The 69442-nt window shown below is 58.6% G+C and overlaps 1 protein-coding gene across 2 annotated transcripts; it reads left to right on the top strand.

Moving 5' to 3' along the window:
• The first annotated feature begins 30217 nt into the window (after nucleotides 1-30217).
• On the top strand, nucleotides 30218-46719 carry TSC22D3 (TSC22 domain family member 3). Of its 2 annotated transcripts, none has more exons than XM_027897866.1 (3): nucleotides 30218-30571; nucleotides 44819-44870; nucleotides 45420-46719. In XM_027897866.1, exons 1-3 carry the CDS (start codon nucleotides 30249-30251, stop codon nucleotides 45663-45665), a joined length of 621 nt encoding a protein of 206 aa, XP_027753667.1. In that variant the 5' UTR covers nucleotides 30218-30248; the 3' UTR covers nucleotides 45666-46719. The 2 variants fall into 2 exon arrangements, with proteins under 2 accessions (XP_027753667.1, XP_027753668.1); XM_027897867.1 differs by lacking the exon at nucleotides 30218-30571 and adding an exon at nucleotides 44336-44523.
• The last annotated feature ends 22723 nt before the right edge of the window (nucleotides 46720-69442 follow it).

Raw genomic sequence — 69442 nt, 5'->3', positions numbered from 1 at the left:
GTTGCTCCAAGACCTGTCCAACCTGGCCTTGGACACTTCCAGGGACAGGGCAGCCATAGTATCTCTGGGCAACCTGTGCCAGGGCCTCACTACCCTCCCAGGGAAGAATTTCTTGCATACATCTAACCTAAATCTCCCTTCTTTCAGTTTTGGCACAGCATTTCCTTCCTTGGGGATGACAGAGGCACTGCCAGTCTGTGGGCTGGCACCTCCTGCACCTGGGGATACTGCTGTGTGTGTACCATGGGACTGGCCATGACGAGGGGTCCTGAGCCACAGGGAGCCTTCCAGAGGCATCACCAGCTGCTTCCCAGCCTGGATTCCCCCAGTTATTCCAGTTTCCTACAAGTAAAAGCAAGAAGCCGACTAGACCTCAGGGACTGTGTCCCGAGACAGCAGCAGCTCGACTGGGTATGGCTGTCTGGGCTCAGCCAAGCATGCTCTGAGTCACTCCAGAGATCACCCTACGGTCATCTCAGATCTCTGGGAGTAAAATCCTTGTGGGATCTGGCAGCGGAGCCAACATCCACAGACAGCATGAACAAACACGCGCTTTGGCAATCCTCGGTGCTGAACTTTGCCATCACACCTCGGCCCCCGCACTCACGGGGCTGGGTGTCTGTCCTGCAGCTCTGCCCAGATTCACACGCGCACCTGAGGGTCCCTGTTGCTCCCTGTGCCAGGAGCAGGGTGTGCAGGTTGAATTGCCCTCTCTGTGTGTGGTGAGGGCTGCCATCACCTCTGCCTTGGGACAGCTGGGAGGAGCAAGATTTCCCCTGGGATTTCATAGCGGGGAGAGGGAGGAATAGGTCAGCTCGTAGTCAGACCTGGGCAATGGAGAGCGTGGCTGAAGTGTGGGCTCAGCATGTCACCCTTTGCTCCAGCCCAGCCAGACCAGTGTGTCTGCAGGCAGGTGAGATGTGACAAAATCTGTGGCAGAGATGAACGAATTGCAACCCAGACCCCATCATCCAGTGGTGCTGGGCAAGAGAACAGGTCATCAGGGAGCCCTGGGAAAGCTGGGGGGACTCTGGGGGTCCTCCAGGTCGTGTCAGCCCCCCTTGCAGGGAGCTGTAAACACCTCACAGGGCGAGTGAGGCATGGTTAACACCAGCATGAAGCTGCTCATTACAGCCAGGGTTTAACTAGCTGAGAAAATTCCCCTCCTGCTAATTAAGGGAGCAGAGCACAAGCCCCTCCACAGCTGACACGCACATTAATCACTGGAAAACATGGAGATTAGGAGCAATCCAGTGTCTTTGTGGGCACCACATGTATCAAAATAGTTGCACATGCTGTCAGTGCTCCTGGGCAGGATTCGTCTCTCCCCAAGGCACTGTGTTGGGGTTCACAGGACATCTGGCAGCCCCAGATACACCAGGAGGGAACTTGGCCCCTGGAACAGGGTTTTGGAGCCTCTGCCAGGTGTCCCCAGTGCCAGTGCTGTATCCCAGTGTCCCCATAACCTGTGTAGGCAGCGGGAACTGAGCACAACCTGCAAATCCGCTCTTGTGTTTGTCCAAGAGCAACTGCACAGAAACAGATTTTCGAGACGTGCATGTCCCCGCCGTGCCTGACTCTTCCATGCCCAGATGGGGAGCAGAGCTGTGAGTACCACCCTCCCCTCAGCCCAGTGTCAGCAGAACAGATCCCAGGGCAGAGGCGATGCCACGGCAGGGACTGCAGCGGGTCTGCAGGTGATGCTGCTCGTGGCTCTCCACCGCTGAGTGCTAACCAGAAGGGTTTTCACCAGCAGGCAGATGTTCAGTGACATCCCTACATCCCTGTGACGTGTGCCAGAGGCAGCGACACCTTCGACACCGACCCCAGCAGCGGATGAGCTAAATGGCCCATGGATAACTGGCTGCTTCCACCTCTCCCGGCGTGGGGTGTGGAATCAGGGCTGAGAAACTGTGGGCTGAGGGAGGAAAAGGCCATTGCTGCAGTTAAGCCAGTTCAAGACACTGGCTGTGCAAATGCTTCCCAGAAGAAGCACCAGACAGAAGAGATTTGCTGTGTCTTCAGATTGCACCATATACACACCGTGATAAATCTTGGAATTCCACTTAGATGTTTAGATGTTATCAGAATGGTTAAAAAGGGTGTTGTGATTTTACAGACAAGGAGAAAGAAATTCCGTCTTTGTCTGATACAATCAGTGGATGTTGTAAACAAAAGGAGGTTGTAAACAAAATCTCCAGAAATTTTCAGATTAAAAAAAAATGGTGAAACCTTCCCTCGTCACAGCAGTGCCAGGGTCCCACTTGCCCTGCATGCAACTGCTTGCAGAGACACCTCATCCTGATGACCATTTCACCTCGAAGCTCCTTCATCATTACAACTGGGAAAGGACTGCTTTAATGAAGTTTTGATCCCATCTGTCCCATCCATCACCAGCACCAAAAAGGCTCCTCCTGCCCCTTGTCCCCTATTCCAGCAGGTTTGCTGCTTCCCTGGCTGATGTCTTCATCACATGAGCACCATAAGCACCATCTGCCCTGGTCCCCACCAGCATCCCAGCACTCACCCCATCATCACCCCAGAACCCACCCCACAGCACATCTCCCAAAGGGATCAGAGAACACCCATTTTCAGAGAAAGCTCCCAAAAGCAGCACCATTAGGGAGACAGGGAGCAGCGGCAGCGTCTCCTGTGGAATTCCCACAGGATGCTCCAGCATTCCTGAGGAGCCTCTTACTGGTGTCAGAAACAACTCCCTCAGCACTAACTCCCGATTTTCTTTCACAGCTCATGTACCTCTTGGTGAAGAGGGCAGAGGAGAGAAAAACATGAAGAGAAGTTTATGGTTTTTAATTTTTTTCCCCCAAAATTTTTCCTATTCTGGGCATATGGCCAGAAAGCAATAAAAATCTGTTCTGTTTAGAAACAGCTTACAAACATATAAATAACAGCAGTTTGGGGTGGTGAGAGTTGCAAATACAGGGAGTTGGAAGTTCTTAGTTTATTAACATCCGAAGGGGATAACGAGAGCTTTATGACATCTAATTGAATTAAACACTCCAATTTGGGGATGTAAAATTTGCCATCATGAGCCATAATTATACACCTTCCTGGCGCTGTTGTTGTTTCTCTACAAGCTAAAAAAAAAAAAAAAAATATGAGGAAGCGGAGTTTTAATTGATGTAATAAATTGATTCGTGCCTGTTGCTCAATGATTTGTGGGTCTGGGAAAGGGAGCTGTGACCAGTGGGCTGTGGGGGGTGAACACAACCCTCACCTGGGGCCCAATCCTGCTTGGGGCAAGGGGTGCAGGAGGAAAAGGGGGTTCCCCAGTACTCCCATCCCCTGCCTCCTTGGGGTAGCAGGGAAGCTACCTTCAAGGCTCAGCCCAGACTGACTGTGTCACCTCTCCAGTGCTAACTGAAAAAAGTTCTAATTTTTAGCTGGACCAGGGAAAAAGTCCTCATTAGCAGGTTGCGAGTGTGTCAAGTCCTTGGAAGCCCTCGCTGGGGCAGCCCCAGGAGAGGGGGAAATATATGAATATTTGCAAGGAGGAGGAAGGTGGGAGGCAGTGCCACCAGGGATGAGAGACTCAGCCATTTGTTCCCAAAGGAGATCTCCCACCACGGTGAAAAACATAGAGCTGGGCTGGCATGTGGCGCTGGGAAGCGGAGCGAGATCCCGCCGAGCAGGGATGCTGCCGCAGGGGAAGGATGCAGGAGGAGGAACCTGAGAGAGGAGGGTTCCCCTCCATGGAGGAGTGCCAGAAGCCTGGCATAAGATCCTGGATCTCTCCTGGAGGAGAAGAAAGCAAACACCCTCTTGTCTGTTCCAGTGGCATGTGCAGGAGCAGCTGCTCCCCCAGCGACGTCTTCCAAAAGCTTCTGGGAGCAGAAGTGTTGCAGCACCAACATGAAACACAGAGCAGCTCGGGTGGAGTGCAGGTCCCTTGGATGGGCATGGCCTGGCACGGGGGCTGCCATGGGCTGGGACAGTGAAAAGCAGGGGAAAGGATGAGTCAAGAAGCAGAGAGGGCTCTGGGTCTGCCAAGCAATCTGCAAGGAAGATCAAACCTCTGCCAGTGCCAGTAATACCAGAACAGAGCAGACCCACTGCAATTAAAAACATTTTCTCCTGTGTCCAGGTTTTTCATTTCAATCCAGGTTCTTTGGAAATAAACACACATCAAAGGCGAAAACCAGGAGCACTGGTCTTGGCTGTGCTGCTCACCCACGCTGGGTTTGTTTTCCTGTACACTGGTCCCTGGCACAGCGAGATGGAGCTGCAGTGTCAGACTGACCATCCCACACATCCCTGCTGTGAGCCAGGGGCAGGGAACCTTGGGAACGGCTCCCACTGCACAGGGAGCCTGCTGGGAATGCTGTGCCTGTCTCCAGATTACATGTCCTTGGTTTAGCAGAACACTCAGTATTAATGAACTGGGATGAGAATCCAAAAACCAGTCACCTTCACTGGTGCTGCTGTGAGCCTGGAGTGATTCCTCTCCTTTAGGATACGGGAGAGCTGACTCCTTGTTTGCCATGGCACAGCAGCTGCCTTGCAGCATAATGCCAGTCCTCAAACAAAAAGATTTGAGTTTAATTCTAGTGTCTGATTTCTGATTATGTTTCTGCAGGGTCCTTTTATATCATCAGCCTGGCAACACCTCCCTTTTCAAGGCAGATCTATTCTTCACACCTAACCCACTCACTGAATTCTCTGAAGAAATACAAACATTGGAACATGTCAGAAATTCCACAGCTCTGCATGTGGGAAGGGAGTTCCCTGGGTCTCCAGTCTGGCCACCCTCTCGGAGCAGGGGGTTCCCAGGATCCCCAGCCTGGTCACTCCCTTGGAGCAGGACAGTTGGCAGCTCTTGGTCAGGGCTGGTGGAGACACCTCATGTCTGGGTGACAAACCTGGCCACCCCACACCCAGCTGGGCAGACACTTCGTTCAGGAAACAAATGGCTGGTTTCTGCTTGGCTGCTTAAGGTGGGTATTTGTGCCACCCTGGGGACTCACTGGGCCAGCTCAGGGCAGGTTGGGCTCTAGGAGGGAGGGAGCAGTGTTTGCCACTCTCCCTCAAACCTTCCCCGGCCCTAACCAAAAGCTGATGGAAAATTAAACCTCACGTGGAGTATCTCAGTCCATAAAATATAACCAAATTTAAATTAGCCCAGCACACCACCAGAGTCACTCAGATGGTGTCTGGGTGGCTGGTGAATGGCACCAGCCACAGGCAGGCAGGGGAAGAATGCTGCTGTTAACAGATGGCAGGCACTTAAATTTCCCCCCATTTCCAGGCTGGAAGTCTAAAAACTCAAACAGCAACACTCCAGGCTACAAATAATACCCCAGGGTAGAAAACCTCAGGATATAAATCATAGAATCACAGACTGGTTTGTGCTGTAAGGGACTTTAAAGCTCATCTTCTTCCACCCCCTGCCATGGGCAGGGACACTTTCCACTAGATCAGTTTGCTTCAAGCCCCATCCAAGCTGGCCTTGAACACTTGCAGGGATGGGGCAGCCAACTTCAAATACCCCAGGACACAAACCCCAGGGTGCCAAAGGTTGCTGGCTGTGCCCATCAGCCATCAGCCAAGGGCTGCTCTGCCTGCAGCCTGGATTCAGAGCTTCCCATGCCTTCCCAAGTTCCCACTGCATTCCCACGCTGTCTGAAGGACACACTGGATGTCAGCCGGGCTGGAAAGCACTGGGGTGACTGTGCTGGCCCCCAGCCCATGCCCCTGTCCCTCCCAGCACAGCTTGCAACAGCCCTCCCATGGCCCCAGGGATAGTTTGAGGAGTTTGTTCTTCTTCTGTCCCCAGTCCTTTGTGACCCATTGCAGGGGCAAAGCATTTTGAACTGGAGCAGGGACAAATCCAGCTGAGAAATAACCCAAAAAGAAAAAAAAAAAAAAAAGGACAAGAAAGAGGGGTTATTTTTCAGCTCTCTGATTTCTCAGTTGGGTTCGTTTTGTACTGGCTTAGTGGAAGGACAGGGAGGAGATGGTACTGTGAGCACAGCTCTCTCCAGGCTGACCCTGTCCCAGACCATTTACAGCCCAGAGCTGGGAGCTGCCCAAAGGCTGGAGCTGGGCCAGCCTCCATCACAGTTCCTGAGCAAAGGGTCACCTCTATCCCTCTCTGTAGGGAGAGGCAGCTGTGGAGGGACTCAGTAACCTGGGCAGTTCATGGCTGCCTGTCCTGGGCATCTGTAACCTCTTCTTACCACATTACCTGACAATTAGTCTTGGCATGGGAGCTGCAAACAAATGTGCTGTGTGCTTGTGAGTAGAGACAATTCTGGTATCGACAAGTACTTCATGGCCTCACAAGAGGTGACTGCTCCATGCTCCCAAACAAAGGTGATGGGATGTGTGAGTGTTAGGGCAGTGATTTATCCACCGAGGTCCCCAGCTGTGATGCTCAGTGGGAGCAGAGGTTTGCTGAGGACTTGTGGTGTGTTTTAACCCACAAGAGGCCAATGTGGGGCTTCCTCTTTGCTCTGTCCCCTCTGCTTCTGCCTTCATCTGGTGTTGAAGTGTCTCATTGCTCACTGAAACTAGAGGGATGATGCCAGGGGCATGTTGGCAGCTGAGCCTGGCAGCAGGGACTGTGCTGCACAGCATCCCCACCAGCATCCCCAGCCTTCCCTCCCCAGCAAGTTTCCCAGGCCTTGATTTTCTCAGAGCAGGTGTCTCTGATGACAGTGACTGTCTTTGAGAGAGCAGCAGGAGAGAGAGAACATTTGTGCTGCTGGCACCCTGCTGCTGCTGCTGCTGCACCAGGAGCACAGCACAGCCCCAGAGCAGCTGTCTGCACCCTGAGCCCCGTGGCTGCCACATCACTGCCTGGGCACCAATGGCACCAGTGGCACCAGTGTCTCCTGCACCAGCTTCTCCCCAGGCTGTCACCCCCAATAGCACAGTGGACTGAGCCACCCAGCTCAACCTCAGAATAAAAGGTCTTAAAGACCTTTGTGAGAGAATGTGGTGCTCCTGAGGGCCAGAGATGCTCTTTTCATGTGTCAGCCCCTTCCCAGACCTGGCAGAACCTTTCTCCCTGCGCTAAGGTCGCATGGGCTGCTTGCTCCTTCCTCCCAGGCAGGATTTCTGGGAGCAGGGAGCAGTTCTGCCCTGCATGCAGCTCCCGTGTTCCAGAGGGTGGATTTCCAGGGAGTCCTGCGGTCCCTGAACAGGGGTTTGTGCTTCTCCAGGTGAGGGGGCCTCTGCCCATGGGGCTTCAGTGAGGAGAGATAACTGGGAGGCGAGTCTGGCAGTGTGGGTGCAGGCAGTGGGAAATGCCAGTGGATGCAGCCTGGAAGCGATGACGCACATGGTCAGCACAGAGACAAGCTGCAGCCAAGCCCCAGCACATCAATCCTCCCCAGCGTGTCTGCGCTTTCACAGGCTGAGGTGAGTCCTTTTGACAAGCCCACCCTACTGCCATCGGCTTTTTAAGCCTCTCCCAACCCCTCAGCCTCCTGCCATGCACAGGCACACGCATCCCAGCTCCGGAGCAAAGGCAGGAGCACCTGGATCCTCTTGCAGAGAGTGGAGCTGCACTCACACCACTGGCCAGCCCTGCTCCCTGACGGCTCCCCACCATGCTGTCCACTTGCTCTGTTTCTATTGGTATTCCCAAATCCAGCAGCCTGAAATTCCCTCTGAATGGGCCTCTTTCCCTCCTGATGGAGGGAGCTGACGGAGCACTTGGGCAGCGCCAAGGCAAGGAGAGGGTCCTGTAGTGTCCCCTTACAGTGTCCCCCTAGAGCAATCCCCTTGGGCTCACAGGCAAGCTCTACCAGTCAGGAAGGGTCTCGTGGATTGGGTCTTTGGCACACTGGTGGCAGTGGGTGGGTGGCACTGGGCTGGAAGCAGAGCTCTGAGAACATGGATGGGAGCTGCTGGAGTTGGTTGGAGCCCTGTTCTCCCACACTCTGGCAGGGGGGGACAGGTCCCTTGGTGAGCTCCCTGAGTGCCTCAGGGCCAGCAGCTCCATGCTGCAGGAGGGCTCTCTGCAGAACCAGTGCAGGTAGGTCTGCACCATCACCTTCAGGGGCTTGGTGAGGAGCATGTGTCCCACTCCTCCCCCGTCTTCCAGAGCTGGAAGGACCTGTGTTTGTCCTTTTAGTGTTGCTTGAGCACCAGAGATGATGCTGCTGCACATCCACAAGATGCTGGAGGGCTCCATGGACACCCTGGTTCCCAAGGCAGGGACATGGAGAGCAGCATGGCCCCAGACATGACCCCACTGCTGCCATGCTGTTAATCCACACTGTCCCAGGCATATCCTAGGTCATTTCTCTGGCCCAAGGGCTCTGTTGCCCTGGGCACACAGGGAATCTGGTCGCCTATGGGTGCACTGCCCTTGGCCTCCCACCTCTCTCTGACAGGAACGTGCAGCAAACCAGGGCGCCGAAGGATCTGGGCTAGAAAATCAGCCACACTGATTTATTTATTAACCCAGATCTGCAAAAGCAGGAAAAGAAGCTGCAAAAGCGGTAGAAGCTGCAAAATCCCGCCCTTGTTCCATGCTTCCCTGTGGGGTAGCTCAAATGTTTAATCAAACTTCAAGCCCTTGGTTCAAGCCACAGGTTTCCCCTCAAGCAATGTCAGTGACAGCAATCGATCTCCTGCCTGTCCCCTCCCTGTGCTCCCACTGGGTGTGCAGCTGTGTCCCAAAGTAGACTGTGGAGGATTTGGGTTAAATCTGACTGGGCAAAGCAGAAAAGCAAGTTCTGTGTCTCTTGGCACTGGGTCCTTACAAGGCCAACACAGGCATTTCACTGGGACTAAGGGAAGGGTGGCCCTGCATCCTTCAGCAGTGGAGCTTTGCAGTATTCCAGGCTTCACAATGCTCATGTAGCTGCACAGAGCTGATGGATGGTGTTGCTGGCAGCTGTAGCCCTGCCCTTGCCCCTTCCCTGGGCTTACTGGGTCTTCCTGAGCCCTTTGGGGCTCACCCTGTGAGCTGCTGCTGCCAGAGCCAGGCACTCACTCCGTGGGCAAACACCTTCTCCTCTTTGTGCCCATCCCTTGGTGACAGCATTTTGCCTTTAAACCTCGAAGGAGGAGATATAATCCCATCATTCACGGAGCAACTCCTGTTATTTGAAGAACTGTAAGGATGTAATTTATTTCCTTCTCAAAGACTGTTGTTCTACAGAAATGACATGCGTAACAGGGCATCAGGAGGAACAAGGACGCCAGAGGCCAAATCTGGGGGAAATGGCTGGTTCAGAAATATTAAATGATTTTTCAAAAGAGAGGATTACTGCTGCAATCCACACAGGGGAACAAAATGTTTAAAAGAATCCAAAAAATGCATTAGACACCGGCACTGCCTCCTGCATCTTGGCAAAAGCAGCAGGGAAACCGAGACCTAATCCCAGAGTCCCTTTGGCAGCGATCCCTCCGGCGTTTCCCCTGCAGCGCTGGGGTGGACAGGGGCTGGAGGACGGCAGGAGTGACCATAGTGGGGTTTGTGAGACCCTCTGTCACGGCAGCAGCCTGCCAGCGAGCCCTGAGCTCCACCGCAACCCTCGCATCGCTCCGTCCCTTGGGAGTGGATGCGGCCGCAGCGGATCCCGTGGAGTGAACAGGGTTCCCAGCGGCACGGCAGGCTGCGAGGGGCTAATGCCACACACGTGTTCCCTCCTTTGTACGCTCAAATACAGACAGCCGGAGGGAACATCAAACGCCCACTTAAAGCGAGCGCTTTTGATGTTTTAAGCTAATCCCTTCCAACGGGGGCTGGAGAGGGGAAAGCAGCGCAGTAGACCAGCCCCCTCCCTCCCCTCAGGAAAGGCTTGGATGTGAAACTCAGGCTTCCACAGAGGCACAGAAGGTTTCCTTCAGCCCTGGGAACGCATCAGCACATCACCTCTCTGTGTCCACAGCACCAGAGCAGGATTAAAAAGGTGGGATGGGGCAGGGAGGCTGGAGCCCCCTCAGATGTGTTGGGACGGGGCTGGGGCAAGGAAGCTGAAGCCCCCATGGCTGCCCTAGTACGTCCCAGGATGCTGCCATCACAAACACGCCAGCTCAGGGGCAGCCCTGAGTGATCAGCTCCCAGCTCCCTGTGAGCTCCTCTCACTCTTCATGAGGGCTCCATCACCAGGAGGGGACAGACGCTGTGCCTGCGGATGACAAATCCCTGTCTCAGGAGGATTAGGGATGGTCAATGCTATCTCCTGCTGCAGGAGGCTGCACATTTCCCCAGAAACAGCCAGATGCGCACCTCTAACTTTAGAACAAGTGGCAGCCAGGTTAATTTTGTAGCTCTGAAGAATTTCCTGTGGCTGAGCTCTGCAGAGAGCAAATTCCAGAGGGACCTGGGATCGTGGCTTGTCCTGAAAGCTGCCACGGACCTCCAGCCATGGGCAACTGGGCTGCATCTGACAGGCAGGGCGACCCTCTCCCATGGGCAAGGACTGGGAGAATAACCAGAATTGTGTGACTGAGGAGCCCCAAACTGGACCCACTGCCCAGGCTTGGTCTCTTCAGTGCTCACCACAGGGAATAATCCATGTGAGTCCCTTTAAATCAGAAATGACACATAAACAGGGCTCTTCCACAGTATTTCCAGCCTTTGGCTAGATGAGAAATAATAAGAACAAAGACTTTTTGGGGAGAAAGAAGCTGAAAGGCGCAGAGATGGCTCCTGTAGGGACATGGTGATTCCATCTGGACTCACAGCTTGGAGGGAAGGGCCAGTCTGGGGCAGAAGTGGGGGCCATGAACTAGCCATCAGCTGCCATGTCCCCATCTGTCCCCTGACTGTCACCTCTGACTCGCCAAGGTGCAGCTATGGTGCCAATGCAAACACTGCTCATGCTTCAAACACCATCCTCAGCGCTCACCTTGCCTGGATCATCCGCAGTCAGAAAATCTGGGCTCAAGCTTCCAGAATCAGCTGCTTCTGACTGATGATTGATGTTCCCTGAAGGCACTTTAGCTCTCATTGGTTGTTGAGCGCTGTTTCTCTGAGCCCTTTTGGGGAGGCTGGAGGGAGCAGCTCAGCTTCAAGCCCCGCCAGGGGAGCTGGGACCTTTCCTGAATCAGCATGACTGCACCTTTGGACTGTTCAGAGCAGACATAAGTTTCCAAGCCCATTATCCCTGCACCATAATACCTGAAGCTAAACACTCCTGTAATCTTCAGATCCCAGAATTTTTCCATCACAAACTGTCCAGGACTTCAAAGTCTGTGTAGACGCTCGTGCTCTCACTCAGAGGAGCTGTCAGTGGGAACTGCTGAAGAGAAGGGATGAAAGATGATGGATGAAGGGATGAAGATGAAGGATTCTGGGGAATCTTTTGGTCAGAGAGCCAGGAAAGCTGAGCTGGCACCAGGGAAGGCTTGGGGATGGAAGATTTAAACTGGAGGTGCTGGGAGGGAGCAGGAAGGGCCCTTGGTGTGTGTGGGGGATGCAGCCAGAGCTCAGTGTGCCTCTGGAAAGCCTGGAGGGAGACATGCCATGGCAACAAATGAGCAAGGAAACCAGGATGCCTTTGGGGGAAAATCCCAGCCTGCTATAATGATAGGGCTGATGTGGGAAGGTTGGCTGGGATTGGAGAAACTGCAAATTTCCAGAAGAAGGTAACAGCAGGGACTGCAACTTTCTTGCTCAGATCTGACTGTGTCATGTCAGGGCAGACAGGTGGAGAGAGGTGCAGAGACAACATTCTTGACACAAATGATGACCTTTGAACAAAACTGTCTAAATTCCCCAAGCAAAGGTGCTGCTCTAGACCTGGTTTGGGATGCGCCAGTGGGGAAACAGCTCTGTACCAGGGACCAGAGTACAACTGATTTTAACACTGCAGAGAGAGAGAGTGCAGACAGAAATCCACTGCGAACAATTCTAGGAAAGAAAACTATGTAAAAATGGCATGAGCTTTTTAAAAAATAAAAGCAAGCATCGGAGAGAGGAAAAGCACCAATAGGAAGAGGTGTTGGAATTTGTAGGGCCAGTGTGGTGGCTCAGGGGTAACAGGGGCTGAGGGATGCTGAGGCCACAGCAGGGAAGATCAGTGACTTCTGTGTGCTGGTCTTTGCTGTCATAGGTGCTGGATGGAGAACACCCACCCATGCCCTGCCACAGAAGGAGGGCTGGCAGGGAGAAAGGGTTGGCTGTTCCCTTCACATCCCCATCTACAGGGACCTGGGGGTGACTGTCTCTTCACCACCACATTCACACCAAAGCCTGGGCTGGGGGATCTCCTGCCAGAGCAGAGCCTGTGGTGAGATATTTGTTTCTTCCTTGGGAGGAATCCAGAGCACATATTTCACGTTTTTTTTGATGTGAAATGTTGTTTAAAACCAAAATAATCCTTCCAGAAAATTTGGGCAGGATGTTTTGTTCCTCTTGAACTGCTGTCATGAAAGCGTAGGAAAAGCAGCACCACCTGTGGCACAGACCTGGCCAGCACAGGGCCCCCTCAGTGGGGTGCTGCAGCCCACCCAAGTGCCTGGGGACTGTGGGAGGATCTTGGGGAGGGTGGGGGACAGTGTGGGGGCTCTGCCACGGCCCTTGTGTCACAGGAGCCACCAACAGTCACTGACAGTATTCTTTACGAGAAAATTAAGGAGAGCAGCAGCCTTGTCCCTACACCATAATGGCTTTTCCTAATGCCAAAATAAAAAAAAAAAAAGCTATTTCATGCTGTAATTACAAGTCATAAAAAGCGCTGTGCTGACAGATATACAGCACCCCAGTACCTGCCACTGACAGCCCGTCCCCAGCAACACTAATCACTGTAACAATTCCACAGTAACTCGGGATCAGGGTCTCCCTGCCAGCCCTCACTCTGCATCTGTCCCTGCTGCAGCCCCATCCAACCTGGCCTTGAACGCTCGCAGGTTCAAGTGGGGCAGCCACAGCTTCTCTGGGCAACCTGTGCCAGTGCTTCACCACTCTCACCGGGGAGAATTTCTTCTTGGGAGAAGATTATTCCTATCTGGTGGAGGTAATGCCTTGAGCTGGGGTGTCGGGGTGCTGGGCTCATAGGGCCTCTGCTGGCTGTTGGTGACCTGGGGCATCTCTGGAGCTGCCAGCCCCGGGCTGTCACCTGCAGTCCCCCAGCTTTTTCTGTCTGGGGTCCCTGCGCACGGGAGAGCAGGGACAAGCGCGTCCCCAGGGAGCTGTTCTGCCTCCCACCGCCAGCCCTCCTCTGCGCTCCCGCCCGCGCCCGCCTCGCCGCTGCCTCCCTCCCTCCCTCCCTCCCTCCCTCCCTCCCGCATCTGCATATCATGCATATTCATGGCAGATGTAGATAATTAAATATTCATGCACGCAGTCATTGAACTTGCAATTAATCTGGAACTTGCAGTTCTCCTTCCATCCCCCCCACCCTGCGAGGAGCCACGGGTGGCTCAGGCTGCCGGAGGATGCCGGGCTTCCCGGCTGCAGCCCACCAGAGAGAAACCAGCACATCTCACCCCTTCACTGACCCACTTTTCATAGATCCACGATTTTCGCGGGAAGGAGCGTGAGAAGAACCATAAGCCACCCTCCTTGCTCCAGGGAGCCCATGGTGCCCGATGGGAGCACAGAAATAGAGCAGCAAAATGCCCAGTGCTGCAGATTGCAGGAGCTTTGCCTTCAAGCTGGGCTGATATCGGGGCAAAGCTGCCCCCACCTGCCACCAGCCCCCATGGGGGTACAGGCATGTGCAAGGTGAAGGTGAGGGCAAGGGCGAGGGCTCCCACCAGCAGAGAGGACATTACTGGGGTTTATTGGATGCTGTAGCTCCTCCACAAGCCTCACCACCCCAGCAGTTGGCTCTTCCTCCAGGATGCTGAGGGCATGGAGGGGATGGGGCACTCACACGGAGCCCCCTCCTCTCTCCTGGAGCTCCCATCCTGCTGCCAGCTTGAAGCTGCTCCCCACAGCATCGCTCCACAGCTCCCACCTCTCCTACAGGCTCCCTCTCATCGCCACGTGCCAATGGTGTGTCAGGAGCCTCTGCTTGAAACCACATCCAGCCTGACAGCCTACCCTGGAAAAGCAGCTTCAAACAGCCAGAGACTGACAGAATCAGAGCAGGGATGGGACAGGGTGGCGGGGAAGGGGGGAAAGCACAGATGCAGGGCTGTGGAGGTCCCAAAATTCAGGGCAGGACTGCACTGCCAGTGCTCTGAGACCAGGGAGCCCAGCCTGGCTGCTTCTGCAACCACATCTCCCTTGCACCATGCACAGCACTCATCCCTGGCCATGCACAGCATCATCCTCAGTCATGCACAGCACTTCTCCCTCACCACATATGGCCCCACAGACCTCACAGCCCTCACTGGCACACTGGGGTGTCACTCCCAGAGTCCCAAAACTCCCTTTTCACCCCAGCCCCGTCAGGGCGACAGATGTGACCCTTAGATGACTGTGACCCTTTGAGCTGTCTCTTGGGCTGTTTTATTAGTAGTGGCCAAGAAAAATTGTGGGTTGTGTTGCCTGACTCTGCTCTGGCCAGAAATTAACACCATCAAAAGTGTTTGTTAAAACTCTCTTTAGTAAATACCCCAGTGTGTTTGGGGGATTCTGGGCAGGAACTGAGCCCTTCAGGGCCATCACAGCTGATCCAGAGCATCCACTGGGTAAGTGGTAGGTAGGTGCCTTAAAAACACTGGCAAAAACAATTCCGAGTGTTTGTTTGCCAAAAAAAAAACCCTTCCCAGCAGCATTCCCACCCTTCCCCAGCCCTTTTGTCAGGGATATCCCCGTCTACTATTCTTCACTACCCAGCTGGGTTTTGAGACTTATCTCCTTGAGAACCCCTTGTTGAAAGCAGGAGAAAACATCCGGCAGGGATGCAATTTGTGGACTGAAGTTTGGGTGGAGTTCGGCTGAAAGGGGTAAGGTGTTGGAAGTGGTTTTTTGGTGAGCCCAGGCACAACCCAGCACTCCCCAGCTCCCTGTACTGGTGGTGACAGGTCCACTGTCCTGGGGCACTGCCTGTTTCCTCTCTGGTTCCCCTCAGCTCCCTTGCTGGTTCTCACTCTCATCAGTGCCCATCTGCTCTGCGGCAGAGGGGATGAGAGCTGGTGGTTTCTCAAGGCAATAAAGTTGTTTTCTTCCTGTCACTCACTTAAAATCACCCAGGGAGCTGGTGGGTTTTATATCAGCACACATGCAGGAGACCTTGCTGGTTCCGTGGGAAGAACAACTCCAAACACATCCCAGCTCCCGGCGCCGCAGCACAGGGCACTGCTCTCCTGCTGCACTCCATGTTTTAGCTCTGATTATCCCATCAGTGTTTGCTGCTGCTGGACAAGGGCACTCACAGCAAACCCAGCATGTTTGGAATGGCAGGGCTGGTTTGCAAAGCCCCCGGGGCAGCCACGGCTCCAGAGCTGGACACGCTCATCCCTCTGCCCAGTGGCACGTGCTTGTCCCTGGCGCTGGGCAAGGTTTGTCACAACACAAATCACTCGTACCTGCAAACACCTGGAAGAGCCTGAGGGTACTGGGCTGCAGAGGGAAGTTTGAGCAGCCAATTTAATGGCATTTTGACGATAACAACACCCCATCCTTCCCTCCTAGTGCTTTTGTCCTGAAGCCAGCAGAAGGTAACTGGGGCTGTGCTGGTATCCAGGGCTGTGGGGAAGAGATCATAACCTGGTTTGCTGTGGGAGAAGCAGGTAGTGGGGGACACAGCATCTTCCCCAGCCCCCTTTGAGGGTCCTTCATGGAGCCCCGAGCCTCCTACAGAGCTGAGAGGGGTTTGGTCACTCCACAGCCTTCAAGCAGCAATGGACACCAGCACAGCAGTGCAGGAGGGTGAACAACCAACATCCTGGTGAATTCCACTGTCCTGGGGCAGTGACATCCCTACTTGGCACCTTTTGAAAACCAGGATGGGGGGCCCTGGGGCCACACCTGCAGTGGAAAAGCTGATCTGGGGATGTGTTCTGCAACAGCTGTGCTGAAGCCCTGGCTGTAAGCAGCTTCCTCTGGCATCCCAGGGGCACACACCACCTTTCTGCTGGCATTGCTGCATCCATTCTGCACGACTGCAATCATGCCGCTGTAGGTTGCTCTGCTGAGCTTCTGTGAAGACATGAATGCAAATAAATCTGCTCTAAGAGAGAGGAGGCTGAGGAGCAGGAGGCTCAGGGCTGGGGTTTCTTCCTCCTCACTGTGGAAGCATGAACATCTGTCTCCAGCTGCAGCACCCACTGCTCTGAGCTGCTCCACATTATCCCTTGCCTCGTGCAGGTCTGATAACAGAGCTTGGAGGATTTTCCTGAGTGAACACGTTGCACTATTTGCCACTGTTTGCCAGTGCCTTGGACTCCTGTTCATGCAGGCTCTGTCAATGTTGACCCACAGGTCTGTTGATGTAACTCCCTGGGAACCCTCTGTAAATACCAGCGAGGCACCACAAGCAAATGGCACAGGGATCAGGGATGAGGCTGCTCCAAGGAGCTGGAAAGACAACCCTAATCCAGGCACAGCCTTAGGGCTGGGGGATGGCAGGAGCTGGGGTCCCACCACAGGGCAGGAAGAGCCCACCCTGGGCAGCGGCACCTGGACAGAGCTGCAGCCATGTTGACGTTACCATCGTGATGTTGACATCCTGACATGGTCCTCCAGCCCTTACAGCACTGGAAACAAATTTTCAAGTGGCATTTTCAGGGATTTACTGTCCCACACAAGTGCCCAGGCTCTTGGCAAACAGTGTGGGTCCACCACACTTCCTCACCCAAACTGGTGCCAGAAGGAACCAGTGCACTGTAGAGTGAGGCATCACATCAATTGATGCTTTGGCTACAAGTCTTGAGCACAAACAGGTCTGTTTGTGGGCCACTGGGTTTCCTCCTTGTCCATCCTCACCAGCTAGTGTGGGGGGAGCACACAACCCTCACTGACAGAGTCTGCCACCAGTGCCCAAAGTGTCCCAGTCCCACTCTGCCAGACCAGAGCAAGATGCTCTCAGAGCCAAAGGAAGGTTGTTTGCAGAGTAGTAATGCTGCTCTGGTGGATATTTAGACACTTACTGTGGCTTAGAAATGAATATTTATTATTAATTCTATTCCTTCTCTGGTAAATCACAGGATAAATCACTGCCACTTGGTGATAAAGGGTCCAGGAGCCAATCTTTAGCCTTGCCTGAGATTTATGCCCCTTTAAAAACAAAGATCCTGACAAAGAGACAGATTTCCTGGCACGGAGCAACTCTGTTTAATTAGCGAGATGATTCATGTTTTCAATCACAGTTTATACCAGGCCCTTTACAGTCAGCAGTAAAGCAGGAGACTGCAGGTCTGCCAGGCCCTTGAAAACAACCCATCTGGGTTCCCTGCGGTGCCTGCACCGGCACGGGTGGCTCTACAGGGATGGGGTTGCCATACCGAGGGTCTCAGCTGGACCCCAGCACCTGCAGGCCCTCACCAGAGCTGCCTGTAACCCCTTCCCACTGGATCTGAAGCAGCGGAGACCTCCCTCACAAGTCAGGATTAGGGGGCAGCTCCAGCAGAGAATCCTGTCCTTGTCCCACTCCAGCCAATTCAGCCCTGGGCTGGTCCCTGGTGGGAGGTTTGCTCTCCAGGCCCCATGAGGAGGCTCCCAGCCTCCCTGCAGGCAGCAGCTAGGGGCTGCCACGTGTCTCACAGGCATGGCTTGCAGGTGGAGGCTGGCTCCCACATTGTTTTTCCCATTGGGATCAGCATCAGGGACACCCCGGGATGGGAGGGCTGGGCAGACTGGTCTGAGCATCCTCAGGATGGGCAGATGCTGATGGAGAAGCTCCACTGAGCTCCCATGGCCATGGGGGTCTTTGCAGTGGTGTTGAGGGTCTCAGGGAAGCCAGTACTAGAAAGAAAACCTTTGGCCCTAAGTCTGCTCTGCAGTGGGAAAAGGTTCTTGCAAGGCTGGAGGCAAACGCATTGTGAGGCAATGCCATGCTGAGCTCATCCCTGGAAACAGGGACACTGCCATGGAGCAGAGTCTGCCCCTGGGATGTGGTGCTTGGATGTGGGTCCAGCACCACAGAACCAGCCAGGATGGAGGCCCAACTCAACATCTCCCTGTTTTATTCCTGCCTGGCTTGGCTGGAGGAGTGACAGCCAGCCTGGTAAGGAGGTTAAGTGAGGTACCAGGCCAGCACAGGGCCACCAGCTCCACACAGGGCGATCAGCCCCACACAGGGCCACCAGCTCCGCACAGGGCCATCAGCCACACATCCAGCCAGGACTGTCTAGACAGTCCCAGGAGCCGGTGTCTGCCTTGCTCTCTGCACCTCTGCCAGCACAGCCCAGGCATTAACTCAGAAATGAAACAGACGTGGCCAAGGCCCATAAAATTAATTAGCTCTCACTTTAAATTAAGGATCTCAAATGGGTGTTTCATGGAGATTTAATTAAAAGCCTGGAAGTTACACTGTAAGGAACGGTTGGAGCCCAGCCGCAGGATGGGGTGGGGGACAGGGCTGGGAGCTGGCGCCGTGTCCTGGCTGTGCTGAGGGGTCCCACAGGCAGCACGAGCTGGTGTCTCCCTCCTGGCACCATCATCTCCTTCCACCTAAGCCTGTCCCTGAGGGATGTCTGTCCCCAGAGTGGGGCACGGCTGGGGCACACAGGTCTGCAGGAGGGACACCTGGGTGGCACTCTGCCGACAGTGAGGGACTGCTCTGAGGCAGAGGGGATTGGGAGTCTGTCCCTGTGCTTGTGTGTGGCCCTGGACACCCTCCTCAGCACCAGAGGATGTGAGAGAGCCAGGAGGAGCCCCAGACTGAGGGCATGCCCAAAGCATGCACCAGTATCAGCAGGGGCAAGAGAGGCCAGGCTGGGTCTCCTCAACCTGTTATGTGTCAGGTCCATGGGCATCACCTGAGGTCCCTCGAGTGGGACAAACCTGATGCTGGGTGTGCCTTGGTTATGCACCAGCAATTAATGGCCAAAACAGTCTGTGCTGAACAAACATTGGCCAGGGCAGCCCTCGCTCAGCAAGATGTCTGCAGTCACCTCACGTCCCTGTCCTTGTGCTCTGCCAGCAGGTCCCCTCCAGCTCAGCTTTAGCGGGGCTCCACGTGGCCACAGGAGCATCCCAGATGGCAGCAACCAATGCTCATGGTGCTGGCACACTGCTGAAGCTTGATGCTAACGGAGAGGAAGCGCTGGGGAAGTAAATCTGATTATTCCCACCCCTGAAGAGCCCTGAGGATGCTTGGCAGCGTATTTGAGCAACACCCCTTTCCGATCCTAGAGCTGAATTCTCCCCTTCTCCATCGCTCCTGTCTCTGGACCCTCAGGGAATTCAGGATGGGATGCTGGGAGCCCACATGAAGACAGTGCAGAAAAATCGCCTTCATTTTTCAGCCAGGCACTGCGAGGGCTGGGTCCAGATCAAACCTCGAAATAGCCACAGCCCTGGTACCAGTCTGGGTCTGGGGACTGCATCCTGCCCTGGAAACAACCATCCCTCTACGAGACAGCCCCATTCCGTGCTGTGCCTGATGCCCACGCTCCCAAGCAGCCTCACAAGGGCAGGGTCCTGCCAATGGCTGCACAGCCCAACTCAGCCAAGGTTTGTCCTTTACGTGGTGTCAGGTTGTGATCTGAGGTCCCTCCTTGTTTAAATTGAGGCCCTGCAAGATGTCAAGTACAAGCAAGGCTGCTACAGGCAGGCAGGGCTATTTTTACCCCAGGGAGAAAGCAGGGAGCAGGCAGGATGTCCTTACAGGGACAGGAATTGGGACCAGGGCTGTCCTTACAGGGACAAAGGCTGTCCTTCCCTGCTCACGCTGAGCATCAGCAGCTCACATATCTCCCAAAGCAGTGCTCAAGGAAAGAAGCTCGGTGGGGTAAGGAAGGACCTTTCCAGTTTCACAAGGTGCCTACCGTGGGGGGACCACCTCTGCCAAGCCCCCTTGTGCTACTCTGGCCAGCCTGGTGGCACAGCAGTGAGGGAGGCTGTTACACGGCATTCCAAATGGAAAGGAGTGAGCACGAGGTTAAGCACGTTCTCCTGACACCAAATCCCCCCCCCCTTCAAGGCCTCTCAGCGCCCTCAGCTTCTAAGGGGCTCCCCTTTGTTCCCTGGGGTTTGGTTGCTCAGATGAAACCCCACACTGGGTGACGAGCTGGGGGCTGGGGGGGGGGGGGGCTCCTTTGAAGTCAGCCTGGGGACTCCGTCAGAGAACAATCAACCCAAGGCTTTCCTGTGTTATAGAAACTGGATGCTTAAGATCCCACTTTTAACATTTCTCCCAGGAGAGCGCTGATGCTGGAGTTGTGCTGTTTCTTGACATTCTATTTTCTGACGATGAGCCTGAATTTGAATAACGAGGCTTTGACAGGAAAGCATCCTGCCTTGCCTTCTCGCTTCTTGCTGAGACTATTCCTCTCCCTGGAGAGACCCAGCCTGGCTGCCAGAGAGCAAGAGAGGCCATGCTCAGGAACAGAAGCCCAATCAGTCGGGGTGTGGGTGCTCCCCCCGTCGTGCACCTCCCCGTGCCACGGAGGGATCCCAGCACCTCTTACTCATAAAGGCCACACACATAAGACAAGCCCAAAGGGCATCATTACATGTGCGTGTCTCACCATTATGTAATGGCCAATTTACCTTAATTGCATTAAACTTATAACAAACTTTTATCTCACTCCTAAGCTATTTATGCTGCTTATTCTTTTGCTCTTCCCCAGCTGTCTGATGAGCAATTCCCAGCTGTTGAGTAGTGGCCTGTCACGGCACAGCCTGTTGCTCCCTGGCTTACTCTGTCCTGGAATTTGTTATCCCCCTACTGCTACCAATGTGCCAATCTCACCAGGTGTCCCAGTTACCTCCTCAGCATTTTGGGGTACTTGTGAAGCCCACACAGACACAACCAGGTTGGTCTCTGCTGGCTCTCCCACCCACCACCTTCCTATGGCCACTCGTGCATCTGGTTCCCACATCAGCTGTTAGAGGTGACATTCACCCCTGCTCTCTCTAATCCCCTCAGACTCACATTCCATTCATGAGAGCCCATTAATTCCTCTTTCAGGCTTAGGAACATCCCCAGAGGAACGGCACTATAGCACCTCCCCGAGCCCAAGCAGCATCAGAAATCCAGGTGGGAACAAGAAGCTCTTTGCAAAGCTCCAGTAGCTTACAGAGTTTCTTCCTCCCTGGCTTCCTACCCACCATCTCCTTGGGGCTGGTTTCCTGATCTCAAAAACATGGGAACAAGTGGCCCTGCTGCCAGCAGGACCGACTGTTCCCTGGACTCTTCTCGTCCTTGCTGTCCTCAGCTCCAGTTGCCCTGTGTGCTTTCCTGATCCTTCTCAGTTGTGAGAGCATCTCATCACCCCGGAACCATCTCTGGGACATTTCAGTGGATGCAAAGATATCTGGGGCCTTCATCCTCTCATCTAAAGCCCTCTGGGTTTTGCCTTCTCTGCAACTGAATGAGCAGCAACCTGCATCCACTGGAAGCCTTTCCATGGGAGCTCCATATTCCTCTGGGTTCCTTCATCCTTCAACCTGATTTTCTCTTGCCAAGTTCAGAAGTGCCAGAGAGGTGTGAAACACCTGGGATCAGCTCAGGATGTCATGCTCATGCCTGCCCAAGGGCACCCTCCTGTTCAAGGGACACCTTTAGGATCAGAGGCTGTTTGCTACAGAATCTGCTGGGATACATTAAATTCCTTGGGGCTGTTCTCCCCATGGTGTTTGCACAAGTGGCCACCTCAGAGACAGCAGCCAGTGTGCTTTCATTAAGTCTACAATAATTAAGATCAAAGGCTCAAGAGGCTTCATGGGCCAAACAACATCAGGGCAGTGCTGGGGTAATGGTTGTACTCTGTGACTTCAGAGGTCATTTCCAACCTAAACCATGATTCTGTGATTTCATCCTTACACTGCAGTACCTGTACACCTCACCTGTGGGCAGGTGGGTGCTGAGCCCCCACCCCCGGAGCAGCATCCAGCACCGCCAGGCTGTGCAGCAGGACCTGTGCCATCCCCATCTGCCTGACCTGGCAGGCAGATTTCACCAGGCTCCACAAGGACACCCTGGCACCAGAACACCCCTCGCCTGCCCCCGGGGGAGCGCACCCCCTTCTCCACTCCCCCCACGCTCCCCAAATCCCTGCTCCCCACAGCCTGTGCCGCTCCGCCCGGCGCAGCCCGGCCCCGCTCCCCTCTCCCGGTGGCTCCGGTGGCAGCGCTGGGGACTTGCTGCCATCCAGTGGCTGCTGCCGTGGGGATGGAAAAGGCTGCCCCAGGACGGAGCCCAAGCGTGTGTGACACTGTCTGCACACAAAGGAGCGTGTTCGTGTCCCTGCCCACGCGTGCTCTGGGTGTGCGTGTGAGCAGGGACCTGGTCCAGCGCGAGTCGCCAGGGCAGCCTTGTTGCCGCAAGGACGAGTGTGTGTGTATGGACACAGACATCCGCATGGCTGGGAGATGCAGCTGAGGGGGCAGCACGGGCAGGTCGCTTTGCACGGGCACGCTTGTGGTGTCTGCCCTGTCCCCTCTGCGTGGCTCAGCGTCACACGCGCGGTGTCACACGCGCGGTGTCACACGCGGTGCCCAGCGCGCACAAGCAGGCAGCGGGGCTGGCCCTGGGGGAAGCTGGAACCACTGCTCTGAGCAGCAGAGCCGGCAGTGGGACAGGGCAGCCAGGACATGGAGCTGGCCTGGCTCTGCTCAGAATCCTCCCCTGACAGCCAGGACCTGTCCCAGAGCTCAGCATCTTTCCGGGCAGCCGAGCCCCATCTGGAGTCTGGCCTGTCTGAGCTCAGGGATCTTTCATGGTTCTCCCACCCCAGCTGGGTGTTGCAGGTCACAGCTCATCTCACCACCTGCAACTGGGGGCCCCGAGTGAGGTGTGGAGGCAGGTAAAGGAGCAGGATGTCCTCTCCCAGAAGGATCTGGGGGGCAGTGCAGGTCAGCTGTGTGAGTGTCACTGGCCTGCAACTGGTTCCACAGCAGCTCTGCAGCTGGGTACAGGGCTTGGGGTGCAACCTCCAGAAGAGAGCTCAGCACATGTGTCAGGTTCCAACCCCTGCTTTTTTCCCATTTTCCAGGGTGTGCATCCTGGTGTCATGGCCAAGGGGATGGCAGCCAGCTCCTGGTCCTAGCCATGAGCATGGGCATCTCTGAGATGGTACACTGCCCCAGCACCAATGGGACAGGCAGCTACACTCACCCCCTCCCCAAAGGCAGCACAGGGAGGTCCCTGTCCCAGAACCATTGATTAGAACACTTCTCTCTCTCTGTAACCCCTAAGGATTGTCCACCCTTGCTGCTGCTGTGACCCAGCACAGCACAGAAGGATCTAGATGTGATAGGTCTGCTCTCCCCTGGCCAGGCTGAGAGCAGGACTGTCCCCACAGACCCCTACCACCCAGGGACATCATGGCAGGCAGGTGGAGCCACAGGACCTTTGTTTGATCCCTGCACACAGAACAGGCTTAGTGCATCTCCACAGCTTGGCCAGCCTCCATCTTCATCCTCTGACCATGGGAAACTTGGCTAGGGAGACACTTTGTCCACCCACTTTTCCACTGACTGGACAAGCGTTGAGCACGATTAAATTGGTTTCCATACACAACTGAACATAAAGCAACTTCATTCATATTAATAAAGCCCAAATTTCTGTGGTCACAAGAGTGTTCCAAGCAGGGATTTACTGTGTGGCAGCTCCTGGCAGTGCCACGGCTGGGCAGCCCATCAGCAGTGTTAATTAAAGGCAGAACTGGAAATTATAACCATGGCTGTACTGCTTCTTCTTTGTGATAAGTTATAATCTCCCTCATAAATTAACACTTATAACGCCTCCCATAAATTAACCAGGGTAGGGAAGAAATGATCCCGAAACTGCAGGGGCTTTCCAGGGAAATGAATCGCTTTGCAGGGATGATCATTTTTTAATATCCCAAATTAGGTGGTTTTGGAAGTGCCACCGCTGTGTCACACCTCCTCCATCAGCAGCTGTCAACACCACGGCTCTTCCACCTTCACAGCAGAGGTTGTGAGGGATGAGAGCACTCACCAGCCCCAGGGCAGGGGAGGGTGGGGGACTCTTTGGGGGTCATCCTGGAGTGAACATCAGTCCCTGCCTGCTGCCAGCGTGCCAGCAGCACAGATGGGGGCAGGTGGTGGAGAAGCTCCTGTGTCTTCCAGAGTGGCCATGGGCAAGGGCCAAATCAGCAATCATCCTTGGGATGCTGCCTCAGATCCCCAGGCCAAGGAGGTCTCCAAGGCTGCCCAACTGCTGCGTGCCCACTGCAGGAATTTCAAGGCAGCTACAGGAGCCTGGACAAAAGAAATGGGCTGAGAAAGGGGCCTGAGAGGGGTGATACCCCCAAAATCTCTCCAGACAAGGCTCAGAGGCTGAGGACCTGCTTGGTACCCAGCCAGCAGGAGTCAGGAGAGCCCCAGTGTGCTCTTGGGCCACTCCAAACATAACAGATCCACAACCCACTGTGCTCCCGTGTGACCATTCAACCCCTAAAGATGAGCCTGGAGGGGGATGTATCTCTTGCCTTTCCATCTGGACATTGGGTTTCCTTCCAAAAGGGCTGAAAAGATGGATTCATATCCAAAGGCACTGCTTATAGCTCAGAATGCTCAAAGCTGGCATTTACTGCCATGGGGAGGCAGCTCACAAGTCCCAAGGGAAAGATATAATGTCTTGTTGAATATTCTGTGATTTACACATTCTTTCCAATGCTACCAAAAATAAGACAATTCCTGGTACTTGCTGTGCCTGCCAAAACCAGCTGGAGCACAGAGAAGCCTCACAGGGGTGAGGATGAGGAGGGGAAACACACACACACACACACACACACACACACGTGTGCAGGCACACAGGTGTCTGGGAGAGGCTCAGGGCTGGAGGCATTTGCGTCCCTCTCCAGCCCATTGCAGGGAGGAGGGATGGCTCCCACCACCTCCTGCTGACCTGGGATGTTCCTGGTACAGTCCAGAATCCCCCTGTGTCCCATGTCCCACCATCCCACCTCCTCCCCAAGCCTCAGCAATGCCCTGTGTCCTCCATTCCATCAGCCAACGGGGTGAGAACCAACAGCTCCAAAACTCATTTGGGTTCATTTCACCCATGGCCAAGCAGGAATGGGGTGATATTCCTAACACCAGCAGGGAGAGGGAGGGAACAAATTCTCCAAGTGCCTGGGAACATACTGAGAGTCACAGGCTGGAAATGAAGGCAGGAAGGTGCAAAGCTCTGGGCATAGGAGAAGGGGGCACTGCCTGGGGGTGGCTCTGCGGGTGGCTCATCACCCACAGTTACTCTCAGAAGAGCAGGCACCCCAGGAGGGGATATTCACTGGGGTATGACGTATCTAATTGCAGCCATGGACATTATCCCCCTAGGAGAGCAATTCTTCCTCACCAGAGGGAAGCACAAGCTATTTTACTTAAAAAAAAAAAAAAAAAAAAATACACAAAAACAAACAAACAAACCCTGAAAATGTCCAAACAGCCAGTGTGGCTCAGGTGCTGCTCAGCTTCCACCCCACCCCTGCCCTGGCCTTTTCAGGGGCTACCTGCAGCCTTAGGCCATGGGCAGTGATGTCTCAACTCCGAACACCAATTTCCAAACCAGTGGAGCTACACAGAGCTGAGCCCCTCTGCCTGCCCCCACCGGCATCCACACCCTTGGGTGCCATAATCATTTCAGTGCCCCCACAGTGCATCCCTGCAGCTCCCACCACCCTTTGCTTTGCTCCTCACAGAGCCTCAGGATGGTCCTGGGAACACTGTGCCCTGGCAGAACCCTCTGTTTGGGGTCTGGACATGGGGGGAGTGCAGCTCATGGGTCCAAGAGGAGGAGCAGCAGCTCTGCATTCGAGCCCAGCCTCAGGAATGGCAGGGCTGTGCCAGGTGGCCATGCCATGGGCACCCAAACCAGGGGCACAGACCAGGAGATGAGGAGGAGTCTGCATGGGGGACCTTCAGGGTGGGCACAGAGGAGGTGACCCAGGCTAGAAAACGCTGGATGTGGGAGAAGCTCCAGAAAAACTTGGCAAGGAGAAGGAATGGGGATTACTTTTTTATTTGTCCTGCAAAGTCGTGGTTTCTCACCATCTGAATTGCTGCCTTCAGGAGTGCAGGCATGGGATGGCTGTTCCAGGGAGACACCCTTTTACATGGAGCAGCTGGGAGGAAAAGAGCAGGCAGTGGGCAAGGCACAGCCAGGCAGAGCTCTGGGGAATAGTCCAAAAGGGACTCCCCAAAAACAGAGTGGCAACAGCTGAAGGCACCTGGACTATCTTCTTTGCCAGCTGCAGATCTAGGGCTCCACCACACATGAAGCTTGGGGAACTGCATTGGTCCTCATGGCCCTGTGCACAGGGGAAAAGGCTGCTCTGGTGCTCGGAGGAGCTGCCCAAAGCACTGTGATGGGCAGCTCTGGGTTATCTCATCTCCCTGAATGGAGGAGACCCCATGCCGGGTGACAGAGACTGCTGGGTCACCATTCCCCTGCTCGTGGAGCCAGGCCCAGGCAGGACAGTAGAGCCATGGTCACCCAGCCCTGGGGGCTGTCCTGATCTCCCAGGGGTGCTGCAAAGCTGTGGATGGGGTGTGTGTTTGTTTAACACTGGGAAAAACAAGACAAAAGAAAGGCAGCACCTCCCTGTGCCCCCACACTGGGTGCTGGGCAGCAATACCACCCGTGTCCCAGCACATCCCTGCTCCTGCTCAGGAGGGGTGTGGGGAGGGGGGGGCAGGCGCCCTCTCCACAGCCACACGTGGCCCCCCAGACTGCCCACCCGTCGCCCTGCGTGGCTGGTGGCTGACGTCAGGCAGCAGATGGATCCTGTGCCTCGCAGGCTGGCGTGGGGGTGGCACCGGCGGTGCCGACAAATACCACGGCTGTGACGGCGCTGGTTATTCTTAGCGCCCGCGGAGGCGCTTAGGGGGTCGCCTGGCAGGGGGGGTTGGCACCGCCGGGCTCCCCTGGAGCAGATGGCCCATCGGCATGAGCCAGCTCCCACCAAGGCACCACCACCAGGGAAGGAAAAGGGAAGGCATCACAGGCAGATTGCACCGGGAGCCCCGCCTGGTGCTGCCCCGCCTGCAGCAAGGTCTGTAAGGAGATCTGAAGACCCCCCGAGAATAGGACACAGTGCAGTCCCTTCTCCCAGACTCCAGAGGGGGAAGGTCCTTTCAAAGTGACTATTGGGAAAAGGGGCTGTGGAACCTGGACAGCCCCACAGCTCTCGGGCAGACAGATGGTACATGGCTGGGTCCACGGCCAGCACAGAGCTGGCTAAACCCAGGCCCCTGCAGCCCTGCACATTCCTCCTGCACTCTCCTTCACAGTCCACTACCCTCTCAGTCTGAAGGGACTGCAGGAGAAGCTGGAACAGGACTGGAGTCCCTGCCCTGAGCCAGGAACAGAGCATCCCTCATTTCAGCCAGGAGAAGGAAATCCCTTCCAGTGCTGACGGAGGAACGTGGAGCCCCTCTGTGTGCGATGCCCTTTGGGACCAAAGCTGTCCTTGCCCTCCTGGTGTGCCCCACCCTCTGGCATGTCACCCTGTGCCAGGCACGGCTCAGGGCTGGCAACGCCACGTCTGGGTGAGGAGCACCTGGATGCCCTAGAGGGAAGTGGGTGTGCAAAAACCATCACTGTCCCAGTCCCGTGAACAGTGGGACCCAGAAAGGCCAGAGCTAAACATAGGAAACCTACTTTTCCAGCTGCCACAGCCAGCAGCGGGGCTGGATGCCTGCTCCCAGATGATCACCTCGAACCACCACGTGGCTCCCGGATCTGGGGCTTTAGGGAGCTCGTCGTGGCTTGCACGTGAGAACGTGGCAGCCCATGATGTGTGCTGGTTGTGGATGAGAAGCAAAGAATTGATGGCCGGGCAGCAGCAGGGCTGGCGTGGGGCAGCCCCGCCCACAGCCAGTGCTGGCCTTGAGGCTGCCACAAGCCCTGAGTGGCAGCTCTGGTGAGGATGGAGGGGCCACGGGCCAGGCGGCAGAAGGGCAGAAGGAGCCTGGAGAAGCCAGCGACCCGCACCCAGGGCCACCTTCAGTGCCGTCGGGGAAGGGCAGGACCGCCGGGCCCGGGGCAGAGCCATGGGGGGCTGGAAGCGGGGAAGGGGTGCCAGCCCCGGGAGTCGTGTCCTTCCCTCCGTGCCCACGGGATGGCAGCAGCCTCCCGCGGTCCTGCGGGCACCGGCCCACTGAGCCCGGCGTGGGGCTCAGCTCCGCCCGGGGCGCAGCCCAGGGCGCGGTGAGGGCAGGGGCAGGAGCCCCCTCCCCAGCTCATGGGGGCCGGTCCCCAGCCGGAGGGATGGAAGAAGAGAAAGTTCAGCACCCTTCTGTTTCCGCCGTCCTGGAAACAATGGGGTCACCAGGGATCCCCTCACCAGTGGTGGGGTCATCCCGGGATGCCCTCGTCAGCAGGGAGGCTCATCGGGAACCCCCTCACCAGCCTCCTGCCAAGTTGTTCCCACCCCACACAGGGCAGGCGGATAAGGCTCGTTCCCCTTCCCTCCTTCATCGCCCACTGGACGGGGTGAGGAAGCACCACAACAACGGCCCTCACCAGTGCACAGAGAGAGGGGACATTCCTCTGACAGCCTGTGGGCCGTCCCTTCTTCAGGAATTCACCTGTTTTCAACATCACCCCAGGGCTGACAGTTCCCCCCATCCACAGAAGGATCCCCGCTAGTGACAACTCCACTGGGAGCCGGATCCTGCCCGTCCCCAAGACCAATGGACTGGCACTGAACGGAAAGAACTGCCTGAGGTCGCTGTGGCCACTCTCCCAGCTGTGGATCTGTGGTAGCCGCTGTCTCGTGCCTCCCCTGGTTACTATCCTGGAAACCGCTTCATCCTCATGTGATGCATCTTCCTCCTTCTCGCCAAACAGGCAACGGGAATGTTTATTTGACACTTCTGTCGCTTTTTCAGTGGGAGCAGCTACCCCGTTAAAATCCCCAGCGGGTGCTACGCTGCTGCCAGGACCGCTGCTGTCCCGCCAGGACCCCCGCTGTCCTGGTGCTCTGCCCTCTTTGCCCTGCCGGATTTTGACCTGGTTTATCTCTCCTTATCAATCCCGTCCCTTTCAGACACGGTGCCATCCTCCGATTGCTGCTTCCTGCACCTCCTTCCACCAACCCTTTTGCAGCCTCTCCGTACAGACCCTCCTTCTGCCCTCATGTCCCCCCTGCCCATGGTGGGCTTCCCCAGCCTGCCTGCTCCCAACCTCGGCAGCTCTGATCCCTCGGAGCCTTGCCCAGCCCTTGCTCCCCAGCTCCCGGTTGTTTTTCTCTCCGAAGGGTGAGGGGTCACCGGGATGGCCCGCAGGGTTCATTGACCGGCAGCGACGGCAGCCCTGCCCCGCGGCCGCCCTCTTACCCCATCTCTTACGTGTGCTCCGGAGCCGGGACCTCGTCACGTTCCCGTTCCTCACCCTAAGGATCCTGACCCGGCCGTCCCCACCTCTCTGCGGTGTTGCCCCATGCCCCAGCCCTATCAGGGCAGCACGATGTGCCCCGGCCACTCTTTGCCAGCCCATGAGTGCGGGTCACTGGTGACAGTAACCTTCCTCCTGCAGTGCCAGGGAAGCCACATTTCCCTCTCTCAGAAATCCCCTTTCCCCCTCGCATATCCCTGAACCCCCCGGCATCTGCCGGCGAGTCCCAGTGTCCCATATCCACGGCCCCCCGGCTCCGTGCGTTCCACCCACGCCAGGTCTGTCTCCGTGCGAGGAGGCTCCCAGACGTTCTCAGCAGTGGGACCAGGTCCCTCCTGGCTTCCCCCCTCCCCCCACCCCACTCTGGGGCCTTTTATCCCCTTTTTCCCCTTTTCTCCCCCGACTCCGGAACCACGCGGGCTGCCCGCGCCAATGCTTCGGCGACTGATGCCGCCGGCAGCTCCAGCCCCCTGAGCCCCCCCGCTCAGCCCCCCTGGTAAGCACAGAGAGGGGCGGGGGTCCCCGCCGAGAAGGGGGGCACCGTGTCCCTTTATCACCCCATGTCACTCCTTGCCAACTTCTCCCAGACCCACGCGTGGGGTGGGTGCGCGGCGCTGCCGCGGGGCGGTGGATGAGCGGGGCCGGGGCGGAGCGGGACTGTGGCGGAGCTGAGCGGGGCGGAGCGGGGCCGGGCCGGGCGGAGCGGGGCCGGGATGGAGGGAGGAGGAGCGGGGCCGGGGCGGGGAGGAGCGAAGCGGAGGCGGGCGAAGCGGGGCCGGGGCGGGCGGGGACGGTGCGCGGCGCTCGGCACCGGGCGCGTCCTGCAGCCGCTCGCCCTCCTCGGCCCCGGGAGCGGCCCCGGCGGCGCCGCCGTGGCCAGGCGCGGGGACACCCGGGATGTCCTCGTCGCCCGCGGAGGAGTGCCGGTCGCCCGTGGGGCTGGACTGCTGCAGCTGCTGCCTGGACCTGGCCAACCGGAGCGGGCTGGAGGAGGGGGCCGGCGGCGAGAACAACAACCCGGGCAGCCCCACCGTGAGCAGCTTCCGGCAGCTGCGGGAGCAGCTGGTCCGGCAGAACCTCAACACCGACAAGCTGAGCTCCATCATGCGCCAGGACTCGCTGGAGCCCGTCGTGCGGGACCCCTGCTACCTCTTCAACCAGGGCATCTGCAACAGGAACATCGACCAGACCCTGCTCTCCATCCTCCTCCTCTTCCACAGGTGGGTGTCACCGCCGGGGACCGGGGGGCTGCCGGGGGACTGGGAGCCCCGGAGCTGGCAGCAGGCTCGGAGCTTTCAGCAGTGTGGGGGGCAAGGCGTGGGGCCTGCAGTCCCCCCGGGCTGGCAAGGGACGGGGACTTGTGTGAGCCCGGGGCTGGGGGGTGGCAGCGCCGGTTGGGTCTGGGTGGGGAGAGGCAGGAGCGGCCGCGCGTGGCACGGAGCCTGTGGGTGGTGCCAGCCCATCTCTGGGTGCGGGTCTGGGTGGCTCTGCTCCACCGTGCCCCTCTCGTGGTGCCCCGTGTCTGCTGGGCAGTGACAACAGCCCCCAGCTGTGTGTCTTGGCCGCTGGACTCTGTGCTCGTCTCCCTGGCTACCTCTGTCCACACAGACAGTGCCCGCAGGGGCATGGATAGTGTCCAGCGACAGTCAGGCATCGGCCCCATTCTGCATGGAGCGGGTGGCAGGTTCCTTGGGAAGCAATTGTGCTGCCTCGAAAGCCACCCTGAGTGTCAGTGAGACCCTGGGTAGGGAGTCCACGACTCCCAGTGCCAGGTCCTGTCCTTTCGGCAGCTCCCCTGGCTCTCCCCAGAGTAAATTGAGTGGAGACAGGTTTGGCATGGGTGGTATTTCCCGTCCCTGGAAAGTGGTTCTGCCCTGACCAAGCTGCTCTCACTGGGCTCTAGGCTGTTCTGGGTGGGCTGCCTGTGACCCCACAGTGGGATGTGCTCGAGGCTGTTCCCATACACTCCCTGGGGGGCTGAGGAGGCAGTACTGCGGGGTCCATGCTGCTCCCCTGCTCTAGCAGTGAGGGCAGAGGAGACTGAACAGAGGTCCCAGGGGCTGCCACTCCGCAGGGTCCCCATGTCTGACAAGGTGGACCCCAGGGGCGAGGAGTGGACAGAGCTGTCTGAGGTCCTGCACTGGTGCTGTGTGGGCCTGGCCCCGGTGTCCAGAACCCAGAGGACTGGTGACTCCGTCTGGGGGAGCAGCCTGTTCTGGGACTGGCAGGTCTGGGTCTTCCCAGCTTGGCCTGGCAGAGCCGAGTTGGGCCGGCAGTGCCGAGGCTGCCTGTGGCTTCAGCAGGTGGGATGCACTACCCACCCCCGGGGCTGAGGGGACCTGTGGCCCATCAGTGCGTCGGGGACAGGCGTCTGCGTGGCTGGCAGGGCAGGCAGCGGCTCTGGCACTCGCTGCTCCGCTGGGGGGGGTGGGGAGGGGGGGTGGAGAAGTAGCTCGCAGCGGGGGGTGCGCGACAGCACCCACGCGTTCACAGACACCTCGCCATCCCCTTCCCTCCCTGCACGCACATGCACCCGTGGGCGCGCTCCCGTGGGCTGTGCGCGGGCGGGCGAGCCGCCCCTCGTCCCCTCGCCCGGCGCGGGAGGCGGGTGGGCTCACACGTGGCCGCCCCACGCGTGCGAGCCGCCCCGGCGCACGCCCGCCTCCTCGCCCAGCCAAGCGTCTGACGCCGGGAGGCTGCTGCCTCGAGCCGGCCTTGGCGACGTTCTTCCTGCACTTACATAACGCCGAGCTGCCGCTCAGGTGGGAAAGGAGGAGCTGGGACACCCGCCAAGGCACCGGTACCCGTGCAGGCAGCGAACCCACCCGGCTGGGAGAGGACGGGAGCGAGAGGTTCTCCTGCCCCCTGGGGAGGCTGCAGCCAGTTTGGCACCACGAGTGAAGGGGGGAAGTGAGATGCCGTCCCCAGCGTGGGCTGCCAGGGCTGGGGTCAGAGCCAAGCACCCGGTGGGGCAGGCAGTGCCCGTGGGCACAGCGGGCTGCTTTTGAACTTGTCCCTGCTGGAGCAGGACCCAAGAGCTCTTGGTTAGCACCTGGCGAGCTCCTGCTGAGGTAGGGAGCTGGTGGAGGGGCCAGGGGACCAGGATTTCTCCCCATCTGTGCCCCTCAGTGCTCGTTGCTGCCTGTCCTCCAAACCCTGGTGTGTGTTGTGTCCCGAGAGGCTCCGGGCATTCCCTTTTGTGACACCCCTGTGCCTCAGTGTGGCACAAAGCCATGTCCCTCCATCACACTCAGTGTCCAAGCGCTTTGCTCTGGAGGTTGGCTGGGTGATCCCTGTGACCCTTGGGTGGCACGGCATGGGGGAGCTGGGTGCAAAGCCCTGGGCACCGGAGCCAGGTGTGCCCACACCTGTGTTTGCGGTTGTTTTGCTCCAGCCTGAACTTTCTCCTCCTGGGGAATGAGCCAAGACACCCAAGAGGAGATAGCATATACAGCAGAGGATTGTGGGTGCCAGAGGAACACCCCGATAGCAGGCCTGATAAGGGTACCCTGCTGCTGGCACCAGGGAACCCAAACCAGTTGGTGCCCCTTGTTGTGGCTGATGTGCTCCGATGATACAGGAGGAGGTGGAAGTTGTGTGGATGCACATGCTCGTGCGTGGCTGACATCCAGCACGGCACGGGAGCACCAAAGTGCTTCACCCAGAGTCGAATTGGGCCCTTGAGCTGGCTGGAAACAACTCTGTCAGGGTCAAACCTGTGCTTGGCATCTCAAACAACTCATATACAGCATGTTTGACTTCTCTCTCTGGGGGTTTCCCCAGCTGGGTGGTCTCTGCTGGGCTCTCCGTGCCTTTGCTCACACAGGGGTGTTGTCAGGGATGCACAAGGCAGGGATGCTCTGGACTGATTGCCTCCAGGGCTGACGCTCCTGCAGGAAGCCTTCCTGCTCCAGGAGTGCATGGGATCCTGTGCCCAAAGGGCTTCTCCCCATCGTGCCCCCACACAGGGCACCACAAACTGCCCTCCAGGGAGATCTTGGCAGTGCCAAGGGGCCAAGCTATGTGGAAGCATCAGGTAGAGGGAAGGCAGCTGCCACCAGCCTGGCTGGGCACACCTTCTCCCTACATATGCCAACAAAGTGGGCAAAAAGGTCTTTGCCATCCCTCTGCAATGGCAGTGTTATCCCAGGATTGCTCGTCCCAGAGCCAGGCATGAGCCCGACCAAGTGTGGGCCAGGAAGAGCAGCCCTGTGACCGTGTGACACCTTTCCCCAGGGCAGGGGGTGAGGGGAGCCGGTGGCGTGGGAGGAGGTTGGTGCTGCGGGGGGAGCAGCACCCCTGGTGCGTGCTGGCGCCTGATCGAAGCAGGGCCCCGCCTGGCTCTGGGTGGGGAGAGGAGGTACGTGCCTGCCTGCTCGCCCACGTCGGCCAGCCACACCAGCACTTCTTCCAGCCTCTCCCGGGCAACACCTGGCAGCCTGGCCAGCCTGTGCCCATCCTGCTCCGGGCAGTGAGGGGATGCCTCTGCACAGCCAGACCACCTCTGGGCACTGCCAGACCTGCTGCTCCACCCAGCAGGTTGGGCAGTGACCCACCCTTTGGCCTGAGCCATGAAAAGGGCTGGGGTCCACCTTCCCCTGGGCCAGGGCAAGCCAGGGGAGTCACAGGGAGGCAAGGGGGCCTCAAGTGTGAAGGGCTGGGGGAAAGACAAATTTGGGTGGGAGAAGCAGGGCAGCGCTGCCTTCCCCGCTGTAATGCCAGGCTGGTGAGCAAGAGTGCCCAGACAGCGGTACCAGGGTGGTATTTGTGTCACAGCACCATTTGTTCCTGTCCATCGGGTGTCACTTTGCAGCAGCAATGCAGGGGGAGAGGAGCCAGGGCATAAAGGGCACCCCGGGGTGGCGGGGCCAAGCTGTGCATTCCAGCCGGCCGAGTGGGCTGGAGCAACAAGGACACATTGATGGGGAGAGGGGCCACAAGTGAGCGTGAGAGAGGTGTGGGTGTGAGACCAAGCTGTCCCGCTCTCACTGCTCTGGCCCCGGGACAGCTTTGCCAGGGAGGGGGCGGGGAGGGCCCCCTTGCCCACCAAGACCATGCATCAGGGTTTGTTTGCTTTGCTCCCAAAGGACAGAGCTGCACGTGGCCTGACCCGTGGACTGCAGTGTGGTTTGCCAGCCCTCTGCACTGCTGAGGTGCCGGGGAGATTTTGTTTCAGTGGCAGGAGTAGCTTGTACTGCTGGGAGGTGCTGACCTTGGTGTGCCCAAATCCTCCCACCACCAGGAAGATGCCAGGCAGGCAGGCAGCTGAGCCCACCTTTGTCTCCAGCATGGGCATCCTGGCACCCTGGGACTCCCACCCCACGTGCCAGCAGACTTCAGGGCGGTGTCCCCACAGGTTCACAGGGGCTCTGACATAGCACAGGGGGTTCAGCATGGCTTGGTAGGGCTAGTGGCAGAACACGCCACACCATGCACTGTGCCTGTCCCTTCCTGCTCCTGCAAGACCCAGCTCCCTCCAGAAGGAGATTTCCAACATTCCCTGGAGCTCAGGAGAGCCCTGCTTTGCCCCTCCAGCCTTTTGGGACAGAACCATTTGCCCACGATCACAAGGCTGTGGCCAAGGGGGCTGGCACAGCTGAGCTAGAATCTGGTGATGCCAACGTCAGCTGCTCAGCAGCTCGTCACCTCAGTACCCTGGGGATGCTGCAGCGCTGCCCGTCTGCCAGGCTAGGTGCCCGGCTCCCCACAGGCAGGGGTAGGTGTCCCAAGGTCAGGCAGGGATGACAGCATGGCCCTATGGGGAAAAGGCTGGCCAGGATTTATTTCCAGCTTTGAACTTTGGAGATGTGGAAGAGGTTGAAGCTGGAGCAGGCTGCAGGCGTCTGCCCTGGTCTCAGCATCGTGTCAGTTCCCTCCAGCATCAAACTTTCCCTTTCTGGTGAGACATGGCCTGATCCTGGATGGTCTCTGCTGGGACTAATGCCACCTCCCTGGCCACTGCCCAGCACAAGGAGGGTTAAAGCCAACCTTGTGCATTGGGGGAGCACTGTGACCTGCATGGGACCAAGGGGCTTGGGATGTGTGTCATCAGAGCCTGGCAGCTGTGTGTATGCCCAGGGGATGTGACTGTCCATGTGCTATAAGGGGTCTGCCAAGGGGAGTGGGGGTCCAGGTTGGATCCTGCCCTTGGGAAGGACTGAGACCCTGGTGGTACATGCCAGAGAATCACAGAATTATTTAGGGCGGAAAAGACCTCTGAGATCAAGTCTAGCGTTACCCCAGGGCGTGTGTGTGGGAGGGAGGGGGCTGGAGAGGCGATAGAGGCTACAACCTATCCCGGTGGCGATACTTTGCATATGAGCTCTGAGTTATATTTATCCAGGTGATGCACAGGGCTGGTTTTGGGACAGGAGATCATCATCTGTGTCCTTAGTTATATATAAATGTATATTTGAGAGAGATTTTGCTGCAGAATGATTCCAGTGACAGAGCAGAAGCCCTGGCCTGCCAGACTCCAGGGTCAGGTTGGGGTCCAGTCCTCGCCACCCCCCACCTGTGATTCCCTTGGGATGGCAGCAGGTGACTGATGCCTTGGGGCAGGGCAAAACATTCCCGTGGTCTCAGTGGGGATCCCCCTGTGACACAGATGGGGACTGCTCTGGGCGGCTTGGGGGCAGGGGATGGTTTCAGGTTGTCCCCAAGGGTTGGCACGAGCCAGGTGAGGGCTGGCTACTGAGGCCAGCACACGGAGAGCCACAGCGGCAGAGCTGAGGTACACGTCCTGCCAGCCGCTGATTGTCTTTCACGTTGTTATTGTTCTGAAATGTCAGCGAGGGCAGGGTTTCAGCGAAGGTCCCTGATTCGAAATGCCCGGGATTCCTTGCAAAGGCCAGGCGGGGTATTAATAACCGGCTCTGCTGAAGCTGCGCCGCCCTGCCTGTCCTTGCCTGACCTCCTGCGGGTGCTGGCTCACGCACTGGCTGAGCGCGGCTCCTCTCCTCTCCAACCCCCACCAGGTCAGGTCTGTCTGGGCTTCGCACCCCCAGCGGGGTCCAGGCACCCCCTGGGCATGGTGGGGCTGGTGGGACTCCCCCCAGGCATCCCCATCGGGCCGAGCAGGAGAGAGCCAGGTTCCGGCACCTGCGAAAGGGGCTGGCGAAGGGCTCGGGGTGTGGGAGGTTGGTTCTGTAAATGGGGTTTATTCTGGGCTGGAAGAGCAGATTTGGGTAGGATGGGGTGCGCCACGCTGCTCTCACAGCTCCCCAGCCTCCATCCTCGTTACATAACGAGCTGCCTCCCAATTAGCGAGCGGGCACTCCCGCACGCCGCAGGGCAGGCACTGCCAGCGCCCAGCGGGGCTCCGGAGCGCCCGCTCCTGCCTGCAAAGGGGCACGGGATTGCTTTTGGAGGATGCTGGAGGCCCTGCCTCGGGGTTCCTCTCTTGGGCTGGGGGTCCCTGCAAAGCTGAGTGAGGGGCTGGGGGAGGCAGAGCCCAGGCTGGCAGCCCCCTGCCCACCTGCACGGCCCCTCGTGCTGCAGGGAGTCCCTTCAGCTTCACGGCCACCCCCGTTCCCTGAAGCTGACCAGAAAAGGGGAGGCAGTGTCTGGGGATGATCCAGCCGGCACTGCCCAGGCTGACACAGTAAGCTATGAAACCAGGACAGTTCTGGAGTTCAGAGCCACGGCTGGCAGGAGCCCCAGGGCAGGGCACGGGCGAACTGGGAGGCGATAACACCGAGTTCAATGACAGGACTCCACCCTGAGCCTGCGTGGGTGTGAAACACTTTGCTCTGCGGACAGATTTGTGGATTAAAGCTCTGCAGAGAGTTCAGCCTGCCACCCTCCCTGGGGCTGGGCATCCCCTCCCATCGGAGCAGGTGGCTGTGCTCCCCCCACAGCCAGGCACAATGCTTGGGGAATGCCACAGGGTTTTCACTGGGCTGTGCCATACCTAGATATTTTGCCTCTTCATTTGGTGGCCATGGGACCCTTTCTGGGCTGTAAGGGTGCCCAATGGCCCCTGGCAGGGTGCCGACCAGGGAAGCCCACACTGTGGGGCTGGTGTTGACAAATGCCAGCAAGATGGGATGTTGGGCCACATGGTCTGGGGCTGATAACAACTAGATCAGCCCTTTTACCTCTTTCTCTCCTACCTCAGCATGTATGGGGAAGCCATAGCTTTGGAGCCTTTCGGCAGCATAGTGAGGAGGGCTTGGCTGGACCTGGGTCCTCTCTGACCTCCCCTCCTCACTCTGGTGTTGGGAGGCAGCTGCTACCATGGGGCATGGGAGGAAGAAGAGGGTCTGACGACAAAGTTAGAGAAAGAAAAATTGCAGCTCTCAGCAGGCGGGCTCTGGGGTGTGCACTCGCACGCAAGAAAAAAACAGAACTGGGAGTACAGCCAAGTACCTTTATCAGAGGAAGCAGGCAGCCCCACAGCTGGACACAGGAGCCTGCCAGGGCTCCGTCCACCACCCCACGCCGCCTCCAGCCTGGCAGGTTGGAGGAGTCTCTGCAGCACAACCCCTGCCTGTGCCCGCTGCCTGGCGGGGGGGGGGGGTCACCCGTGTCCCCTGCCCACAGACATAGAGCTTGCTGTGCCTCCGTTGGGAGTAAAGGGAGGAGGTTCCTCGTCAGCCTTCCCCAAGGACAGGTTCCCTGTCAGCCTTCCCTCACTGAAACCCTCCCTGGGCTTCCCCAACGTTGCAGAAGCCACTGCTTCTGCGCAGCTCTTCCCACATGACTCTGGTGTCCCCTGGCTGGGACTGGGACCAGCACCATCTCTGCTGGCAGGGGCTTGCAGCCCTGCCTGGGCACTTAGGGGTGTGCCCAGGAGGGGTTGCCCACTGCTCTGGAGCAGCACATGCCCTGAATTAGGGGATTTATGAGCTCTCTAAGGCTCTGGTGGGTATGACCTGGGTCCCCATGTCACAGGGCTCCTACTTGTGTGGGGCTTCCATGTGTCCCACACAGCCCCTGGAAGGCATCAGCTGAGCCAGGGGTAGTGCCAGGCCTCAGTGAATAGCTCAGTCAGGGCATATTCAGGAAGAGGAAACCAAAAGCTGGACAACTGGTGTGCTTTGGCACTGCTAGCCCCTTAGCCCTCGGGACTGGCACAGCAGCCCCACACCAGAGCCATGGGGCAAGCAGGCAAGTTTGGGATGCTGGGGCTAGAGCAGCATCCTCACACCAGTGCCATGGGGCAGGCAATTCCAGTTCAGGATGCTGGGACTGCACAGTATCCCTGTGCCATTGCCACAGGGCAGGCGATTCCACTTCGGGACTCTGCGAGTGGCTGCTTGCCTGTGGGCAGCCCCTGCCATTACCCCTCCCTTCCCAGTACCAGGATAGGGCTGCTGGACAAGACCAGGAGCTCCTCAGACCTGTCCCATGCCCAGCCTTTCCCACCATGGGCTCCCACAGGCTCCAGTCATCACTGGTGTCCCTGGCCACCCCTCTCTCCATTCCTGCAGGGCACGGCTGGCCCTGGTGCTGCCATCGCCACTCCCTTGGCCGGCACTACCACAGCTACAGGATTTTGGGCTTTGACAAGCAGAGTTTCCTTAGCGTGTTTGCAAGCAGTGGTTTTTCCTCCCCCACTCCACTCTGACCCTTGGAGCAGGAGATCTGGCTCTGCAGAGCAGCCTGGGCAACCTTGGCTCTGCGCCTTTCCCAGTTTGCTCTCCAGGCTATAAACATTTCCCACGCCTCGGACCCTCTGATGGGCCTTCCTCCCATTGAGCTGAGTCCTTGGGAGAGAGCAAGCCAGGAACGCTGCCATGGAGCTGTGAGCACAGCCTGCAGCAGGGGGAGAGAGCCGAGGCTGGGGAACCAGGGCTGCTCCTGCAGCCCCAACAGTCCTGCTGGGGCAGGAGCATCCTTTGGTGGGTGGCACCGCAGTGTCTGCCTTGGGTCCCACGCACAGTGCTCAGCACAGCAGTATATCTTGTCCCCAGGGCCATGACCCACAACACTGTGCAAATGTGGAGTGCCAGGCAGCGAGAGATGACCCCCTCATTTTGCTCCCTGTCACCCCTTGCTCCAGCCAGGCAGAGCCCTCGTGGCAGCTGCAGACCTCTGCATCCCATTGCTGAGGAGGGGCCTGTCACTAAACGTCACTTGGCAGAGGGGCTGGCATCTCCTGGGCTGGGGCACAGGGTGTGTGAGGGCTGAGGGGCTGCTGGCAGCTTCAGGGTGTCCTGCAGGGCCACTGCTGGGGTGATACCACCATTGGCTGGTGTCACCACCTCTCCTCACTGCTCGATGACAGCTGCGGGTGTTTTTTTTCCCCCAGAGAGCACAACAGTTAGTGTCACAATTACCCTGTATCGAGGCTACTGTTGCTTTTCCCAGAATAACCACAGGCACGAGCCGGGCCCAGCCTGACGAACCTCCCATCGCTGTGTACAGAGGCAGGAGCTGCCGTGCTGCTGCCCCAGGAATACAGTTCACAGCACTGGCCCTTCTCGCCCAGCCTGCTCCGAGATGCTCATCACTGACTGTGTCCTCTGGTGCCATAGGGTAGCTGCAAGTCCACGGCCCCCTGCTCTTTAGGAAGGGCGAGGGGGTATGTCACTCTGCTCTGCTTGGAGGACTAGGTGCAGGTGGTGGGAGAGGAGGTGGCTGCCAGCAGCCTGGCAAGGCCTTCAGCCAGGGCTGCTGGGGAGCTGGGGCCCCCTGTGCTGCTGTGGGGGCATTGGGGCGGCTCAGAGGGGCGCCCTGGGGACAGCTGCCACAAAGCAGGGTCCAGCAGAGCTGGGTGGAGGTGCCAGCAGGGCTGCAGGTGACCCCCGTGGGCTGGGTGTGCCCCCCTGCCACACAGGGGCCCGCGGAGCTGCCTTGCGCTGCGCCGCCGACTCCGGGTGTGCGGGCAGGGCTGTGCGTCAGCTCTGAGTCAGGGCAGCGTGTGCGGGGGGTGCTGGCACTGCACGTGCATCCGCACGCGCGGAGCGGCGGCGTGTTTGCCGGGCACGCCTGCAAAGTGCTCGTCACAGGCTCACGGAGGCGCTGGGGTTGGAAAAGACCCCCCCCCCCCCCGAGATCGTCGACCCCAGGTACTAAACTAGCGCACGTGCACACGCGCGTGCAAGCAGGATGCACGAGTGTGCCCACGCGTGTGCAGGGTGTGACCCTGTGTGCGGGGCGTGCGCCCGAGTGGGCTGGCAGACACACGTGTGTGGGCGTGCTGTGGGTGCTGGGGGTGTGTGTGCACATGTGCGTGCGGGGATGTAGGGGCTGCAAGGGGTGCCGTGGTTGTGTGCGCCCAGCGACGTGTCCAGGAGCCCCATCCCACGAGTGGGGGTGCTGTGGGCACAGGGCTGTGGGAGGCCTGCAGTCCCCTGCCCAGCCAGACCCTGCCCTGGCCACAGGCTGCCTAGGAATCCCTCATTTATTGAGTGTGAGGAAGGAGCCTACTGCTTCTCCATCCCTCCAGAGCGTCCCTCCCTGGGGTCTCATGGAGGCGGACAGCATCCTGCCCGACCTTGGAGCAGGGAACCCACACCACGAGCAGTGATGGCTGTAGGCAGGGCTGGGTGGAAAGACCCCAGGGGGGCTGCAGGGAAGTTAGTTACATAGTCCTGTTTATTTTTGCAATAGTCCCAGCTCCCTGGGAAAAATACTGGAGGTGGCAGAGCCAAAGCAATCTTCCCCCAAAGCACTTACCACTGCTCCAGCAGCTGCAGAAATTGCTGGGTTTTCCCCAGTCCTTGTTGTCTGAGTGCTGCTTCAGGAAAGGACCAGACAGGGGACTGGGACCCCCGAGCTGTGGAATGTGGGGCACCAGCAGAGCCCTTAGTCCCTGACACTAATGATTTAGGGCTTCCTTTGGGAAGGAGGCTGGGCAGGACTGCGAGGGGGTTCAGCTCAGGAGGTGGGAAAACAGGCACAGCTGTCAGGGCTAGGGGCAGGCTGGGTCTGCCCATCTCATCTCCCTGCTGCTGCCACCTCTGCAGGAGACAGAAGGTGGCACAACTGGTGATGTGCCCAATTGTGGGAGAAAACATCTCCCCCCATCTCTCCTGCCCTCTTTGCAGTGAGACCAACAACCTCCCTGAGCTGCAGAGGGAAACTGAGTCAAGGGACCCCTGGTGTGGGTGGTCTGGACTTGTCCCAGTGAGGGGACAGAGCTGCCACCCAGCCCACCACCAGTCACTCTGGGGACAGGCGCACACAGTGCCCTTTCATCTGCCCATGGAGGGGGGCACCGCGCGGCTCGGGGTGGCACACTGGCCACCAGCCCTGAAAGGGCCAATTGAGCACAGCTGAGGTCATCCCCCAGCATGTTTACCCTGTGCCTGTAGCCCCTGGATGCAGCCAGCACCCAGGCTGTCTCTGCCATCGCAAGCTGGGGGGACACGGCCACAGGCAGAGCCGGTATCGCTGCCGGGGAGCAGAGGGGCTGCAGCGGGGCCGTGGGGCAGCATGGCCTTCCAGCCACCATACTCCCCGAGCCTCTTCAGAAGGAGGGACTGGTGAGTAGGGCCTGGTGCGGGCGGGGGGGTACACGCCCCGTGGCTCGGGGGACAGACCCCCTGCCTGCTCTCTGCAGTGCCAGCCCCGCGCTCAGTCCTTGCCCAGCAGCTTTGCGTGGGCTGGGCTGGTGCCAGCACAGGGAGATATGCATCATCTCCCCCACGGGTCCCAGACAGGCCCACTGGGGAGAAAATGCCTTCTCACATCGCCACATCAAACCCGTGTGTGCCAGGGCAGCCGTGCGTGCCTGGCTGCGGTTTGCGGGCAGCACAGCGTCCCAGGCAGGGTAGGGTGTCTGTGCCCTTCGCCCCACGGGACCCCACGGCCCTCACCCTGTCCTGGAAGGGCGGTGCGATTTGTGGAGAGCTGCCTGGCCAGGTCTCGCTGCTGGCAGCAGCTGTAGTGCACCGTGCCTCAGTTTCCCTTTCTGATGGGGAAAGACCACCTTGTTCCCCCTCCCCACCTGAGGAAGGGACCCAGCGGCACACCTGTCAGTCAAGGCTCCTCGGTCTCTTCCAACAGCCACCTGCCAGGCACCTTCAGGACCCCCTGGATCGGGGCGTTCGGGGTCCTCTGCAGCATCCCTGGGGTGCACACGTGTTGTGAATGAGTGTTTTAAGGTCGCTTAAAGTGTCCTGCCAGCTCTAACGTTTTCTTGGATGCTGTGCCGTGCATGAGCTCTGCCATGGGGTCTGTTCAGCATCAGCCCTGCCATGACCTTTGGGGGACGAGCCGCGGGGGTCAGGGGCAGTGGGTGGCCACTGCGCAAAGTCCCCCCAGGCCCAGGTCCAGAGGGCAGAGATAAGCGGGCAGCCGAGCACGGGGAGGGGGTGGGGGGGGATCAGCACCCGGGTGGGCAGTGCCCCTCCATTCCCCGGGATGATGGGGGCGTTTTAGGGGCCGTGCCTCCACCCCACGGAGGAGATCCGCTTGCTCTACGTGCAGGTCGCTCTGCAGGCGCTGTGGAGGACCCGGCGTGACCCCGGGGGCTTGCACACGCGTGTGCACACGGCGGGACTCCACTCCACACAGACAGCGCACCCCCCGCCTGTGCACCCCCGGCCCCTGCAGTGCCCCCCGTGCCCGCGGGGGGGCCCCCCCGTCCGGTCCCGGTGCGGGGTTATGCAAGGGCGGGCGGGGCCGCCGCGGCCGAGGGCGTGTTCGGCACCCGCTGGGCTTCTGAGCCCCGGGGTTGTTCGGCACCCCGCGGTCCGTGCTCTGCACCCTGGGGCTGTTGTTGTTCTTTACCTCGGGGCTGCTCTGCAACCCTGGTGGGTGTTGTTCGGTACTCTGGGTTTGCTCTGTGCCCCGATATTCCGTTGTCGACCCCAGGTTTGGTCTGCACGCTGTGGTTGTTGTTCTGCACTCCGGGCGTGTTCTGTACCCCGGGTTTGTTCTGTACCCTGGGAGTGTTCTGCAACACAAGGGGGTTGTTGTTCAGTACTCCGGGCTTGTTCTGGACCCCTGGTTTGGTCTGCACCTCCCCTTGTTTTGGGTGGTTGTTCAGTACTCCGGGCTTGTTCTGGACCCCTGGTTTGGTCTGCACCTCCCCTTGTTTTTCTGCACCTTGGGCGTGTTCTATACCCCGAATTTTTTGTTCTGCACCCCGAATTCATTCTGTACCCCGTGTTCTTTCCTTACCTGGGTGCTGTTCTGCACTCCTGGAGCACTGTTCCGCGCCCCGGATTCGTTCTGCACCCTGCAGTTGTTCTGCACGTCAGGCATGTTCTGTACCCTGGGTTGGTTCTGCACCCCATGTTTGCTCTGCCTGCAGGTTTTGGTTTCCTCTCCCGGGGTTGTTTTTCACGCCCGGGTTGTTTTTCTGCTCTTGTTTCTGTTGTTTGTCACGCTCGTTTCTGTTTGTTTTGCACCCCCATTTGTGTTATGCACCCCGGGTTTTTTGTTTGTTTGTTTGTTTGTTTGGGTTTTTTGTTTTTGTTTTCATATCCTCGTTTCTGTTTTTCATTCCTGTTTCTATTTTACACCCTCGTTTCAATATTCACCCCCATGTCTCCCCTTCCCCTTCTGCCTCCCCTTCGCAGCCTCGGGGCCCCACCATGTGGGAGCTGCAGGCTGCACCCCGAAACGCAGAGCGGGTTCACCCCTTCTCCCAGGCCCCCAGGCCGCTGCAAGTGTGTCCCCCCACGCTGTCCTGGGCGCATGTGGGGAGCACAGGAGGGGGGTGCTGAGGCATGCGGGCTGTGGGGGGACTGTATTAGGGGTGCCAGGACTCTGGTTGCAACAGTGTGTGTAGGGGCGCAGATTAGGGGGGCTGCAGTGCTGAGGGCGGGGGTCCTGCACTGGGGGTGTGTGGTGCTGCGCTGGGGTGCAGCTGGAAGGGGCGGAGGGGCGGCAATGGGGTGCAGTACCGGGGGGCAGGGTGCCGCGCCAGGGGTCAATGTGTCGCACCGAGGGGCAGTACTAGGGGTCAATGTGCCACATCGGGGGGCAGTACCGAGGCAGCCCCGGCCGCGGCGCTGCGGGGCGGCGGGCGGTCCCGGCCGCGCTGGCCCCTCCCGGCAGGGCGGGCGCCGCCGATATAAGCAGGGGTGGCGGGGGGGTGCCCGCAGTGCGTTCAGCGCCGACTGTGCGTGAGTGTCCCTGCGCCCGCAGCCATGAGCACCGGCATGTACCAGTCCCCCATGGAGGTGGCTGTCTACCAGCTCCACAACTTCTCCATCTCCTTCTTCTCCTCCCTGCTCGGGGGGGATGTGGTCTCCGTGAAACTCGACAACAGGTAGGGGCAGCCCCGGTGCCGCCGCGGTGCCCCCGCCGTTCCCCGCAGGGCCCCGGGGGAGGGGGAGTCCCGGTGCCCCGGGGGGGGGCCCGCTGCGTACCCTGACTGAGGTCCAGGGGCATTGCTGCTCCGGGAGTGAGGGGCTCGCACGACCGGTGCCTGGATTCATGGATTTCCCCGGGGAGGGGGACGCCCCGATGCATTGGGAGGCTGTGTGGGGGATGGCTGCGCGGATCCCCGTGGAAAGAGAGGTGCTCGGTGCTAACCCCCGGCCTCTCCTCTTTCTTTCTTCCAGCGCCTCCGGAGCCAGCGTGGTGGCCATCGACAACAAGATCGAGCAAGCAATGGTGAGCAGCAGGGCTGCCCCCCCGCACCTTCCCCCCTCATTCCGCGGGTGCTGTGCCCCAGAGGGAGGTTCCCCGCTCTCGAGTGGGTGCTCTGCCCGAAGCGGAGGGTCCCTCTGCCTGCGGGGGTCCTCCCTTCCCAGCCCGCTGCCGGGCAGGGTCTCTCTTTGTCTGCGGCCGCCGCGGAGCTCATTGGCTCCAGCCGCGCCGCAGTGCGCAGGGAGCGAGGGTGGACATGGAAGGGGACCCTCGGGGTGTGAGGGTGACGGAGCCGGGTTCTCTGGGTAATCGGGAACTGCAGTCCCCCCCAAACGCTGTGACAGCTGTGGGGACTGGAGAGAACCTCTGTACGCAGAGAGCTGGGGGCTGAGGGAACTAACTGTGCTTCATGAGCACCAAGCCCTGGCCAGGGTTCCAAGGATACGGTGGGGAGGGACAGCCTTGGGAAAAGCTTCTGCAGCACTTGGCACTTTTCCCGGTACTTGGTAAAGGGAGGGAGCTACCCCAAGGGCATAACTCTTCAGTGATGGTCTCTTCCATGGACTTTTGCAGGATCTTGTGAAAAATCATCTGATGTACGCTGTGCGGGAGGAGGTGGAGGTCCTGAAAGAGCAAATCAAGGAACTGTTGGAGAAAAACTCCCAGCTGGAGCGTGAGAACAGCCTCCTGAAGACCCTGGCCAGCCCTGAGCAACTGGAGAAGTTCCAGTCCCGGCTCCCAGCAGAGGTGCTGTGCCCTGAGGAGCAGAGCCCCGGGGTGACTGCCCCGGCCCAGCACTCCGGGGGCTCTGCGGTGTAAGGTGGCTCTGTCCTTGGGGTGGGCAGAGCCACAGAACTCTTTCTACTTAATCTCCTGCAAAATCGTTTCCGCCTTCATCTCACACGAAGGACTGCCAGACCTGGCGCTGAGCCGTGCCCCCCGGGCAGCCCTGGCCAGCCCGCAGAGCCAGCGGCCGTCTCCTGCATGAGGATGCTCTTCTTCAAGGGAGACGCGGGCAGCTGACCCCCCCTCCCCATCCAACCGCCCGCCGGGTGCCAGGAGGAGATCTGCGGCCGCCCGTCCCGGGCTCTGCCGAAGCCTGGGCACCTTGGCACCCTGGCAGTGCTGGGCAGCCTTTGGCACCACGACGGGGAGCCTGCGGTTGGAAGGAGCGCCGGCCGAGCCTCGGGCCACGGCTGCACTCTGCAGGGGGGTGTCTCTTTCTGGCAAAGCCTTACGTTGGAGGGAGACCGATGTTTAGCGAGCGAAGCACATTTGTCCCGCGAGCCACCCAGGAGCCTGCTGGAACCCGACCCAGACTGAGCAGCACCAGAGGTGGCAGCTGCAGCGTAGTGCATGGCTGAACGCACAGCAGTGTGGGGATTACAGGGAAAAAAAAAAAAAAAAAAAGCTTGTTTTGTTAGTTTGGGCATCTTCTGTAGCTGTATCTATGTATAAACGTGCACACGTGGTGGTGCCTCCGAGGCTGTGGGGTGCCCGCTCTGGGCCAGCCATGCCCATTGGAACAGCTGGGGGATTCAAGCCAGACTGGAACGGTGAGCGGCTGTCACTGGGTGGCCATCTGCTGCAAGTGGCAGCAAGGAGGGGGCAGATTCACCCCTCTCTGGCATCCCACGAGATGAAGCAGTGTGGCAGCACTGGGAGGATCCGGACTGACCACTGGGCAGAGCCACGAGCGGGGCTGCGCCACCAGCCTGCTGGGTTGGGAGGAGATGGCCTGTTCTCCTGGGCTCCTCCCTGTACCTGGCCTGCTCTCTGGGAAGAGATGGGACATTGCTTTTGATGTCAGAAGCGGTGACTCTGTTGTGTAAATCTAGATAGAAATTGCAATAAACTCTACTTTTTGTATATACATGTGCCCCAAGCTGTGTCTGTGGCTGGGAAGGTGGGGGATAGTGGTGTTGCTGAAGAGGAGGCTGGGGCTTGCTGAGATGTGACTGATGAGGATACTGAGCCGGTGTTATTCTCCAGCTGGGAACACCTGGCAGCTCCCCACCTTTGTGAGGGATCAGCCCCTCCTAGACAGCCCTGGCTGAGCCAACATGAGGTTTTGGAGATGTGAGCAGGATGCCCCTTCCCAAGGGCTGTATGTGCAGTAGGGAAAGGTGCCGTGAACCTGCACATCTCTGTCCCTCGTGTCACACCTGTGACCAGGGGTGTGTACAGGGCAGGCTTGGGGGGTAAACAGGAAGGGGGCTTTTCTCAGGCTGTGCAGAGCTGTATGTACCCACAGCTCTGCTCTTCCTCCAGTGTTTTTGTTTTCACTTCTCACAGTTATCATTGCTAGTTTTGTTTTGAGTTTTTTTTTTTTTCATTTTGAACCATCCCAAAGATATGTGAGGGTCAGAGGATGGGTCATCTAGATTGAACAGTGCTGGATGGGGGCTGAGAGTGCCCCAACTCTGTCCTAGGTCACAGCCAGCCTTTGATTCAACCCCATGGGGTATGTGGGAGAGGGCAATAAAAAAACTAAACCCTCCCATCTGTCTGGATGCTGGTGGCTATGACAGGTTAAAGGGTGGTGGGTGCCTGGAGGTGTGTGTGCAGAGCTGCAGGCTGGCAGGGTGTCTGAAGCCAGGTGCTAGGATTTTATACCTGGATACAACTCCTGGGCCAGCTGGAGCCATCTGGGACAGCATTGCCCAGGCCCAGGGCAGTGGGTAGGTGGCCATGCCCTGTGCTGTGGCTTCAGATCTCTGTTGTGGTGAGGGCAACTCAGCCCCAGCCCCACATGAGTCACGGCGGAGCTGGCTACAGTTGGCACCCTGGAAACACCGAGTAAACAGCAAAACAAAGGCCATGGGGTTTCAAAAGCGTTACTGAGTGGCTGTTTCCTCCCTGTCCTGTCTGTCCCAGGACTGGGAGCCCACCACAGCCTCATGCAGGCAGCCCTGCAAGCACTCTAGTGTGAGTGTCTTGCGTGTGCAAGTACACGTGTGTGATTGCTTTCCCTGTGTGTGTAGACAGGTTCAGGCCCCCTGTACCAGGTAGATACGCATCTCTTGCACACAGCAGCGCTGCAGCAGGCTGTGAGGCACGCACACAGCTCACCCCCAGTGCTGCCAGCCTCCCCAAGTGGGGGGCACAGCTACTCCAGGAAGGCTGTTCCCCAGGGCAGCTGGATCCAGCTGTGCTCTCGCTAATCTGGTCACTACAGTGGATGTTAGGGGTGCTGGTCCATCTGCCCTTCTGCCCCTTTCAGCTGGGGAAGGTTTGGGCAGCAGCGATGAGCTCTGTGCCCCATTCGTCCTTGCCGCACCCTGCACCCCAGCTGCATTCAAGGGGTACAGGGATGGTGTTTGGAGTGGTTTGCTGCCTCTCCCTGTACTCTATCCCCTCCCCACAGCCTTGGGGTGCCCCACAGCCCCTGTGTGCCTCTGTGCAGGGGGACAGGCAGTGGATTCCAGGCAAACGCCACTCATCACAACCGCCTGCCCCAAACCACCCGCTCCAGCTCAGCCTTCCTCCCACGGGTGGGCAGAGCTTTCCCCATCCCTGCAGCGTGGTGTGACTCGATGCCAGCCAATGGCACAGGGCAGCCTCCGCAGAGCATCCCCCCCTCTCACCCCCGCCTGCTGGCCCTCGGCGCCCCAGGGGTTAACGCGCGGGAAGGACCCGAGAAACGGCGGATTTGTGGAAAAATGAGAAAGTGATGCACAGAGAGAGCGGGCATGCCCGGCCCGGGGGGGGGTGGGGGAGCTGCCTGCAAACCCCGGCATCCCGCACCCTGTCCCCCTCGACCACCAGTGTCCTGCACCCTGGTCCCCCATTCCTGACTGTCCCAACTCAGGGCCACGATGGAGAAAAGGTCTCGGGGGTCATGTTGTTGCAGCGAGGGGGGAGGGGGGTTGTCCATATAGGTGATCCTCAGCGCAGAGAGCGCAGATGAGCAGCGATCTGGGAGGAGTTTTGGAGCAGCAGGGGAAGCACAGCAGGGTCTGAGGGTCCTCCCAAGGGTCAGGGTACAGGGGAGACAACCCCAGCCCTGCACTTGCCACTCCTCCTCTGGGTTCTCCTGGGGAGATTCCACTCCAGCCAGGCAGAAGGGCCTTATGCAACATCCCTCCCTACGCCTCGAACACTGCATCTCTCCCTGCTCCTCGAACTGAACGCAGTGTCCCAGCCCAGCCCAGCCCCGCGGGAGCCTCGCAGAGACATGTGTGCCTGGGATTTTCCACGCAGTCCTCAGAGCCCAGCACCCCCACAAATCCAGATCAGCCCGGGCCTCTGGCCAGGCTGGGGTCAGCCCACCGCAGCTGCCTGGGCTCACTCCCAGGCTTGGGGACCCTCTCAGAAGGGGAGGGTCCCACTGGAGAGTGGCACAAGCCATGGTGCCAGCCCTGAGCAAGCCACAGCTTGGTGTCATGGGGGTTGGTGCATGGCTGGAGCAAGAGCTGAACAGAGCTCACACAGGCAGCCAGGGTGCTGGGGCTCCATCTGCAGCAGCCCCCCAGGACACCTGCACAGGCACTGCACGGGCACTGGAACCCCCCCATCTGGGTCCTGCTGGACTGGAAGAGATGCAGCATGAGGATGTGCCAGCAGCAAGCCAGGCTTGCAGGACTCATCCCCCAGGAATCCCCACTGCAGGGCAAGTGGGCTGGACAGAGGGGGTGCCCCCCGTTTGTGGCTGCAGAATTGAGGGTCCTTGTCTAGCCTGTTTCCTTCTCCACAGTTCACCCACCCTTCTGCTGTGCCTCAGTTTCCCCTCTGCAGTGTTCGTGTCTCCTGGGAAGGGGGTTTCCTCAAGGCAGGGCCAGGCTGAAGCCCCAGCACATGTCCAAGCAGTCCCAGCTGGGGACAGGGTTGCTGTCCCCCACGACAGGCAGGCCCAGACTCCGAGCTCGTGCAGGCAGAGGGATGGGAGCTGTTCCCAGTGTTCCCAGTGTTCCCAGTGCGCCTGTGTGCCGGGAGCTGCTGGCAAGGCTGCCCGCCATGGGCACGCTGCAGCTGTGCCCTTTGCCAGCACTGTTAGCCCACGGGCGCTGGCACCTGTGTGGTACAGGCAGCACCTTCCAAATCAGCACAGGGAGTCCTCGTGGAGCGGCTGTTGTTGTCCCGGAGTGTGCCACGCTGCTGTTATATAACCGTGGGGAACCAGCCCAGGCCTGTGCCCTCTGCTCGGGGCTGGGACGGGACCCAGCCGTGCCAGCCGCCAGCCCCTGAGGGCTTTTGATCCCCTTCCAGGGGCACTGCCACCCCTGTCACCCACCAGCCCCCGTGGGATGGAGACCTGCCAGACCACACCCATCTGGCCGTGGAGGGCAAGGAGCTCAATGCTGGGGTGGAGACTGAGGACAGGGCTGCTCAGATGGGTACACGGTGTTCCCTTGTGCGGTTTGTGTCCCCAGCACCCTGCCCTGACACCTGGCCACAGGCGTTTGTTGGTATCAGGAAGTGAAACAAACATCAGGCAGTCGCCTGGCAGCGAGACCGCAGCCGCCCCCAGCGTGCACCGCGCTCCCACTGAGCCCGAGACACCACCGACACCACCACCACCACCACCACCACCGCCTGCCCCTGGCACAGCACCTCTCCCTGCCCTGGGGACCGCTGGGGACGCCTAAGGGGAGCCACCGGGTCATTCTCTCCACCCTCAGGTGTCCTCCCTGCATCCTCCTGGGCTGCAGGATGAGTTTTCCCACTGGGAAAAATAAAAATCAGTGCACTGAACACCTGCATGGCTTGAGGCCTGTGGGCTGCAGCCATGTCCCCAGCCAGGTGAAGTCCTGTGAGGGGACAAACTTGTCAGTAGGGCTTGCTGTGGTAGGGCAAGGGGGGGTGGGTTTTAAACTTAAACAGGGTTAGGTTAGATTAGATATAGGGAAGGAGTTTTTTACCATGAGGGTGGGGAGGAACTGGCACAGTTAGCCCAGAGAAGCTGTGGCTGCCCCATCCCTGGAAGTGTCCAAGGCCAGGTTGGATAGGGCTTAGAGCAACCTGGACTAGTGGAAGGTGTCCCTGTCCCTGGCAGGACGCTGGGATAGGTGACCTTTAGAGGTCTCTTCCAACCCAAGACGTTCTGGAATTCCCTGATTCTGTAACTCTTTGGTCTGGCTGGGTCCAGCTGTCACTGAAGGTCCCTGCCTGTGGCACAGGGGTGTCATGCTTCTGGAAGCCGGAAGCCCTGGCTGCCCTTTCATCCCCATCCAGCTGGAGAAAGGGGAGCCCAGTGAGGAGCTGTCTGCCCACAGTCTGCCATGGGTCAGCAGATGGGGAGCCACAGCTTTGTCCCCATGGTGAGGTGGCTTTGTGTGTAATCCTCTGGATAGACACTTCCCAGGGCTGGGACGGCCATGAGACCTGCTGTGGCAAATGGATTTTAGCTTCCTGGGTAGAAATAAGGTCAAACAGCCACAAGGACCTGAGTTTAGAGGAGCAGGAGAGGAGAGAGACGTGTTGTGTGAGGGTGGTGTTAGGGACAAGTGGGACATGCTGTTGAACGACAGCATCAAAAACAAAAGTTGCTGAGGAGGGTAGAAACCAGTTGGGTCATGCAGGACGGTGACAAGAGTGTAAAAGACAGATAAACAACCTGAGATGCCTCCTGCCTGTCCATGCCAGAGCCAGTGCTACAGCTCCCTGAGGTTAATGGGATCTATCAGAGGCGATAAGGAGGCAGCTAAGCAGTAAAATGTTCCCGAGAAAGTAAACTTCCTCATTCCAGCCAAGAAAGGGAGATTGGTTGAGAGCAAACAGCACCAGGACAAACAACTCAATTAGAAACAGCAAGTTCTCGAACCCAGACAAACAACTCAGACCCGGAAGGTTTCATGTGGGAAGAGCCACGCTTGGAGCAAACACTTCCCTGTGGGACTGCCACTTAATGAATGAGCACTTGGAGTTACAGAAGGTGCCAGGGATTAGCTGGGATTTAGGGGCCTGGGGGACCTGGCCAATTTGCTTTAATTGATCATTAGAAACAGCATAATCCCTGGGAAAATCAGTGTGGGAAATCCGGGCGCCAGGCCCTGGGAGGACTTTGCAGGGGCTTACGGGAGGGCACAAGTCATGGAGGGGTTGTCTCCGTTGCAGAAGGGACACAGAGGCTCCTGAGGACAAGTGGTTTGGCCTGTCCCTGACCCCCTGGGGGCTGCCCATGGCTTGTCTGAGTTCCCAGCCCCCTGCCCAGTGCCCTGCCTGCAGAGGCAGCTGCCCACACTGCCCAGCCCCAGAAGCAGAACAGAGGGACAAGGGTTGACCTGCACCCTGGGCAGGGCTGACCTCTCCCTTCTGTCCCTCCATGTCCTACTGCCACTCAAGCCCAGGGCAGCCTGCAGGCCATGCTGGGGCAAGAACAGGCAACTGGTGACCCTGGTTTGGGTGACATTGGGGGCAGCCCTGTGCCAGGCTTACACCGTCTCCAGACACTGCCATGGGCGTTTTCCCCTGAGCTCAGTACTCCTGTCCCCTTGGCTGGCATTTGAGGTATCTCCTGTCTGCCTTCCCAGCCCTGTCAATGATTACCCAGGACAGAGGTTGCCCAAGAGCCACTAGGACAGCAACAAAGCAGAGACAACATCCCCAGACAAACACCAGCCGTGCTGGCCAGGGCAGGGTGCCAGCTCCCGACAGCTCCTGCACAGCTTTTTGCTGACACAGCCGTGCTGTGTGGGGCCACCGCGCTGCCTCGCTGCCCAGGAGTGGTCTGCTACAGAGGGACAGACAATGACCCCTGACCCCCTCCTCGCCTCTGCAAAGCCAAGATCTCATCGCCACGGCGGGTCAGCCGTGACGGCCCGTCTGCCCCCAGTGGGGATGCCAGAGGCGTCACGGGCCCCTGCGCTGGAGGGGATCGGGGCCCTGGGTGTTGATGCCATGCAGCATTCAAGCATGTTTGTTGTGTCTGAGCCCTCCTCTGCCCTGCACAGCCGCTGCTGCCCGGGCCTGGCCTGCTGCAACCGGTGGCAGTAACCCTGTTGGGGTTAAGGGTCAGCTTCAAGGCATGAGATCTCCCTGGCTCTGGGGTCACAGCCTGGAGTCCCTGCTGTGGTGTTTTGGTCTTTGGTTTTGGCTGTGGAGCCTCCCTGGCATTTCAGAGAAGGGGTCCCTAGGTGAAAGGCTCGCCTGCAGCAGGCACCAGTGGCACCCAGGGCTTGGAGGAGACAGCAAGAGGTGGGCTGCAAGAAGCCACCTCTCTCCCAGAGGATGTGTAGGCTCTTTTTGTACTTGCACAGTGCAAAGCAGCAGGACACTTCTAACCTTTCCCCTCTGTCCCTGGAGAAACTTCCCCCTGAACCTTCCTGCAGCCTCCCCTCAGTCAATCCAGTAATTCTCTGTGCCTACAGCAGAAGGCACACTTACAGGGTTAAGGATGGTCCTTGGCCACCTCTCAGCCAAACATTGCTAAATTCCTGTCCCAGAGGTCCCAGAGGCATGAAATGGGGCTCCTGACCCACCGGGAGGATTCCAGTGATCTGCAGCTTGGAATATCAGCATGGCCCCATTTTTAAGCAGCAAACTCTGGGAGAAGTGTTGCCCATAGCAGAGCTGCTGCTGCTCCCCAACAGCCCTGTGCTCTTGGGGGAAACCCCCAAGGATGCTTGAGCTGGGGTGATGCAGACAGGCAGGTCTGTGGGTGCTGGGGCCCCTTGGCTGCCCTGGTGCCCCCTGCATCTCCCCACAGCACGGGCTGACCATGGGTGGCTAAGCTGATGTGGTGGCAGGGGCACGGTGGCTGGGTTGGCAGCATGGGGAGATGCTCCCACAGTGGGAGGACAGGCAGAGGGTGGCCACTGCCAGGCGTGGGGCTGGTGGCTGCAGCCTTGCCAGCACCCTGTTACTTATTCTCCAGGAGGGAACCTTTGGACTGTGGAAGGTTCGAGGCTCAAGGAGGGAGGGGGTGAAGGCAGAGTCCAGGTTAGACTCTCCAGCCTCCCTTGGCCAGGTGACTGCCAGGCTGGGAACACCCATGTGCAGGGCTGGTGCACTGTACAGGGGCTGGAGCATCCCCTCCAGCAGCGGAGCCCACACATCTGAAGGCCCTTTTCAGCTCCCCCACGGACTCACATCCCCCTCAGTTTGGGTTGAGCCGTGTGGGGGGGTCAGACCCTGTGCAGGATGAGTGGGTGTGAGCACAGGGCAAGCAGGGGATGCAGAGCAGGACATCCTCTGTCCTGAGAGGGACACAGTGCCATCCTGCCTTGGTGTGAAGGGGCTCTATCAGCCTAGGGACACCTGAAGAGAGTTCATCCTGGGCAGGAGAGCTTGTCCTGGGTCTCTCCAGGCTGTCTCTATCCCAGCACCGACCCTGCAGCAGTGCCTTTGGACAGCCCCCTCACCCTGGACTGTGCTCACGTGGCCGTGGCAGCAGCCCCTGCCCTGTGCTTGGCAGCAGGGAGGGACCACGGGCACCACGGCTGCATGTCGGCTGCCACAGCTTCCAGGCGGGACTGGCTTCCTCCCATGGAGGCTCCCAATTAAACCAATTTCTTGGACAGCTTCAGCGATGCAGGAGCCAGAGCCTTTGTAGTTGTGCAGCCCCTTGGGCCACCCCCAGGGTCTCCCTGTCCCCCCAGCGCCCTCCCCATCCCCGGGGCAGCACCTGCTCTCTTGTGTAACACGTGGCCTGATCCCCTGAGGTAGTGCTGCCACTGGCCCCGCTGCTCTCCATAAGCCTTATTGGGAACATATCCCAGCAGGAGCCGAGTACCGGGGACTGTCCCGGCCTCTCCAGGCGCAAACAAGGCAGCTCCATGCTGGGATGTGAGCCGGAGGCACCTCTGAAGCTGCCGCCTGGTCCGGGCCCCACCGGTGCCAGCCCGCTGTGCCCAGGATCCGTGGCGCCGAGCAGAGCAGCACATCAAAGCCCTTCTTCCCTCAGCTCCCCACCGCCCCAGCCAGGCACAAAGAGGGGATTTGGCCAGGGAGTGGCAGGGAAGACGGGCAGGCAGGACCAGGGCCCCCGTGGGGCTGGGGCTTGGGGGTGTGCCAGGGAGACGGGTGTCTTCCCGCTCCAAGCACCCCCTTCCACCCGCCGGAGCTCAGTCCCAGCATATAACAGATACTCAGAGTGGCTGGTGTGGAGTACAGGTGGGAGCATCTGGGTGGGAACACAGCAGGGGCCAGAGTGAGGCTTGCATGCACAGCCTGCACTGATGGCTGGGAACAGGGACAGCAGGGGGTGAGCTGATCTGGTCACCCCAGGGCACAGGAGCTGCACTCCCACAAGCCCAGAACAGAGGGACAGACAGAATGGTGGAAGGGACCTAACAGGAGGATGCAGCAAACTCCTGGGCCGTGACTACAGTGAGAGAGACCCAAAGGTGTCCCATGCTGGGTGAGACAGTCCTGGGACCCACACCGGGGTCCCTGTGCCAGCCAGTGGTGTGGGGGCAGCGCTGGGGGCAGGTGAGACGTAGGCTGGGCCAGGTGGCAGACAGAGCCTGTGTGGCTGTGGCAGTGGCAGTGCTGCTGCTGGCCCTGGCTCACCAGCACCGCGGGACACTGCACTCCCATTTATCAGGGTCACCTAGGCACTCAGCCCTGCACCCATGGCACTGGCACACACACCCATGGCACTGGCCCATGGGCACATGCCTGACTCTGTGCTCAACTGGCCCCCCAGGCAGCCTCTGGGGTGGCTGAAGGCTCCAGAGGTGCAGGTGAGACTCTGCTGTGGGGAGAAGAGTGTGAGCAGCTCTGCTGCTCCGGCAGCACTTTGGGAATTTGGGTGCAGTGGCAGATGTGGGGTGGAAATCCTTGATGCTGACAATGTCTGGAGCTCTGGCACTGCAGCACGAGGGCAGCAGGGCTGGGGCCCAGGCACAGAGCCTGGATGGCAAAGCTCTGAGCAGCAGTGATTGCACGCTCCACAGACGGGTAATTATTGTTGTTGTTGTGATTATTGTAATTACAATAACAGCAACAGCTACTGCTGGCTGCCGTTGCATCACTGCTGGCATCATCACTGTCATCATCACACTGGGAAAGTGCCGCCCCAGGGCAGGAAGTCCCTTAGCCAGCTGTCCTGCAGTTTGTCCCTCTCTGGAGGGGCTCTCAGCACTCTGTCCCTCTATCCAGGGACCCACAGCCCAGGACTCTGCTCTGTTGCCTGCAGGTGTCTGGACTGAACAGGACAGATGGGCCTGGAGATGAGCTAAAAGCTCCAAAGCACCCTGCTGATCCCCAGGCTGTGCCTCTTCCCCAGGTCACTCCCTGCCAGGAGCTCAGCCTGTCCCCAGGGCCTGGCAGGGTGTCATTTGGGGTACAGCCAGAGGGGGTGTCACCATCCAGAGCTTTGCCTCTGCCAAGGAGGATGCACTGCTCATGAAAGGGCACGTGTGGCTCCCCAGCTCTCCTCCCACCCCAGCAAACACTGCTGGTAATGGAGGGATTATTAGGGAATTAAGGGTTGGAGCAACAAGCAGGTCTGGGCTGTGGGCTGCAGAGGGCTAGGGATTACCCTGGGACAGCAGTCTGGTGCCAGTACCCTTCCAGCCAGAGCTGGCACTGCCAGAAAGCTGAGTCCAGAGTGCTGGAGCCCAGCCCAGCTGGCAGTGCCTGCTCTCTGCTCCTTTGGGAAGCAGGGATGCTGCACACCTCTCTCCTTCCATGTCACCTGCCTGTCCTCAACCTCCAGGTCCCAGAGGGTTCCTGCTGCATGGCTGGGGCTCCCAGCTCAACTAGGTAATAAGATGAGGGTGCCAAACCCCCTGGGCTGGTGGAGCAGTGCCTGGGAGCTGATAATACCCAGAAGCTTCGCAGCTGCCCTGGGCAAAGGGAAACACTCCCCAGCTTCCTGTAACTGCTCACTCTTCCTTAATTTCACACTCAGAGAAGAAGACACAGACACTCAACTTGGAGGGGCTGCACCCAGCAAAGGCACCCACCCACCCCTCCTGCTTTGCCCCCAGCTGCCTGTTTCCTTCAGGATGCCATGGGGGGAGCAGGGCTGCTGCTGTCCCTCGCAGGGCTGAGTCCCCTGGGAGCACCCTGCATCACCTCTGGCCACCCCAGCTCTGCCCCGCCGCGTCCAGCGCAGCCGTGACAGCGCTCACACCTCTCCTGCTGAATGCCTCCACGTCCCCACGCAGGAGGGAGGAAGGTTCTTCTCAGCCCGGGAGCAAATCCCTGCTCCAAGCTGGGCCTGGATTATGCTAAGGGGCTTGTGGCAGCAGCAGGTCTGTCTGGAGCCCTCCCGCCGCTGCGTGGCTGCAGCGTCACGCCTTGGGGAAAGGAGCACACGTGTGGGGACATGTGAGCACACACAGAGACCCTGAACCAAGGCTGGCTTGGGCATCCCACCAGCACCTGAACCACCGAGGCTGTGACCTCTCAGCGTTCCTGTATTGGGGAAACAGAGAAGGAACGTGTCATTTTAACAGCTCTGACCTGGCTCTGCTCTCCTCTGTCTGCCCCTCACAAAAGCTCTGCTGGCAGGTGACCCACAGGCACAGCAGCAGAGCTGGGCAGGGGCAGGGCCAGGGCCAGGGGTGATTCTGCACACACGCTGGGTGCGATTAGGCAGCCAGAGGCTGCTGCAAACAGCACTGCTGCGGCATGGGAAAGCCACAATACTAATTAATCAAGGCACTGGCTTGGGGCCAGCATAGACCTTCCAGGGCTGTGGAGGTTCAGGAAAGAAAAGAAAATGCCCCTGCAGTGGGTGGGCGCCTAACCAGGGCCTGGGTCTGGCAGTCAATGACCCCCCTTAGGGCTGCATCCCTGCCCCACAGCTTGGGGGTCACCTGCTTCTGCCTAGGGCTGGAAGAACCAACCCCTGCCCCCTAACACCACCCTGGGGACACTTCAGCTCAGAACCCGTGGCCAAGAGGGGTCAGCAGCTAGGGGGGGGAAGGTGACAGCATAGCTTCAGGGCCCAGAGGGGGTTTGGAGGTCCCTGGCTGTCTGAGCCCTACCCCAGCCACAGGCCAGTCTCCCAGTGTGCTCATCCCTGTGGCATCCAGAAGCCAGGTGCCAAGAGCCAGGCACAGTGCTCTATATAAGTCCAGCACATCTGCTCTCTGCCCACTGCTCCCATCACAATGGCAGGTGGGCGCCAGGCCAGAAATGCCTTTCCCTTCCTACCTCCTTAGGGCAGTAGGATGGATGGAGGCGGGAAGGTCGTGGGGAAGGCTGAGGTGAGAAACCAAACCCAGAGGCTGGTCTGGTACCCCCACTCCCAGCCTCTCCCACTGCATCCTGTCCCTGGGATGGTCTCATCACTGGCACGTTATCCTGATGGGACTCAGCCTTCAGCCTCTTCCTCCTCCCATGAGCTTGTGAGCTGCTCTGCGCAGCCTGGCTCTGCTCACCACCTCTCACACCTTCTTGCCACTCTCCATGAGCATCACAGGGTAACCTGCTCCAGGGCGTTTTCCAGGCACCCTGAACCCCCCCCATCTCACCCAGGTGTCTTGGTTAGAGACTGTGTGGAAGTGGGGAATGCACATCCCCACATCTACCAACCAAGGCACCAGGGCCTGGGGGAGAAGCTGAAGGGACTTTCCAGCCCAAACCACTTCGAGGAGGGATCTGCTCCCAGACACATCAAAACCAGAACATTTTCTTCCTGCTTCAAGCTAAATTTTTGCATCAGGCAGGACTGATTATTTTTAATGAACCATAGATGGGGAAACAGGCACTGTGCTTATGCTAACTTTGTTTTATTTGGGAATCTCCCAATTTTCCGGTCTAATGGATCCCACAGATGATGCCCCACTGGCATGGAGGGAGCCTGGTAGGGAGGGCCTCTGGGCTGAAAGCTGAGATGTGCTGTGCCCTGTATTTTTAGAAGCTGGAGACAGCCAGCTGGATCCCACTCCAGACCCACCCCTACCTTGCTCTGACCCTCTAAACTCTGGGTTTCCAGGTCGAGGTGCCTTGGGACACGTAAAAAGCTTCTGCCCCCAGCAGTGCTGCGCTGCTGCCGAATGCAGTCATGCAGAATAGGGCTTGTTTTTTTATTCAAAACTGATCTCTTCAGGTGGTTGCCATGGAGTTAAGTAACATTCCCACGTCTGTCGTACCCCTTCCAGGACGGGGAGCACATTCTGAAGGTGCCACTGGCGTTGCAGGGGCTGACGCAGCAGCGGCGCTGGCAGGATTGGGCCACCACAGTTTGTGCGCAGCTGAGCACGTCACGGCCAGAGACGGGATGCCAGAGAGGTTTGAGGCACTGGCTGTACCACCCATGACTCTGACTGGATGTACCCCTGGAAGGGCTGCACTGTGCCCAGGCACCACACTGCTCCTGCAGCCCGCTCTGTTCCTGGCCTGCCGAGCTCTGGCCCACGGAGGAGCTGCTGCTCGGCCGTGACCATGTTTGGGTGTTTTTGAGCCAGCGGATGACTCAGATCTCTGTTCCCAGGGCTTGTTTACCAAGCCGGGTGGGAGCAGTAGGAGTGTGAGGCCGGCAGCGTGGCAGCCATGCCATGTTCAGTGTGGCCCCCTGGGCAGCTGCCCCTGCCACCCACTCCTGTCCTCGTGTCAGGGCTCGTGAGGGACAACTTCTGCTTTTGGAGTGGGAGGTTGCTGGCCCCCACCGAGTGTGGGGAGCCCTGGGGAGGGACTTGCTTGGGCTCAAACAGAAAGGCAGAGGCAGGCCTAGGTGTGCTGCTCTAAGACCGGTCATTCCAGGCTGTTTTACCCCCTCCTGGCAGGATCAGCCCAGCAGATCGTTTTGTCCTTACTTAATGTGCTGATGCCATGCAGACCCTTGCCAGTGCCATGGCTGTGCCCCTGTCCTGCCACCGGCTCTCCCAGGTGGCAGCTGGCACTGTCCCCTTGTGTGCCTGCCTGGTGGAGCCCATGCCATGGGGGTTTCTTGGAAAACAACCCACTTTTTGCCCTGCCTGGAATAGCAGCTCAGAAAACACAGAGCAAAAATCCCCAGGAGTGAGCAATGAGTCGCTGCTCTGCTGCAGCTCATCCCACAGCCCTTGCATCAGGGCAGTATACCCAGGGGTCTGGGGAGCCTCACCAGCATCCCCTTCCAGCTCCTCACACTGCACAGCCGTGGGCATCTTCTCAGCCCTCCTGGCCAGAGCAGCTCCAGGGCTCTGCTTTGGCTGCTCTCTGTGGACATCCCAGGGCTTCTCTCCGCCCTGCCCTGCCCTGCCATCCCCATCCCCAAGCCAACTGTTGCTCTGGGAGCATGAACCAAAACCTGGCGCTTCCGCCTGCCCACGGTGTCTCACAGCACTGCCCAAAATAGCTCAAAAAGCCTTAAAATACTGCTGCCCACTCAGCCCAGCCAGTACCCTGAGGAAGATGTAGGAGTGCGTGCAAGGGAGGGGTAAGCAAGCAGAGGGCCCAGCCCAAAAACGTACATCCCATGGGATCATCATTTCCCTAAGCGTGCAGGAAAACAGCTGTTGCTGTGGCGACAGCTCAGCGCTTGCTGCTTCCTCCCACAGAATGGGGTGACACGACGTCACCAACCGGCCGGCCGGCGGTGAGTGTGGCCACGGCCGTGACTCAGAGCTGGCCACCGGCCCCGGCCCCGCCTGGTTCCCAGCCTGCCCCCTCCTCCTCTCACCACGCCTGGGCATCTCTGCTTTTCTTAGAGCACCCATCAGGCAGCAGGATGTGGCGCTCGGATCGCTATCAGCACGTTCACGCGCGGAGATGGGGTGTCCCCATCGCTCCAGTCGTGTTCTGGATTAGCCGATACCCACCCTTCTCCCTGGCGTGTCCCCTCAGTACCACCCTGAAGTATTCTCCCCGCAAGTGAAATGCTTCTCAGTGCCCTCAGGTTAATCCCGCTCCGCTGCCAAAGCATCCAGGGGAGGTGCCGAGCTGGAGGTGTACTGGGTTCGTGAGCCGGGGGGAGCGGGATTGGGGGAAGCTAGGTCTGAACAGTTCAAATTGCCCTGTCCCTCCCGGGGATCAGACATCCTGACACTCTCACAGCATCTCCAGGGAACGCTAATCCCCCTCTATTAAACTCAGATTACATAAAACTCTCTGTTTCCAGTTCTTGCTCTCCCTCTGGCTCTGTGCTGCTGGAGGACCCCTCTTCCCGGTTCCCTCAGCTCCAGCACCAGGCCACTCTCCAGGCTGGGATGTTCCCATATCTCCTCACAGAGCTGGAGGCACACGAGCACTCCTGGAGGGTCTCCCCTTCCCCCTGCCCAGGCACCCCAGCGTCTCTCTGCTTGTCCCAACACACAGACCCAGAATGTGCTGAAGGTGTTTTAAAGCTCAAAACCACGGGAATCCCAGGGGAGGCACGACCAGAGCTGAGCTGTGATGCTTCTCATGAACAGTTTTCCTGAGAAGGCAAAGAAAGAACCCAAAACCCCAGCTGCCCTATTGCTGCTCGTTGCCACCCACTGAGCGCACCTCACCACAGGAACAGCTGCTTCCAGACCCCCTGACTCTACCCAGGGCTGCAGCACCTCAGCTGGGAGGGCCAGGACTGTCCCAGGGAAGTTCTTTTGTGCCCATGCCAGGACACAGCAGCATCAGGCTCCCAAAACCCTTCATTTTGCTCCCTGGAGCCACAGGGTACCTTGTCCTTGGGGGTTCTCAGGCGGGCTCTGGACTCCCACCCCATAGTGGAGCAGAGCCACAGCGCAGACACCTGGAGCTTCCTTATCACCAGGCAAGGAGCCAGAGACCAATTGTAGCTCCCCCAAGTCCCCAGCACCCCTCCTTCCCCACCCGGGATGCCCTCAGCCCCCATGTGCTGGCTGTTTGTGTGCTGCTGCCCTGGTTACCAACCACTGAGTCACCACCAAACCTCCTCACAGGCAGGGAAGCCCCAAGTCATATTTTCCATGGGAATCCTACAACTCATTCAGCCTTCTGAGGTGGGGAGAGATGTTGACAGAAGCGGGCAGAGATGTTGACAGGGCAGGGATGTCCCAGGGACCAGGGCTGCCCGCACGGGGAGCTTCTGAGGGCACATCCAAGCCCCGAAAGGGATGTTGGAGTTTCCTTGGGGCTGCATTAATGTGTGATCTGGGCAACAGATCCAGGAGAAATCCTTCCCCAGCAGCTGCCCTTCTAGGTGAGCAGCCTTGGTGTCCGCAAGTGGGTTCACTCCCAGCACGTGCTTTCTGAGCCCACATGCAGGCGCTGGGGCTGTTCACCCCTTCTTATCCCTAGTTTTGCAATGTTGCAAAATTATCCCTGGCTCCCCACAGCCCCCCCCCCCCCCCCCCCCCCCCCCCCCCCCCTTCCCCCAGCACAGGCTTGCGAGAAACCAGCATCTGGAAGGGATCAGTGCTGTAACCACTGCGGGGAAAGGGGAGGGCTATAAATAGCAGCAAGTTTCCAAATCAAAGCTTTAAAAACAACAACCAAAGAACACAGGCTGAGGCGCTGGGTTTTCTGCCCAGCATGTTTATATATATAGTCATTTTTTTTTTTATTCCTAGCTTGTTTTCAATCTTCCCTCACTGCTGGGATGTTCTGGGTCTGTCCTCTTTCCCACTGGGCAGCTTCCCAGAGACACATTTCTTGGAAGGTTGTAACCTCTTTTAGTAAATAAATCTCAGGGAAGAAGGTCCCAACACCCATTTTCTACTCAAACAGGCTTGCCCTTGGTTTGGGGGTGCCACAGAGCTGGACTTGGTGGCCCCAGGGTGCTGTGGGCACAGCAGGGAGGACACGGATATTCCATCAAGTGGAGGGGTGATGTTTTCTGGGGGAGCTCATCAGCAATGGGAAAATCTCAGCACCTGCCAGGAGAGTCTGGGCACACACTTGAGTTTAACCCTCCTGGCTAAGAGGCGGTGCTGGGGGAGAACTGAACCTGGGAAATGTTGCCTGGCTGCTTTGAGCATTTCCTTTGGACCATCCTGAAACAGTGTCCCTTGCCCAGGTATGGACACTCCTCAGAATGACCCAAGCCCATCCCAGGTGCTGGTCCCCTAACCCTGTGTTGGGAACAGGCATTGCACCTTCTAGGTTCTTCCCACTCTCTCTGCTGGGGCTCATGGACTCACTTTCCAGCCCCTCACAGACACCACAGCTCTAATATTGGATCCTTCCTGGACCATTTGTGGCCCCAATGGCATGTCCTATGGGACATCTGTTCTGCAGGGCAGTGGCCCCCCATCTCCCGGTTGAGCAACTCAGATGTTGCAAGGCAAGGGAGCAAGGAGGAATCACACCTTTTCCCCAGCAAATTACTCTCCAGCTTGAAATCACCAACCGTGGGTCAAACTCCTTGAGCCCTGGTGAGCTCCTGCCATCTCCCCCTGCCCAAGACTTCTCAGTGACTGTGGGCAGTGGCAGCCAAGCCTCAGGAAGTGTGGGTGCATGGCCTCCTTCACAGACCAAGTCAGAGCTGCTGGGTTTATCCCAGTTTTATTGCTCACTAGAGTTGTTTTGCTGGAAGGCCTGAGGTCTGGCAGGCTCTGTTCTGGCAGCAGTGCTGTGGTGCAGCCAGGCCAGTATGGCATGACACACACGTTTGAGAAATAACCTCATAAATCTGCTTAATTCAGCCGATGAATCATTCCCACTCCCTGTGGGCTCCCTTCCCGTGAGCCGAGCCTCCCTGCCGCTGCTCTGGGAAACACAACACAGACAAAAACTACCTGGCCAGTGTTATCCCCTGAGCAGCAACAGCAGCACTTCCTGCCCCCTCCCCGCAGCCCTTTATCCTTCCTAGCACTCCCAGCCTCCTCACAGAGCGCTGGGAGCTGCCTGGCAGCTCCATGGCATTCCACAGCCAGAGCAGCCAGACACCTCCAGCTCCCCTCTCTCAGCCTCCCCAGGCCAAGCAGGGAAGAGGACAACAGGCACTGGAAGCAGGAACGCCATGAAAATGCAAGGACAATTTTGCAGCCACCCCCTTGGGATGCTGGTTGCTGTTAAGCTAAAACCACACGAGAGCGGGACCAGTTTTTGGAGGACCCACTGGCACCCGAGGCCACGGCGACGGCCTCAGGCAGCTCGTGGCTGGCACCAGGCAGGTTGTTGGCAGCTGAACGGTGAACAGCAGGGTGGCTGCAGGCAGCACCCCCAGAGAACAGCTTTGTGTCCCAGTCTCCAGGCAGAGCACAGCAGGCTGTGCTGGCCCAGCCTGCAGCGAGCTGCCGAGTGGCTCCGGGTTTCCCTGTCACAGCAGGGATTGTGCTATTGGCCCACAGAAATGTCAGCATGTTCCTTCTCCAGATGATGGATGATCTCCATACTTATCCCCCAAGGAAGTAACCAAGTGGGCTGCTTGCTAATTTTGGGCAGGGAGAGGATGGCACAGCCTCACAGTGTGCTGTCCCTTGTACAGTAGGAAGCATCCCTGCCTCACAGCAGGGACAGGATCCTGGGCGAGTTGGCAGCACCCCTTGGCAGGACTGGGGTTACCATGGGAAGGGGAAGGCTGGGTCACACTCCACCATTCGATCCAGATGGATGAACATATCCACCTAGTCCTATGTCACAGCCGACATTGGTGTGAAAAGCACCAGGAGCAGAGCAGGGTGTTCCTGTTCAGGCGACGGTTCATGCCTCGCCCTTGGCGAGGGGCTGGTGCTCCTGGAGACTGGTCCATCCATGCAGCAGCACCGCTGCCCACTCGGGCCCACACTGACATGGATGAGTCTGGGGTCAGTCGCCTCCACCTCCTTCTGAGATGGGTACGCAGCCCACCAGCCACAACCTCTTTTTGGGGGAGAAAGGTCAGAGTGAGAGGTCTGGATGTCACACCCCCCGCTGGGGCACTGGCAGGTGCATATTTGTCCCAGGGGTGCTGTGGAGCTGTGGTACCTCCCCAATTCTGTCACACCCCCCTCGTGACAGCATCCTGCCCGAGTCAGATCGGGCCTGCCGCACACAAGAGGCACGTGAAGGGCCATCAATGGGGACTCTTGTCATGGCCCTAAAATAGCTATGAGCTGCAAACCTGGGCAGGGAGGGTCCATCATGAGGGTTGTGGCTGCAGGAGTCCCAGGGTTACGTGACAATCCAAGCCTTTCTTCCAAGAACAATGACATCAAAACAGTGAGTTTCCTGCATTCCCAATTATGGTGGGGAAAACCTGGGAACTTAGATTCTAAGTCCATGCTACTGACGTCTGCAAAGGAAATGTCATTAGAGAGACGGTGAAAAGATGTGACAAAAAACCAAAATCCCATGACATGTGATGCTGGGATCATACCCTGCCTGGCTCCCGTGCCTGTGTGACATGTCCCACCCCTCTTACACGGCCAGCTCACAGCATCCCTCTCAGCTGGTGCCATTCTGGCCAGCATCCCAATGCTGTGTCCTGGGGAAAGGACTTGCAGAGATGGAGGAAAACCCAGGATGAGCCATCAGGCGCTTTGCTGACACAGCACAAAGTGGAAGCACTGTGCTTGGCCAAGTTCAAGGTCGAGGGCTGTAAATTCCATGTTATTTTTAACTCCAGGATAGTAGCTGGTTGAAAACAAGAGGAAAAACAGCTGGGATCCAGAGAAGGAGGGGAGGTGCGGGGAAGGTACATGCTTTTGCCTTTTGAAATAAGGGCAAAAACTTAAGGAAGAGGCAGGAGGGGTGAGAGAAAACTGGTGCTGGAGGGTGTCAGGATGCCCCCAGGGAGGGGCCCTTGGGATGAGCAGCGTCCTTGCCTGTGCCCCAGAAGTCACAGAGCTGCAACTGGACACGTCCTGGTGGCTGAGGGGACCTGTGAGGACACGTGTGGTGCTGCTGCAGCCTGGGGCCATGGGTGGGTTGGGGCCACGGGGTGAGCCGGGCTGCGGTGTGTGTTGGCATACACGTGTGCAGCCAGCGGTTTTCTTCCCCAAAGGCAGCACTATAAAACAGCAGCATGTGGCTGATACTGGGAAAGAACCTTTCCTCCTCCTTGGTGCAGTGTCTGAAGCAGGGTTGGCATCCCAGCTCCCTCTTCCTGCCCCGCCCGGCCAATGGTGGGCAAGGGTGCAGTGTTTGGGGCTGGGGTTTCACCTGCAGCCACAGTAAAGCCATGATGCCCATGGCACAGCGTTCCCTGGCCCAGCTCTTGGCATGTGGCTCCATCAGATAGGCATTTCCAAAGTAGCCCACACATGGTGTCACGTCACCCCAGCAACGGGATGCGTATGGCGAGGGGGCAACACAGAGACCACATGCCTGCAGCTCTGCACATCCCCCACCCCGCACAGGGCAACAGCGTGGCTGCCAGGAGAAAGCAGTGACGTTCCTGGGGTGTGAAACGATCAAATGCTGGGTTTTGAGAAGAAAAAAAAAAAACAGTCAAGGAATAACAGAAGAGAGAACAGCCTTGCAGCGACCGCTGTGCAGGGCTGAGCTGTGCACAGGAGCGTGCTTGCACAAACACCCACACCCAGTCTCCTGCTGGCACTCAGATCCTGTGGGATCCAGCTACGTGCACGGGGCATGTGTGCACACACGTGCGTGCACACACGCTCACAGGGGCGTGTGATCCCTGGTATAGAGCCACAGGCAGCACAGGTGGGTGGGCTCAGGTGTCCAGACCCAGCCTTGTGCCCACCGTGGTCCCACTCGACCCCAGACCCAAAGGGCTCTGCCCTGGGTGGACACCATGTGCTGGGGCCAGTGGTGGTGTTCCAGGGAAACCTTTGGATCCTTGTCCATGAGCCCAGCCAGAAAAAACTGGGTAATTAGAGGGGATTTCCTTGCTCACAGCCTCTTCTTCTAGCACAGACCTGTCCCTTGGCCTCCTCCCAAGCCTGCCCTCCTGCCATGCCTCGTGCCCCAGCTCTCCCTTGCCGTCATCTCTGACTGCATCTTCTCCGACTTCCTGGCTTCTCCACACACCCCACAGAGACACTGGGAACAATCCCAGCCCCGTGATGCTGCTGGGAAGGGTTGTTATGCACCTCCAGGCTCAGGGCAAATCCTTCCTTGGGAAAACCAAAGTCTGACTTCAAAGACACCCAGGGCTTCCCAGGAAACTCTCGCAGATGGTCTCTGAGCAGCTGGGGTCTGAGACTACCACCACCACCCATGGACCCTGTTACACCTCAGCTCTGGGCTGATGGAACTTTCCTGGGCGTATGGGGGCTCACACTGCCTTTCCTACCCTGCCACTGTCTTCAGAGGACACCTGGGCTGCCACAGCATCACCTCTCCTGAGGTCTGCATCCCTGAGCAGCAGAGACATTGTGCCCTGATGCACTCCACTGTGGGGCTGTGAGGACACAGGGGACACACACCACTGTGGGGACACAGGCACAGGCACTGCCAGAAGAGCCGACAGTCAGCGAGCATCTCTCCCTGCCTGGCAGTGCCAGGCTAGGCAGCTCCAGCAGGAGGATGGATGCACGTGAGGAGATACTTCGTGCTCCGGTCAAACCCTGTGCAAACAAAGCAGCATGATCCGAGGAGCGAGGGACAGCCCCTGCATGGGGACAGAGCCACTGTGCTGGCACACAAAGGCCCCTTCAGTGCCCTGGAGAGACAAGCAGTGTGTGCAGTGGCGTTGAATCTGGGACAGGGACAATGGCGGTGCGAGCCCTCCTCAGACAGAAAGGCCTTTGTGAGCCACGAGCATCCCCAGCGCTGCAGCCACCACGGGTCCCTGAGCACAGCCCAAGCCATGGTGCTGGGCTCCCCTGGAGCCAGGTCACGACAGGGCCACCCCAGACACGGTCTGTGGGATGGCTCAGTGTGTGGGAAGTGCTGGGAGGCTGGATGGCACCCAGGCAGCCAGGGAGCCAGGAGCCAGCTGCTTTCCGCAGCTCTGCTGGATCACCAAATCCCTGCTCCGTCCCAAAAGCCCTCCTCTGCCCCGTCTCCTGTCTCCTGTTGGTGTGACTCATGTCTCGTGGTCTCCCTGTGCATCGGAAGGGCCTGGGCACCCCGCAGCCAGCCCGGCGCCTCTGAACGCCTCGTGCGAGCGGGAGAGGCAGCACCCACTGAGTCACAGCGGCAGCACCCGCTTCCCACCCCACGGCACACTCAGACCTGCTGGGCTCCCCACAGCGTTGACCCCCGGCACAGAGCACCCCAGGGACCCACTGCCACTGGGAGATGGCACATGGGGTTTCTCCAGGGGGTCACCCAGTCAGCATCGCCCCTCCACAGTCAGTCATGTCAGAGCTGGGCGAGCAATGAGCAGGAGACGGTGGCTTGCTTTGGCTGTGCATCCAGGCTCAGGGTGCAGAGGACTAGTGCAGCATTCCATCTCTCTGGAAATAGGGTTTGGTGAAGACCACAGTGCTCCCCTAAACTCAACCAAACACAGTGGATGCTGCCAGACCGTGGCCTGGGGTAAGACAAGTCCTCTCCGTGGCCGTTCTGAGCAGGCTTGGGCAGCAGCCTCGCCAGACTCCAGTGAATCCTGTAACTGGCACATGGCATGGCAGCTCCCAGAGACAGCCTGTCACCACCACCACATCCCAGCTGGCTCCTTCCAACAAGAGGGTGACATCAGGGCATGGCCATGGTTTGGGGTGACCATCTTTGCACACTGACACTGCCAGACTGGCCTGAGGTGTTCAGCTGGGGGCTGCTGCACTCCCTATTCCTTGATCTGCCATGTGTGCCTCTCAGTTCCCCCAAGCAAGTGACACTGCTCCCTCTGCAAGCACTAACACTGGGGACCAACATGTGCCAGGAGGAGGCCGAGACAGAAGGGAAACCAGACACAAAGAGGCTCAAGCCTTTTCCAAACAGGCTTGTTGTTTCTCTTCTGGGACGTGGTGAGCTGCCGGGGCTATCACATGGCCAGGCCATCTGAGCTCTGTGGCACAGCCAGGGCTTGCAGTGGGGACAGGTGACACCACAGGAACCCCTTTGGCAAGTGCACCCCAATGCCAACCTAAGCTGGGTGGTGCCAACCACCGGCACCAGTGTAGGCACTGGTGGCACCCAAGCAGGGGCCATCCTGGGAAAAGCAACCCAGAGTCCTCGGGAAGGGGGTGGGAGGTGTGCCAGCATTGTGGTGCCCAGTTAGCCAGCCCAGGGCTCAGTGCAGGTCCCAGCCATGGCTTCCCAGCCCGGCTTGGGGCCCTGCTGCACCAACAGGAGTGTTTCCTGACCTTTTATTCCCTAAGGAAGGACTGCAGGTCTCGGGCACCTGGAAGACCCAAGCCTGGAAGCTGTGCTGTGCTCAGAGGGCAATGCAGGGAGGACATGCTCTGCTGCCAACAGCCGGTGCCTCACCCCTTGTTTTCAACTTTATGTAAGCAGGGAACCCAAGCCTGCTCCAGGACATGGTGAAATTGGATCCATACGGAAACAATTAGAAAGGGGAGGGATAAGGAAGAAACTTTGCTTTGTTGGCACAACTCTCTGCCCAAGGAAGAAAACAGAGCCTATGAGCCAGCCCAGATGTATTTGTGCTGGGGGAAAACAACCCATGAGTGAAGGAGAGACACAGAGCTGGGGCTTGCTCCAAACAGGCTGGGGTTGTGGGGCAGCTCACCCCACACCCAGCCCCTCTGGGACCAGCTGTGGATGAGGGTGAAAGGGGCAGGTCCTTGAGGACAGGGAAGCCCTTGAGGAGTAGAATCATATAATATCCTGAGTTGGAAGGGACCCACAAGGATCGTCAAATCCAGCTCCTCCAACAAGAAGGAGATGGTGTCTGACCAGGGAAGCTCTTCTCACTGGTTTGGTGAAAACCCACCCTTAAGCCAAGGCCAAGGCAGTCACACAGGGACTGTAAAATACTTGCTGGGATCCCCTTTGCCAGAACCACCAACAGGTCCCCA

Source organism: Empidonax traillii, unplaced genomic scaffold (genome assembly GCF_003031625.1).
Source record: "Empidonax traillii isolate 1590-97213 ecotype Southwest subspecies unplaced genomic scaffold, ASM303162v1 scaffold565:size409173, whole genome shotgun sequence".
Lineage (NCBI taxonomy): Eukaryota > Metazoa > Chordata > Aves > Passeriformes > Tyrannidae > Empidonax > Empidonax traillii.
The sequence above is the reverse complement of the archived record's forward strand: the minus strand, read 5'-3'. Positions and strand labels throughout refer to the sequence as shown.

Bases quoted from the DNA above. Each gene is read 5' to 3' on its own strand.
- TSC22D3 (XM_027897866.1), top strand. From the start codon at position 30,249: ATGTCCTCGTCGCCCGCGGAGGAGTGCCGGTCGCCCGTGGGGCTGGAC. The intron at 30,572-44,818 runs GTGGGTGTCACC...TCTTTCTTCCAG, and splicing joins ATCCTCCTCCTCTTCCACAG to CGCCTCCGGAGCCAGCGTGG. The intron at 44,871-45,419 runs GTGAGCAGCAGG...GGACTTTTGCAG, and splicing joins ACAAGATCGAGCAAGCAATG to GATCTTGTGAAAAATCATCT.